General features: G+C 43.0%; 1 protein-coding gene across 2 annotated transcripts; it reads right to left on the minus strand.

Moving 5' to 3' along the window:
• Positions 1-3,198: 3,198 nt before the first annotated feature.
• LOC130291014 (diacylglycerol O-acyltransferase 2-like) lies at positions 3,199-52,867 on the minus strand. 2 transcript variants are annotated; one of them, XM_056539332.1, is made up of 8 exons: positions 52,756-52,867; positions 40,777-40,905; positions 39,749-39,856; positions 34,725-34,795; positions 34,285-34,489; positions 33,853-34,027; positions 17,624-17,826; positions 3,199-3,762 (listed from the first exon to the last, which is right to left on the minus strand). In XM_056539332.1, the coding sequence occupies exons 1-8, from the start codon at positions 52,793-52,795 to the stop codon at positions 3,608-3,610; spliced, it is 1,086 nt and encodes a 361-aa protein (XP_056395307.1). In that variant the 5' UTR covers positions 52,796-52,867; the 3' UTR covers positions 3,199-3,607. The 2 variants fall into 2 exon arrangements, with proteins under 2 accessions (XP_056395307.1, XP_056395308.1); XM_056539333.1 differs by lacking the exon at positions 39,749-39,856.
• Between the last annotated feature and the right edge of the window lie 2,849 nt (positions 52,868-55,716).

Raw genomic sequence — 55,716 nt, forward strand, 5'->3', positions numbered from 1 at the left:
CTGAAGTGGGAGGAATTTGGTTGCTATGGAGAATACTGACACATTTTGCATTTATGCTGGAGGTCCTGTACATAATATAAGTTAAGCGCTTGGAGTGGTTGTCCAATTGTGTGTTATACATGGGGTCCTGGAATTGGTCTCATAGACGAGTCTAATATTTGACACCCAAGGTAGACAATGGAATGGCACCCCTTCTTCGTGACAAAATATTACGGCGATAGCATGATTGAATAAACACCCATATTTAATTACTTACTTTTTTGGGATTTATTTGGTTGTGGTCAGTTGCTTTCCTTTACATCTTCACCTGGCCTAGTTATAAAAGCATATTATATGAGTTATTAAAGCCATAATTAGTTTAGAAGCATTAAAACATAACAAAAGCAGTATAAATCTGTTATCATTATAATTAACATGTCATTTTTACAGCATGGTGAAACAATCATGATTTTTTTTTCCTTCAATTTAGTGCTAAAATATTGTTTTTTGTTCTACAATTCATTATAATGGGGGGGAAAAAAAGGTACAATTAAAAAGTACAATTTGTCTCTAACGCGTCCCCTCCCCCACCTCACCTGGCCCAGTGTCCTTGCTAACCAATGTTAGCAAGGCTGGTAGCCTCAGCTTTAGAATGACACCGCCAGTGCCTCAAGAAGTAAGAGACCAGAATTGAAGCTGAAAAGTGGCCACATGGCCACAAGTATATTACACCCTTATTTAGCGTTGTTGATGCAAAACATTATAGCGATTAGAAGGTGAGGAGGAGAAAAAAGAAGCAAAACAGCTCTTCCTGGGTGGGCCATAGTGATGTTGTCGGCTATAAAACTGGTATCATGGCCTGCCAATGAATGCAACCACGGCTCTAATGTGCACAGATAGTGCAGGGTACACCATTCAAAATTCGGAATTACAAACATATAATATAATAATACTATTATTACTGACCTTAGAAGGGTATATAGAAAGTGACACTTACTGATATTGTAGAATAAAAGAGTTGAAGTGCTGTGATGAATAGAAGGCCTCAGGCTCTGTGCAGCTTTCAGTCTGTGCAGTTTTCAGTGAGGCTCTGTGTAGCTTTCAGTCTGTGCAGCTTCTCAGTGAGGCTATGTGCAGCTTTTAGTCTGTGCAGCTTTCAGTGAGGCTCTGTGCAGCTTTCAATGAGGCTCTGTGCAGCTTTCAGTCTGTGCAGCTTCTCAGTGAAGCTCAGTGAGGCTTTGTGCAGCTGTCAATCAAGCTCAGTGCAACAAGAAGCACAGTCCGGGAGGAGACCAAACTTACTGAGGGAGATTCTCCAAAACTACTGTAATTTCTGTTCCAGGAATATTATTCACATCTTTTTTTTTCTCCTCACATTTTCAAAGGTCTCTTGTGCTGCTTTGAAAATATGTGAAAATAAAATTTTGTGCCACTTTTGTGTTTTTTTGGCGCCCCCAATTTTTTTGTTGTTGTAGCCATATTGGATTTTTGTTAAATTTCAGATCACAGAAAATTCTAGCGGAAACATCTCACAAAATATTCCATGGTTACTAGTGCCCAGACAAGCGATAACTGTATAAATAAAACATTTCTGAGATTAAATGTGAGTGCAGGTGCAGTGACCAAGAAAAAAAAAAAAAATGTTAATAAAATTTTTCAATAATAATTATTTCTTTTTTTTAAATAATAACTTAAATAACATCTTTTCACACAATAAAACTACAACTATTTCTGTGATTTCTACACTATCAAAAAGCTGGTGTGAAATTTTTGATGTAAACTGGACTCTCACTCCTTTGAAAATATCATGTAAAGCAGACAATATACATGAGCATTCCCACTTTAACAAAACTAACGCGAACAGTGTAAACCGCGGCACAAATCGATTTGAAAATGTGGTCGATACTTTTTGTGCCACGTTAATAAACGTATGTTATTATGTATTGTTAACGGACGTTTTATAACGGGTGAAGTGACGGATGCCAATGGCTGAATAATGTCTGTCCAAATAACGGGCATATTCATCCGTTAAGGCCCGTTATAACATCTGTCATGTACGGACGTTTTAACACCTCTGCTTACAGACTCCCACAGCCAGGACTACTACTACTCCCATCATGGAACAGACTTGTGAAAATTAATTTTTGTGCCACTTTTGTGTTGGGGGGGGGGGGGCAGATAACGCTATTTGTCTGTCCCCCCCCCCAACACATCTATATACATATGCAGCCGCCGGCGTTATGAATGAATAGTATATCTATCAGGATCATCTGGCTGGCGACTGCTGGATGCGTTCTGATAGATATACCATTCACATATAGCGCTGCAAAGGAAAATTAAGACAAATGCGCCGGCGGGGTCACATTATGCGCTTACGGGCGTATAGATATATACATATAAATGCGCTGATGAGTGTCAAATTTTTATTAATGCGCTGGTGGGGGTCATATTTTTATTAATGTGCTGGTGGGGGTCATATTTTTATTAATGCGCTGGCGGGAGGCATATTATAAATGTGCTGGGGGGCTAGATATATAGCGCTCTATGCCCCCTCCACACTTTTAATATACATATGTCCCCTCACATTGTCCATTTTAAAAACCCCACTGGGATCCCTGATTGGCTCCTCAGTACCGGCCATTCAGGGCACCCAGCGGGGAATTTAAAAATGAAAGTAAAAAATACATCGTGATCGCAGGGTTGTGGACCATGCTGCCAGCTCCCCTGCTTAATAACTTCTGATCGCATCGGGTGTCAGAAGTGAGACCCGGTGCGATCAATCCCTCAGCCCCTGTACTACAAACCCCATAATGGAACAGAGTCTGTTCCATGATGGGAGTAGCAGTACAAACACTAATGTAACCGCTCCAGTCATCGGCAGACTCCCGCAGTGGGGAATTACTACTCCCATCATGGACACAAGTCTGTTCCATGATGGGAGTAGTAGTAGTCCCTCAGCACTGCAGGAGCCTGCTGATGTCACCTCTTCTGAGCATGCTCAGTAAAAATAACGTCAGTTATAATAACGGGCATTAACTAGTGATACAGAGGAACAATTAAATAGTATCAAGAGCTGCAAAATTTGTCACAGTACATTGTGCACCTCTTTTTTTCTGAAATATAATGTGTTGGTCGATGGTGTTTGTGTGCCAGGTCTGCTTTATGGTCTGGCCCTGGCTTACACATACAGTAAACATCTTTATATATCTAATCATTTATTAATTTATTAAGTATAAAAACACATATTTCAAGCAACATGGTTACATGGACATCTTCATATACAGATGCACTATCCAACATGTAGATGACTGCATGTTCAACTCCTTATCATTACATTCCATGTATACATTGTATATGTGTCTGTAATATACAGAATAGGCATATTCAGTATACATATACAGTAATGTCTTATATTTGAATATAGCACAGTATATCTCCAGATCTGGTACATAGTTATATCAATCATTTCCATTTTTTCTTTTAGCAATGTGTCCATGGTTATTCCTCTAGTAGCCTGTCACATTAACAACCAGGCAAAAAATGTTTACACATGTAAAGATGCAGCCATTGTACTTCCTATTGGGAAATGGTCACAACTAGTTCTCTAGCTCGGCCATTCTGACGATTGTCACAAGATGTGCAGCTCAGCATTCTCTCCCAGCCCATATTTGGTCTTGTGCTCATGGAAAAGTTTTAGCAAAGAATGTTTGTACATGTTGTGATATCTATCCACAATCTCTGGGCTTGGGTCCTTTATCTGAGGCACAGTGACTGGCTCTCCAACTATAGAAAATGGGAGAAGAGCAAAGGTTAATGAGGACATTTCTATAACATTAAACACACTAAACTATGTTACATAAGTCTGATCAAAGTAACTACATCATTTTTGTGGTTTATCAATCCACTCAGCAGGATGTCATGAGACTGACTGACTCAGAGGAAAGCGAGGAAAGCACATACTGTAGGGAAGTAAGTTATTCATATCCCCGGCCCAAAAAGCCAACATATACACACCATAATGATGGATTCAGGAATATGTGAGATGGGAATAAAACACCACATAACTCCGGAATGGACGGCAGATAGACAAAGTGTGAAAAGGTTTGTGATCAGCCCCCTCTAAGGAATCTATACAAACCAGTACATAGCAATTTTAGAATTGACCACAGGTCCTCTTGAACCTCACAATGAGGTGAACATCGTAATCATTATTGGTATTTACTTTAACTTAGAGCTTATGAGAATATTGCATCATCACAGCAATAAACCGATTCGTATATAACAGAAAAAAAGCGGAGGTCGCGCCGGGTGCGGTGTAGGTCTCTAGCTGGTGTAGGTAGGTACCCGGGTGGGGGGTAGCGTATCCCTTGCCGGTGATGGTAGCTTGGTATGCAGGCCTGCAGCGTGAGGACGGAGCCCAGGGGTGGGTCCGTATGTAGAATGCAGAAATGTAGAAAAAAGCTGCGGTGGCGCTCTCAAGGAAGTAACCCAAAGTCGTGGGTATTGGTATAAAGTAAATAATTTATTTTTTAAAGCATAAAGAAATTAAAGAAAATAAATAAATAAATAAAGCAAGACGCGTTTCAGGAGTCACAGCTCCCTTTATCAATTGCAGGTAGTTGCTGTATGGCAAGGTGACAGGTATGAGAGTTTAAATACAGGAAAAATGGCGCCAAAACCAGGTGAGCTGGTGACGTCATATGGGATGGATGTCGGGGCCAGGTGTGGACCGGGCAATGGAGACATTTTTAATAAAAGAGCATGAAAACCACGTAAAACATGAAAAAATGCACCGAACCTTCAGACTTCGAGAACCAAAGTAAAATCCTGGACCAGCGCTTCAAATCCAAAGGTTACCCCACCTCACCCATCAACCAAAGCAAGCTCAAGGCAAGCAAATTCTCACAAAAAGAGTGCCTGAAACCCAAGGTCACCAACAATGACCCACCTGAGCAAACTCACTCCTTCACTTTCATCACTACCTATAATGATGACCACAAACTCATCAAAAGGATCATCACTGACCACTGGAAGACTCTCCTGCTGGTCCCCTTCCTCAAAAGACATTCTGCCACCCAGACCTAACATCACTTTCAGAAAGAACAGGCCCCTAAAAAATATGCTGGCACCCAGCAAGCTCAAAGCACCGAAGAAGCAAACCACCCTGCTGGACACCCCACCTGTCACCAGCTCCTACAAGTGCAGCAAACCCCTTTGCAAATGCTGCAACAGCATTGCAAACAAATGCACCAAATTCACCTACAGGATCACCAACATCACCTACCCCATCAAGAGTTTCATTAACTGCAGCACCTCCTATGTGATCTACCTCCTCGAGTGCCCCTGTGGTCTTCAGTACGTCGGGCGTACCATCCAACCACTGAATCAGCGTATCAATAAGCACAGATCCAATGTCACCAAGGGGTATCAACTCCACAGTGTCTCCAGGCATGCAGCCGAAAAACACAGCAGCAACTTCAGGTGCCACACATCACACCTATTGAACACATCTTCGCTGACACTGCCCACCGCTTTGCAGTACTGAGAAAACGTAAACATTTCTGGATTTTCACCCTTAAAACTTTGACACTCTCGGGTTTGAATGAGTACATCGAAAACGTAACTTAATCCACACCCCCACCCACTGCTGTTCGAATGCAAGTCCACCTGCCTCACCAAGACCAGCTAAAGACAAGCCACAAGGTCCCGATGACATCGTGACAGCCGCACCAGACACCAGATGCCTCCTCACTGCGGGGCAAGATGACACCAAGCCGTCGCATAAGCCACCTGTCTCTCCCCTCCCCTCTATCTCTTTGTGGTGACCACGAGTGAAACCCGCGACCGCCACTACGCTGGGGTTAGCTACTTGGTTCTTGGGGGGGTTATGAACCCAGGGTCGGATGGTATTAACCCTTAATGTCACGTGATGCCACTGTAGTCTTGGTATCTCCCGGGGTACTACAGGTCCGGGGAACTCCGTCTCCCCTCAAGCTAGCAAGGAAAGAATTGACTCCACACTAGGTTGCAGTTTAATGGAGGCTTTACTAACTTTAAGATAGGTGATACAATCTCCACAGCGCTCAACCAAAGTCTCCCAAAGGTTAACAGACAGTCTTTAGAGGACCACACAGCTTGCAGTGCCTGGACTTGATATTGCATATATGCTTGGCTCTTACGGCCGGACTAGGAGTTTTAGGTCTGCGCTATATTAGGCTTGAGATTAAAGTCACTTACTGAAGTGTCGGTAGATTTGTGGCTTTTCGCCGGAAGATAATGAATTGTCCTTTAGGAATTCTCTGATCAAGGCTGAAGTAAAGGCTTGCTATTAGTTGGGGTTACTTCATGCTTTTCTTATCTCTCTCTCATCTTTGCTCTCACTCCTCTGCGGATTCTTCACTCTGTACTCTGAACTCAACTCCTTTACTCCTCTACTCTCCTACTCTCAGGAAATGCCACCCTTTATAAGGAAAGGCTAAACTAAAGCCCATTGGCCAGGCAGCTGTGGATCATAGAGTTGTCTGTATCCCCTTTAGGATTTACAAAAAAGTTACATACAAGTAATAACATAATATTACACCTTACACAAAAGTTTAGTCTAGCCCTCAGTCCTCCACTCTCACATACCCTGACTAAGCATGAGGTTGCTAGGTAACATACTTAAAGCTACAGACACCTAATAACGGATTGCTAAGTTATAACAGTGCAAATACACATCAGAAATGGTTGAGTCCCTGCAAGGGATCCCCCAGGACACTGGAGGTCTCAATCTGACAGGGCCTACAATAGCTTGACACAATGTAACTGTACTGGGAAACCACATCTTCATTCCCTTACAGGTCTCATAGCCCTTCCATGAAAAATTCTAAGTGCGATCCAGACCCCGATGACCACCAGATCGGGTGACAGCCCGACCGGACAAAGATAAAGTCTGATACCGGCATTCTAACAGCGCTAAAAGACCTCCTTCTTCGTCATTGGTCGACAAAATACCTCCCTCTTCGCGATTGGTTGCCGCCCGGACCTGCCCAGCAGTGATTGGTCGTATTCTTCAAAAAAGATTTGCCGCCGATGCCTCTAGGAATCACCCGGAGAGGATATACACGTCTCAATCCTGATTAGCCACCACCCGGACCAGCCCAGCAGCGATTGGCTGACATTTTTTAAAGACATTTTACCGCCACCAGCTACAGAGTCTTGATACCCGGACTGATAGGTCCCCCCTCTGATTGGCTCACTCGATATCACGGACAGCCAATCAGATTCTAGCCCACTATCCCCATGTTTGGATGACCTTCCCTATGACAGCGTAACTGTACACAGTCATGTACGGCCCGTTCCTGATTGATCACCTTTATACCATCTCACAGCGAGCGACCAATCAACTTCAAGAGGCTCGTCTCCATTCAGTACCTGCCACGGCAACCCAGCACAGCGATGACAGCCTCGGCCCACTGCCTCCTGATTGGTCCAACGGACACCGGCAGCTCTCTGATTGGTCGCCACTACGGACATTTCTCACGGTTCAGTTTTAACACCTAATTACTCCTGTAAAAGACTATACACCTATGCATTTTTTCATGTTTTACGTGGTTTTCATGCTCTTTTATTGAAAATGTTTTACTATGTAGGTCTCCATTGCCCGGTCCACACCTGGCCCCGACATCCATCCCATATGACGTCACCAGCTCACCTAGTTTTGGCGCCATTTTTCCTGTATTTAAACTCTCATACCTGTCACCTTGCCATACAGCAACTACCTGCAATTGATAAAGGGAGCTGTGACTCCTGAAACGCATCTTGCTTTATTTATTTATTTTCTTTAATTTCTTTATGCTGTAAAAAATAAATTATTTACTTTATACCAATACCCACGACTTTGGGTTACTTCCTTGAGACCGCCACCGCAACTTTTTTCTACATAAACCGATTTGTGACCTTCCACCTAGTTGGGGGCTTATCAGTTATCTGCAAAGTAAAGCCGCCTCTTACCACATCCACAAGCTGCCAGTTATTTGTACTGAATTTCCTGCAATTTTAGTTGTACATCTAGGAAAACACATGAGCCTTATGGTTGAGGATAAAAGGTGCTTACAGGGAAACTACATTCAAATGAATAAGAGCAGAACTGCAGTAACCAACACCGCCACTACACAATGCATGGAGTTGGGGCTTCTCCCTCTAAGAACAACGGGGAAGCTCTATCCCAACCTATGCAGAGGAAGAATGGAGCAATTATCCATAGCAACCAATCAAATTGATTCTTTAATTTTTCTGTGGCCTTTTCAAAAATGAACTGATTGGTTGCCATTGGCAACTGTACCACTGATTACAGGTTCTGATGAATCTCCCCAAATGTGCTTACTTTTAGCACTGTGGCTCTTCTGAACAATAGCCCCGAAACAGCTATCTACAAATGAGTAAACTCTCCGTCCGGAGAGTTCTCTGACTTGTCTTTAACCCCCTACAGAACCCATGATGTAACGGTACGTCCCGACACCCTGGGTCTTAAGGACCAAGGACGTACATTTACGTCATGGGCAGTTCTGGTCCCCACCGTGCGCCAGGCGGGGATCGGACCGGGATGCCTGCTGAAATCATTTAGCAGGCATCCCGTGCAAATGCCCAGGGGGTCATTAGACCCCCCCCCATGTTGGCGATCGCCGCAAATCGCATGTGAATTCACACATGTGATTTGCGGCTATTCCGGCGATGCGGGTCACGTGCGACCCGCTGACCCGGAGATACAAGGTGATCAGGGGTGTATGATACACCCCCTATCACCCACGGTATCTATGGAGAGGTGGCGATTTCGCCCCCCCCCAGGATCGCAATAGCAGCCGGCAGGGGAGGGGTTAACAGCATCTTCCCGCAGCTCCCGCCGCTGGCTGAGTTCAGTCAGCGGTCAGAGCGGCTGGAGGAAGACCGGGACCCTCCCTCTGCCGAGATCGGAGCCCCCAGAGAAGAAAAGAAGCCCCCCATAGATCAGGGAAAGCATACAGCCCAGAGAAAGGTAGGGTAAATAGTAAAAAATAAAGTTAAAAAAAAAATAAAAAATCCCCCCCCGACCCCCTAATAGGTCCCCAAGGGTCTTCTGCAGTTTTTCAGTGTGACCCGGGCCCTATTAGGGGTTCAGGGCGCTGCATTAGCCCCCCGATGGCTCGCCGGGCATTTTCGGTAGCGGAGGCATACGCTTTTCTTGCCTCCGACTCCGAATCTGTCAGTGAGGACGATGAAGATCCAACATTTCTGTGTTCTTCATCGTCCTCCTCATCATCTAGTACTGATGATGAGCCCCCTGCACGGCGGCGGAGACGCCGCCAGGCGAGGCCACGCACCCCCTATGATAGTGGCCCAGTGGCCGGCACTAGTGCGAGTGGTGATGCCGCTCGTACTAGGAGTCCGACCCCCCAGACAAGTGTACCGGAGCCCCCTTCCAGTGAACCTGTCTGGAGACCCCCAGAGGGTTATCAGCCACGGGTTCCGGAGTTTGTTGGCGACTCCAGAATCCGGATTGACAATTCTGGATTCACTGAAATTGACTATTTCAGTTATTTTTTCAGTGACAGTTTTGTCAATCACATGGTGGAGCAGACGATTCTGTACGCCAGGCAGTTCATCGCCCACCACCCTGATTCTTTTTTGGCCAGGTCCAATGAATGGTGCGCCATTGATGCAGCAGAAATGAGGACATTTTGTTGCCTCTTGCTGCATATGGGCCTGGTCAAAAAACCAAGTGTCAGACAGTACTGGAGCGGGGACATCCTCTACCAGACCCCGCTTTACAGTATGGTCATGACACGGAGGCGGTTCGAGGCCATTTGGAAATGCCTGCATTATGCAGATAATGCGGCATGTCCACCCCTAGGTGATCCCGCCTATGACCGGCTTTACAAAGTGAGGCCAGTCATCGATCACTTAGGGGCCTTATTTTTTCGAGGCCTATGTACCCCTCAGGGAGCTCTCGGTTGATGAGTCTCTAATCAGTTTTAAGGGGAGACTCATCTTCCGCCAGTATGTTCCCTCGAAGCGGGTGCGGTATGGCGTGAAGCTCTATAAACTTTGTGAGAGTACCTCCGGGTACACTCTCTAGTTTAGAGTGTATGAGGGACGAGATTCCCGTATTGAACCCCCAGATTGTTCCCTCACTCTGGGTGTTAGCGGAAAAATTGTATGGGAGCTTGTGCACCCACTGCTGGATAAGGGTTACCACGTGTACGTGGACAACTAAGGGTTACCACGTGTACGTGGACAACTTTTATACCAGCATCCCTCTCTTCACATCCCTTGCCGCCAGATCCACGTCCGCTTGTGGGACCGTGCGGAAAAACCAGAGAGGCCTCCATCTAAATTTTGTTAAGATACCTATTCCCAAGGGTGAGTCCCGTGCCCTTGCCCATGAAAACCTGTTGCTGGTCAAGTATAAGGATAAGAGGGATGTCCTTATGCTGACCACTATTCATGGCAACGGAAGCTCACCTGTTCCTGTGCGAGGTACCACAACACCGGTCCTCAAGCCCGATTGTATTCTGGACTACAATCGGTATATGGGGGGAGTTGATCTTTCTGATCAAGTCCTCAAGCCATATAACGCCATGTGGAAAACATGGGTATGGTACAAGAAAGTTGCGGTCTACATGGTACAGGTTACCATGTACAACTCTTTTGTACTGTCCCAGAACGCTGGCAACACAGGGACATTCCTCCAGTTCCAAGAAGAAGTCCTAAAGGTCCTGATCTTTGGCGACCGGGAAAGAGCAGGCCGGACTTCCCAAGGAACTGAAGTAATAGGTGCCAGGATCGTCCCAGGCCAACACTTTCCAGGTGAGGTCCCCCACACTGGAAAGAAGGAACGAGCCCAGAAAAGATGCAGAGTGTGTTACAAGAGGGGGATTCGGAAGGACACCACCACTCAATGTGACACTTGCCCAGATAATCCGGGCCTCTGCATTAAGGATTGCTTCAGGGAGTATCACACTTCCATGGAGTTCTAAATTTTCCCTCTTCATTTTAATTTTCCACAATTTGACCCAAATGTACCAAGTCCAGAGTACATTCCAAGTTTTAACCCCATAAAACCACTAAATTGCCCAAAAAAATATTTAATCCCAAAAAAAAAAAAAAAAAAAAAACTGATAAGACCTCTGGGGGTATTTCTTATAAAAAATGGGTCATGGGTCACTGAGTCACTATCATCGGGGACTTTTTATGTTGCCTCAAATGCGCAGCGCTCTCTCTCCACCTGAGCGGGGTGCGCATTTGAGGCAACAAGTTAGGGACGGCCACACATATCACATTCCAGAATGATGATTCAGAGCATAGGGTTTGGGGCGGGCATATTTTTTTGTTTTGGCTGTGCTCTGGGTCATCATTCTGGAAACATAATCTGTTTTATAATATTATGTCCCACTGTACCCCATTTTAGTTACTTAGTGTACCCCAGTTATTTACCCCATGTAATGCCCCTTTAGGGGGGGGGGTCCCACTGTTCTGGCTCCATAGGAGAAAGCCAAAGCTCAAGGACCCTGACTGATCTCCGGCACCTCTGAGACCGGTGTGCACGCTGTTTACGCCCAGACTTGAGGTATGTACTTACTCCAAAGAAATGTATTTACACATTTACAATGACATTTTCTCCTTTTACCACTTGTGAAAATGAAAAATTTGGGGTAACCCCAGCATTTTAGTGTAAAAAAAAATCTAATTTTTCATTTTCACATCCCACTTCATGAATATTTATCAAACACCTGTGGGGTGTTAAGGCTCTCTGTACCCCTTGTTATGTTCCTTGAGGGGTGCAGTTTCCAAAATAGTATGCCATGTGTTTTTTTTTTTTGCTGTCCTGGCACCATAGGGGCTTCCTAAATGCGACATGTCCCCCCCATTTCAGCAAAATTTGCAAATGTGACTCCTTCTCTTCTGAGCATTGTAGCGCTCCCGTGGTGCATTTGACGTCCACTTATGGGGTACTTCCATACTCAGAAGAGATGGGGTTACAAATTTTGGGGGGTATTTTTTGCTATTAACCCTTGCAAAAAATTTGAAATTTGGGGGGAAACACACATTTTAGTGGAAAAAAAATTTTTTTTTTTACATATGCAAAAGTCGTGAAACCCCTGTGGGGTATTAAGGCTCACTTTATTCCTTATTACATTCCTCAAGGGGTCTAGTTTCCAAAATAGTATGCCATGTTTTTTTTTTTTTTTTGCTGTTCTGGCACCATAGGGGCTTCCTAAATGCGACATGCCCCCGAGCAAAATTTGCTCTCAAAAAGCCAAATATGACTCCTTCTCTTCTGAGCATTGTAGTTCGCCGTAGTGCACTTCAGGTCAACTTATGGGGTACCTCCATACTCAGAAGAGATGGGGTTACAAATTGGGGGGTATTTTCTGCTATTAACCCTTGCAAAAATGTGAAATTTGGGGGGAAACACACATTTTAGTGAAAACATTTTTTTTTTTTTTACATATGCAAAAGTTGTGAAACCCCTATGGGGTATTAAGGCTCACTTTATTCCTTGTTACGTTCCTCAAGGGGTCTAGTTTCCAAAATGGTATTGGGGGGTATTTTCTGCTATTAACCCTTGCAAAAATGTGAAATTTGGGGGGAAACACACATTTTAGTGACATTTTTTTTTTTTTTTTTTTTTACATATGCAAAAGTCGTGAAACCCCTGTGGGGTATTAAGGCTCCCTTTATTCCTTGTTACGTTCCTCAAGGGGTCTAGTTTCCAAAATGGTATGCCATGTGGTGTTTTTTTTTTGCTGTTCTGGCACCATAGGGGCTCCCTAAATGCGACATGCCCCCCAAGCAAAATTTGCTCTCAAAAAGCCAAATATGACTCCTTCTCTTCTGAGCATTGTAGTTCGCCCATAGTGCACTTCAGGTCAACTTATGGAGTACCTCCATACTCAGAAGAGATGGGGTTACAAATTGGGGGGTATTTTCTGCTATTAACCCTTGCAAAAATGTGAAATTTGGGGGGAAACACACATTTTAGTGAAAACATTTTTTTTTTTTTTACATATGCAAAAGTTGTGAAACCCCTATGGGGTATTAAGGCTCACTTTATTCCTTGTTACGTTACTCAAGGGGTCTAGTTTCCAAAATGGTATGCCATGTGTTTTTTTTTTTGCTGTTCTGGCACCATAGGGGCTCCCTAAATGCGACATGCCCCCCGAGCAAAATTTGCTCTCAAAAAGCCAAATATGACTCCTTCTCTTCTGAGCATTGTAGTTCTCCCATAGTGCACTTCAGGTCAACTTATGGGGTACCTCCATACTCAGAAGAGATGGGGTTACAAATTTTGGGGGGTATTTTCTGCTATTAACCCTTGCAAAAATGTGAAATTTAGGGGGAAACACACATTTTAGTGAAAAATGTATTTTTTTTTTTTTACATATGCAAAAGTCGTGAAACCCCTGTGGGGTATTAAGGCTCACTTAATTCCTTGTTACGTTCCTCAAGGGGTCTAGTTTCCAAAATGGTATGCCATGTTTTTTTTTTTTTTCTGTTCTGGCCCCATAGGGGCTTCCTAAATGTGACATGCCCCCCAAAAACCATTTCAGAAAAACGTACTCTCCAAAATCCCCTTGTCGCTCCTTCCCTTCTGAGCCCTCTACTGCGCCCGCCGAACACTTTACATAGACATATGAGGTATGTGCTTACTCGAGAGAAATTGGGCTACAAATACAAGTATAAATTTTCTCCTTTTACCCCTTGTAAAAATTCAAAAATTGGGTGTACAAGAACATGTGAGTGTAAAAAATGAAGATTGTGAATTTTCTCCTTCACTTTGTTGCTATTCCTGTGAAACACCTAAAGGGTTAAAACGCTGACTGAATGTCATTTTCAATACTTTGGGGGGTGCAGTTTTTATATTAGGGTAATTTGTGGGGTAGTTCTAAGATGAAGACCCTTCAAATCCACTTCAAACCTGAACTGGTCCCTGAAAAATAGTGAGTTTGAAAATTTTGTGAAAAATTGGAAAATTGCTGCTGAACTTTGAAGCCCTCTGATGTCTTCCAAAAGTAAAAACACGTCAATTTTATGATGCAAACATAAAGTAGACATATTGGAAATGTGAATAAATTTTTTTTTTATTTGGAATATCCATTTCCCTTACAAGCAGAGAGCTTCAAAGTTAGAAAAATGCAAAAATTTTAATTTTTTCATCAAATTTTGGGATTTTTCACCAAGAAAGGATGCAAGTATCGACAAAAATTTACCACCATGTTAAAGTAGAATATGTCACGAAAAAACAATCTCGGAATCAGAATGATAACTAAAAGCATTCCAGAGTTATTAATGTTTAAAGTGACAGTGGTCAGATGTTCAAAAAACGCTCTGGTCCTAAGGTGTGAGATGGCCTGGTCCTTAAGGGGTTAATCCCCAGTAATGTTTAAGGCTTCTAACCAGAGTCTAACACTGACACGTGATGCATTATTAGACTGTGGATATAGTACATTAGTGTAATGTATAGTGTAGGATATGTGCCTTTGCACTATGTTGTACTTTTGTGCTATTTAGAACTTGTGAAATGTGTATTATACTGAGATCCAGTTAGTGCAGTGACTTTGTATCCAGTGCGTTTGTGATTTGATGAATGATTGTAAATAGTACCTGAAGCGGTTGTCTTAAGTGTGTATACTCTACTTCTACAAAGTTTTCTGGCTTGGTTTAAATCCACAGATTAATCTAAATCAAATACTTACATTAGGAGAAAGTTACTTTCAATAAGATGGCTTCTTCCCGGAATTCCTAGTGGAGCATGAATGATGTGTAAGTCTCCATACATCTTTTTGAGGCTCCCGTCAAGGAGAAACATTATCCCTTTGGTCTCACAATGATAGGCCTCTCTACAGCTAGCCAGTATACTGTTAACCGCATAACAGCTGTCTATAGATGGGTATACCCTCCTTCTGGTATGGTTGGTAACACATGAGGAGGTTCAGAAGAGTGACAGAGATTAGAGAGTTTATAAGATTGTAACAGGAGTGAATGGGCAATTCAAAAGGCAGAGGATATATAAAGAAGGAGGAGAATAGAGTTGTGGCATCAGGCTTTGGTGGTAAACAAATCATTGGTCTCTTTTGTTAGATTGATTCGAATGGTTCCGGCAGAAGCCAGATTGTATCTGAACAAAAAGTGTTGGATGAAAGGTAGAAGATAGTCCTCCATGCCATTTGCTGTTAAAGGGAATTTGAGATTGTAAGCAAGTACGTGCCTTACATTGTTCTTCCCGGGACAGTTTCTTCAGGGTGGAGGGTGAGGGTTCTCAATTAGTCTGGAAGAGGGATACCAATATAAGTTGAATAACTTACAGCCACAGTATTGAGTCCCTGGGACCACCAATTTACTGTTCGGGCAGTTTCTGGGACGTAACTTGTTAGGAGGAGATTTATCAAAACCTGTGCAAAGGAAAAAATTACCAGTTGCCCATAGCAACCAATCAGATTGCTTATTTAATTTTGCAGAGGCCTTGTTAAATATGAAAGTAGCAAGCTGATTGGCTGCTATGGGCAACTGGGCAACTTTTCCTCTGGACAGGTTTTGATGAATCTCCCCCCTTAGAAATTTTGCATTGGGGTCCAGCACTTTTACTTTATCCTTCTGCTCTTATATCTAGCTTAGATTGTGAGGTGATTGATAAGATGTAAGAGCTTTGGAAGAACTCTGTGCAGACTACTTTTGGAGGGCCTGGGTGCAGCTGGATGGAATGATCACTGTTCTGGAGCAGTAGTGTCTGTGAAGGATGCATGTAGTACCTAGAACAGCAGGGGGCACTTTGACTTTGTCATTTTCATACCTCCCTACTTTTGCTAAGGGCAAAGAGGGACAAGGTACACCCCCAACCACACCCCCAGCCACGCCCTAACCATGCCTGCAGCTGCAGAATGGGAATCCGTCTTTAGGGTCTATTCATACGTACAGTATTCTGCGCCGGAGTTGAAGCTGTATTTACTCATTTAATTTACATTGAAATCTGTAGCAGAAAATCCTGTGCATCAAATCAGAATACTGTATGTGTGAATACACCCTTAACAGCAATAAAGACCTCCTATACTGACAGACTGACAAAAACCCCCATCATTACCACTACAGACCATATAAGTGATTACATATAGTTATATCAGGTGACTGACAGCAACCCCCATCATTACCACTACAGACCATATAAGTGATTACATATAGTTATATCAGGTGACTGATAGCAACCCCCATCATTACCACTACAGACCATATAAGTGATTACATATAGTTATATCAGGTGACTGACAGCAACCCCCATCATTACCACTACAGACCATATTAGTGATTACATACAGTTACATCAGGTGACGTCTTCTCTGATCGGAGTCGGTCACTTTCCTTTTTCTTCTCCAGCTCAGATGCCATGATGATTTCATCCGGCTACCACTCACTTCTGGAGAACATGGCGGGGGAAAAAAACTTTAGGCTCTGCACTTTTCCAATAACTATAATGCCCCAAACTGTATACATACCTCCTGTGGCCATCTTCCTCCCTGAACATCCTCTTCTTTCCGGCGGCTCCCTCAGCATGGACTCTTTCATCTTCCTCTGTGCTCCGGCGTCTGATGACATCACCCATGCGCAGAGCGCAGAGGAAGAGCTCGTAATGTAGCCAGCGAGCACAAGAGTGATTGACAGGATGAGGAGCCAATGGCTCTTCATCCTGTCAAACTTTGCACCGAGCTCCACATTTTACGGTAGATGCCTCATAAGAGGCATTTACAATTAAAAGTGAGACATGTGGGGGCCGTTCCGGGACGGCAGGACATCCCCGCAAAAGCGGGAATATCCTGCCGGATCCGGGACAGTTGGGAGGTATGCATTATTGTTTGTTGAATTAAAAAACTTTGTTAAGTTTGCAATCACGTAGGATCTATAACCTCATTTTAATGCCCCATTGCGCCTCCCACACTTCTCCTGCCCTATGGGCACAATGTACTGTTCTTATAACATAATCTGTAGTAAGTAAGGTAAAACATATGTTCAAAATTTTTTACTTAAAAAATAACAGCGAGACATTTAGGTAACTGATTCATGTCAAATATAGTTATTTCAATAAGTCTTATTTTCCAGCAGCAGGGGAGAACATTTTATTAGGAGGTAGACAGAAAGTTCATCTCGTGACTACAACAATCAGTTTTAATAGCCCAGATGCCAAACTCTGGACAAGTATGCAGAAAATATGCTACTGGGAGAAATTACATATTTTATCAAAAGTGCATAACAACTAGGAACATAAGTGTTATACATAAAATCTGAGCATAATAATATGTAAATGGGAAGCTCCTTGGCAGTGTCTCTGTCACCTTTGTTGGGGTAGGATACTACACTATGGCCTTCCTTGTGTCCAGCAGCAAGTCTGGGCATTCTCCACTGCATGGCATGATCTGCTGCTTACAGATCTATTATCTGTGCCAAGTTCTAGGACCTTTGCTGTCCTGAAGCTGGTCTCTGTGCAACTCCATTCTCTTTACAAACTTTCTGTTCCACGTGCCCCACTACCTTATGCTTCTTTATATTCTATCTTATGCTTCTAATTTGCAATTAAAAAAATTAGGACAGTTCTGTAAAAAAAAAAAAAAAAAAAAGAAATAACAACTTCATGACTTACCCACAGTTGTTATTGGCTTGGAGTAAGGGATAAAACCCATAGATTCAGGCGATGTTAAGCCACGACCATAGAAAAAACATGGAGCAAACCCAAAAAGTTTCTGGAATTTGCGCTGAACTGCATGAAGAATACTCCCTTCTGAGAAATTGACTTGGTGGTACAAGTCATTCTCTCCAAAAGAAAAAGATGGAACCAGGTCTGCCCTATATTGAGATATCAAAACAAGGACAATCAACAGATCATAGAAAATCTACCAATGTAGCCATAGTAAACTAAACTCTTTAGTGTTACAGGATTAAAATTTTAAAGGCAGTGTCCACCTTTACATGATTTTTTTTTCAATTGTTCTGAATCACCCCAAAAAAAAAAAAAAAAAATTACATAACTTTGTAATGCATTAGGTTATTTGTAATTATGTTTTTTTTATTTCACTCCCTATTGCTTGCCCCCATCCTGAAAACCCCCTTCCTGCCTTGTTTTTTATTATTTCAGCTTTTTCTTTACTAAAGTAAATCAGACATCTTATCCCCTATCCTTTGGATAGAGGATAAGATGTCTAGGGGCGGAGTACCTCTTTATGCAGACAACAAAATGATCCCCACAAATATATAGGTATTTGTTTTTCTCTACAGGAGGTTTTTAATTAAAAGGGTATTCCAGGATGGTCTTGCAATTCTTATGTGATTTTTGCCCCCAATGTTTATTTTTAACAGAATACAAAATGAGTGTCGTCTCAGATTGCAGTGCGGCCCAAGACATTACATCACTAGTCAGGTGTTCAGAGGGAGCCTGTCTTTACTTCAATGGGTGGAGCGACCGCTGGGTGGGAGGAAGATCATTCTGCAAAGAATTTTAGTTTTGCATAAGCTGGAGGCACCCTGATTAGAAAACACTGGTCTATTGCATGGAAGGGATCCCATGTGTGCTTCAGTGGGTGGGGTGGCTGATTTGTGTGAGGGAGAAAAATTACCTCACACTTACAAACAAGGAATAATGGGACTTGTAGTTGGAGGGAGGGAACTCCAACAGGAAGTAGCCATTTCACAAAAAGATAGCCACAGGGTTATGGTTGACTCAGAACATAACTGTTTAGCTCCAAGACATACACAGATCATTCCTAAGTATGTCCATTACTGTCTGACAAGTTAAGTACTAAAATCACCTTATGGTGGATAATCCCTTTAATCCCTTAACGACACAGGACATAAATGTACGTCCTGCGGTGCGGTGGTACTTAACGCACCAGAACGTACATTAACGTCCAGTACATGACCGCGAGTGTCGGAGTGATGCTCGGGTTATGCACGGCAGTTCCCGGCTGCTGATAGCGGACGGGCGGATGTCTGCCATTAACCCCTCAGATGCCGTGATCAGAACAGATCACAGCATCTGCGCGAGTGCGGTCAGAAAAATGCATTATCTGATCGCCCAAAGCGCTGCCGCGGCGATCCCATCATCTGTAATGGTGGATGGAGATCCCTTCACCTGCCTCTGTCCATCTTCTGGCATCTTCTGCTCTGGTCTGAGATTGAGCAGACCAGAGCAGAAGATAGCCGGAACACTAATCTGCATAACACTTTACAGTATTAGCAATCGCTGCTTTTCTTGGATTCAACTGTAAGTGTTTATAAATACATTTGCATATTAATACAAAGGAGTCAGGGTTGGGTAGTCGGAGTCGAAAGTACAAAAAACTGTGAAGTCTACCGACATTTATCTACCGACTCCACAGACCTGGAACTTAACATTAGTGTGAATGGGTCTCCGCGAGACCCATTCACACTGCGGAATTTCAGTGGCAGACAATTCTTCCACTGAAACTGTTCCGCAAGCACTGCATAGCCCTCAATGATGACGGCTCAGCCATCAATGGTGACGGCTCAGTGCCCCGCTCCCCAAGCGCCGAAGTATTTTCGGCGGCCGCCAGACGGAATCTCCCCTCGCATAATTCAGCAAGTGAGATTCCGCAGTGTGAACGCACCCTTAGTCTTGTACTTGCAAAGAAAGTAGAGATTTTAGCAATTTTATTGACGAGAAATCATCTTTCTTTTTTTTAGCACATTAAAAGAGGTACACCACAGAAATGCATGGATGGATGCGTTTTTAGGCCCACATGGCCTTTAGATTTTTATTACCACTTTCAATGTGCTGAAATTAAAGAAGTATTTTACTTTTAAAGAAGTGCTGACACCCCCCCCCCCCCCACCCCTACCCAGTCACTGCAAATTGGTTAGGAGTCCCTTCAAATTGATCTGGCTCAGAGACTGGCGGATGACCAACTGTCAGGGGGTGCTGGCCGGCGGACCCCAGGTTAGTGCGCTCCTTTTTTCTCTTCTTTTTTCCCCTCTTTTCACCTTTTCTCTTCCTACCCTGCCTCTTGTCCCTCTTGGTCCCCCTCCCCCTCCTTTTTAGTTGGCTCTGTTGACTGATTACTACTTGTGTCACATGGTTTTACCCACCAGTCTACAAGTGTTTGCAGCACCCTCCATGCAAGCTGCTCGACGTAGCTCCCACTGGCCCTGATTTAATAAGTGCTGCTAGGTAGTATTCTCAGGATGTTTCCTTATGCATTTCTGGTTTACCTATGTTGACTTTATACTGGTGGTGCTGATTATTGTTCTTATGACGTATGTCTGTATGTAAACATATTTTTGAATGCTAAATAAATATAAAAAAAAAAAAAAAGAAGTGCTGAAATCTCTAGGGGGAGATTTATGAAAAACCTGCGTAAAGGAAGTGCAAAAGTGCAGTTGCCCATAGTAATCAAACTGATTGCTTCTTTTATTTTTTACAGTATGGAAATAGACATGGAAAGTGCGAAATAAGAGAGAAATACGTGCATGTTTGATTCTTGTATACAGTGATCTGAAGAAGGGTATGGCTTCCCAAAACGCGAATCCTTTGCTTTATATGCTTTATGGTTTCTATTTTTATTAAATAAACCCACCTGGTTTACCATATCCATCATCTTTGTATTGGATTTTATTCACATTGGAACCAGAAGTGCCTCTCTATCGGGGACATTTATCATCGTTGCTTAGATAAGCGAGTTCTGTAGGCATTTTTTTCTTTCTTTGGTTTTTGCTTGTGTGTGACATATTTATCATACTATCACAGGGGGTTGATAAATTTGGCTTACATAAGCAAAAAACAATAAATCACTTTTGAATACCATTTTCCTTTTAGCACACATAAGCAAAAACCAATAAATGATTCCAGAACACCACTTTGTAACAAAATGTGATATATATATATATATATATATATATATATATATACACACTTTTCTTTTTTTTTTTTTACCCCTTTAGGACACAGTGTTTTTAATTTTGAAATTTCTTTTTTTTCTCCTCACCTTCTTAACCCCTTAAGGACTAGGCCAATTTTCACTGTAGGACCAGAGCGTTTTTTGCACATCTGACCACTTTCACTTTAAGCATTAATAACTCTGGGATGCTTTTACCTATCATTCTGATTCCGAGATTGTTTTTTCGTGACATATTCTACTTTATGTTATTGGTAAAATTTTGTCGATACTTGCATCGTTTCTTAGTGAAAAATTAAAAAATTTGATGAAAAAATTGAAAATTTTGCATTTTTCTAACTTTGAAGCTCTCTGCTTGTAAGGAAAATAGACATTCTAAATAAATTATATTTTGATTCACAAATACAATATGTCTACTTTATGTTTGCATCATAAAGTTGACCTGTTTTTACTTTTGGAAGACATCAGAGGGCTTCAAAGTTCAGCAGCAATTTTCCAATTTTTCACAAAATTTTCAAAATCTGAATTTTTCATGGACAGTTCAGGTTTGAAGTGGATTTGAAGGGCCTTCATATTAGAAATACCCCACAAATGACCCCATTATAAAAACTGCACCCCTCAAAGTATTCAAAATGACAGTCAGTAAGTGTGTTAACCCTTTAGGTGTTTCACAGGAATAGCAGCAAAGTGAAGGAGAATATTCAAAATCTTCATTTTTTACACTCGCATGTTCTTATAGACCCAGTTTTTTAATTTTTACAAGGGGTAAAAGGAGAAACCCAATTTCTCTCGAGTAAGGAAATACCTCATATGTGTATGTCAAGTGTTCGGCGGGCGCTGTAGAGGGCTCAGAAGGGAAGGAGCAATAGTGGGATTTTGGAGAGTAAGTTTTTCTGAAATGGTTTTTGGGGAGCATGTCACATTTAGGAAGTCCCTATGGTGCCAGAACAGCAGAAAACCCCCCACATGGCATACCATTTTGGAAACTACACCCCTCAAGGCACGTAACAAGGGGTTCAGTGAGCCTTTAAACCCCACAGGTGTTTGACGACTTTTCGTTAAAGTCGGATGTGTAAATGAAAAAAAAAATTTTTTCACTAAAGTGCAGTTTTTTCACCAAATTTACCATTTTTATAAAGGGTAATGGGAGAAAATGCACCCCAAAATTTGTAACCCCATCTCTTTATGAGTATGGAAATACCCCATGTTAGGACGTAAAATGCTCTGCGGGCGAACTACAATGCTCAGAAGAGAAGGAATCACATTTGGCTTTTGGAAAGCAAATTTTGCTGAAATGGTTTTGGGGGGGCATGTCGCATTTAGGAAGCCCCTATGGTGCCAGAACAGCAAAAATACCCACATGACATACTATTTTGGAAACCACACCCCTCAAGGAACGTAACAAGGGGTACAGTGAGCCTTAACACCTCACAGGTATTTCACGACTTTTTGTTAAAGTTGGATGTGTAAATGAAAAAAAAATATTTTTCACTAGAATGCTGGTTTCCCCCCAAATTTTACATTTTTACAAGGGTAATAGGAGAAAATGACCCCCAAAAATTGTAACCCCATTTCTTCTGAGTATGGACATACCCCATGTGTGGACGTCAAGTGCTCTGCGGTCGAACTACAATGCTCAGAAGAGGAGGCGCGCCATTGAGCTTTTGAAGAGTGAATTTGTTTGGAATGGAAGTCAGGGGCCATGTGCGTTTACAAAGTCCCCCGTGGTGCCAGAACTGTGGACCTCCCCACATGTGACCCCATTTTGGAAACTACACCCTCACAGAATTTAATAAGGGGCGTAAATGCTCACTGTAACCCTTATTACATTACATGAGGGGTGTAGTTTCTAAAATAGAGTCACATGTTGGGGGGGTCCACTCTTCTGGTACCATGGGGGCTTTGTAAACACATGTGGCCTTCAATTCCGGACAAATTTTCTCTTCAAAATCCCAATGGTGCTCCTTCTCTTCTGAGCATTGTAGTTCGCCCGCAGAGGACTTTACATCCACATATGGGGTGTGTTCTTACTCAGAAAAGGAAAAATTTAGGGTAACACCAGCATTTTAGTGAAAAAATTTTTTTTTTCATTTTCCCATCCAACTTTAATGAAAATTCGTCAAACACCTGTGGGGTGTTAAGGCGCACTATACCCCTTGTTACGTTCCATGAGGGGTGTAGTTTCCAAAATGGGGTCACATGTCGGTATTTATTTGTTTGCGTTTATGTCAGAACCGCTGTAAAATCAGCCACCCCTGTGCAAATCACCAATTTAGGCCTCAAATGCATATGGTGCACTCTCACTCCTGAGCCTTGTTGTGTGCCCGCCGAGCATTTTACGGCCACATATGGGGTATTTCCGTACTCAGGAGAAATTGCGTTACAAATTTGGGGGGTCTTTTTTTCCTTTTACCTCTTGTGAAATTAAAAAGTAAAGGACAACACCAGCATGTTAGTGTAAATTTTTTTATTTTTTTTTACACTAAAAGACTGGTGTAGACCCCAACTTTTCTTTTTCATAAGGGGTAAAAGGAGAAAAAGCCCCCAAAATTTGTAGTGCAATTTCTCTCGAGTACGGGAATACCCCATATGTGGCACTAAACTGTTGCCTTGAAATACGACAGGGCTCCAAAGTGAGAGAGCGCCATGCGCATTTGAGGACTGAATTAGGGATTGCATGGGGGTGGACTTAGGGGTATTCTACGCCAGTGATTCCCAAACAGGGTGCCTCCAGCTGTTGCTAAACTCCCAGCATGCCTGGACAGTCAGTGGCTGTCCGGAAATGCTGGGAGTTGTTGTTTTGCAACAGCTGGAGGCTCCATTTTGGAAACACTGCCGTACAATAAATTTTTCATTTTTATTGGGGGGACAATGTAAGGTAGTGTAGATGTAGTGTTTTACCCTTTATTATGTGTTAGTGTAGTGTAGTGTAGTGTTTTTAGGGTACATTCACACTGGCGGCGGTTTACAGTAAGCTTACCGCTAGGAGTATGCGCTGCGGCGAAAAATTTGCCGCAGCTCATACTTGAAGCAGGAAACTTACTGTAAACCTGTCCGTGTGAATGTACACGTGGGGGGGGGTGGGGGGGGAACCACCAGCTGTTTGAAAACTACAACTCCCAGCATGCACTGACAGACCGTGCATGCTGGGAGTTGTACTTTTGTACTTTTGGTTGGAAAACCTTCAGTTAGGTTCTGTTACCTAATTCAGTATTTTCCAACCAGTGTGCCTCCTGCTGTTGCAAAACTACAACTGTAGTTATGTAGTTATGCAACACCTGGAGGTACGCAACAACAACTCCCAGCATGCAGATACAGCTGTTTGCTGTTTGGGCATGCTGGGATTTGCAGTTTTGCAACATCTGTAGGGCTACAATTTAAAAAAAAGGGGAAAAAAACGGGGGGAGAGAAAAAGGAACGAAAAAAAAGAGAAAAGACAAAAAAGGGGGGGGGGGAAAGGGTGAGGGGGGGGAAAGGGGGGGGGAAAGGGAAGAAGGAGGGAGGGGAGAGGAAATTTAGAGTTTGGAAAATTAAAACTAAACTCAAGAAACAAAATAAAAAAGCATTAAAAAAAAGGAAGACAATAAAGAAAAAAATATATGATGATGGATACAGTAAAATCCATGAAAAAAAAGGGATAAGCAGTCCAAAATATATAATTACATGCACGGTTTCAGATTAAAATCTACATTCAATCCTCTTGGATACAATGTCCCCAACCTGTGAATCCATCTGAGTTCTTTTTGTCTTAATGCTTTTTCTCTATCACCTCCCAACCTCATCGGGGGCACATGATCTATTACCCTGAATCTAAGTTGGCTTATATTGTGCCCGGCTTCAAGAAAGTGTTTGGGTAATGGTAAATCAGTTTTATGGGTCCTAATGGATGATTTATGTCCATTCAGCCTAATTCTTATTTCATTAGTAGTCTCACCTTCATAATACAGGCCGCAAGGGCACTGTATCATGTAGATGACAAAACTGGAACGGCAAGTATATCTTCCGTTAATCCTAATTGGCTGACCTGTATGTGGGTGGCTAAAGGTATCGCCCTTTAAAAGGCTGTTGCAATGACTACACCCCAAACATGGGAAATTACCTGGTCTAAGGGGTGCCAATACTGTTTGACCCTGTTTGCTTTTCATCCTCCCCACATCTGACCTAGTAAGTCTATCCTTGAAGCTCCTTCCCTTTCTGTAGGCCATAACTGGAAAATCTTGTACATCAGTGGTCTTGCTTATTAAATCCCTGTTTTTTCGTATAATTTTCGCAATCCCTTGACTATTGGTGCTATATGTACTCACAAAAGGTATCCTATTAGAGGATCTCTTAAGTTTAGTGGTGAGTAGGGAGGCCCTATCCACAGTATCCAATCTCGCTCTATGATGTTTAAGTAGAGACTGTGGATATCCCCTTCTTTTAAATTTCTCATCCATCTCTCCAAGACGTTTGTCCAACTGTTCTGGACTCGAGACTATCCGTTTCACTCTTAGCATCTGACTCCATGGTAAGGATTTTAACATTGGTTTGGGATGGAAGCTATCGTATGTCAATATGCTATTCCGATCCGTCTGTTTGGAATATAAATCCACGGATAGTCTCGAGTCCGTCAGCTGTACCTGTGTGTCAAGAAATTGTATACACCTATCCGAGTATACCATGGTGAACTTTTCTCCTTTTTCATTTTGTTTTTTGAGTTTAGTTTTAATTTTCCACACTCTAAATTTCCTCTCCCCTCCCTCCTTCTTCCCCTTCCCCCCTTTTTTCCCCCTTTACCCCCCTCCCCCCCCCCCTTTTATTGTCTTTTCTCTCTTTTTTTCGTTCCTTTTTCTCTCCCCCCGTTTTCCCCCCCCTTTTTTTCCTTTTTCCTCCCTCCTTTCCCTCCCCTTCCCCCCCCCCTTTTTTCTTTCCTTTTTGTCCCTTTTTTCCTTTGTCCCCTGTTTTTGCTTCCCCTTTTTTTCCGCCTTTTCTTTCCCCTCTTTACCCTCCTTTTCTTTTTCTTCTGTTCTTTAGTCTTCTGCTTCTTTCTTTTCTATTCTATACCTGCTCAGTGGGATTATTACAATTTTATAATGGTACTCTGTTTTTCTATTCGTTTTTAGATACTCGTCACTATTTCACTTTATGGCTCAGATGATGGATTCCTGGATGCATTGACCTAACCCCTATGTTAAATTACTGCTTTGTATGTGGATTAATATTAATAAACTCCTATGTAAATAAAATTTACTTGTAGTAAGTATTGATATACAAACAGCGCCTTGTTGGTCCACCAGCCTCATGTAAGCACAGTTATGACATTAAATTATATTTTATGCACATGCAACTTCCCCCATTTATTATTAGCATTCATATCTCAGATTTATCGTTTGTCGGCTCCCCCGCCTGCGCACAACTTTTCCGTTGTCTGTAGCGGAGGTCTATGATTGACACGCATGGACGGAGAACCAGATAGCAATGCGCTTGAGCGGCGATCCGGCGCATGCGCAACAGTGAAAACTAGATCGATAAGGGTAAGGGCAGCATGTAGCCAATTAAACAAAGGAGGAGTGGTGCACAGGGATACACGCAGGCGCAATAGGTCTGTGTACAAACGGAGTTTACATGCTCAAGAGGCTGGTACACAATAAGACGCTGTTTGGCAGGATCGGGGATATAGGTCAGGTTAGTTTCATCTGAGCCCAACACTTTTAAGGGAATATGAGAATATGCACTTTATATATGCCTATAACACTTTTCACATTTGTTTACTTGTTGATTACCATGACAACATGGTCACATGTTTTTATTAACCAATGAAAAACTCTATGGGTGGTAACTATGTTTAATTGTGAACATTTGCACCTGATGTTGTACCAATCAGATTGTTTTTGAGATCTATATATATGCACTTTATTCACTTTGTATTCATGCTTGACAAAGGCTACACTATAGCCGAAACGTTGCACTGCTGATGACCTAAATAAAGACCACAGCCTTTTTGAAATTGGGAGTCTGCACACTTTTTGCTGCGACCTATACCACTTGGATATATATATATATATATATATATATATATATATATAGAGAGAGAGAGAGAGAGAGAGAGAGAGAGAGAGAGAGAGAGAGAGAGAGAGAGAGAGAGCATATATAGAGGAAAGATGCTGGTGGTACCACTGGACGCTAACTGAGCAAACTGAAATTAATCATATAGATACTGGGGAGTCATGGCAATATGAGGCGTGCAAGGAGCTGAGAAAAAAAAGCATGAGAAAAATTATAAAACTGAGAAAAATAAGCTGCCGAGCACTCACCTCTAAAAATCTTCAATCTTTATTAGGTAATTAAAATGGAGACAGGTTCCTGGCAGTTGGAAAATGAAAAAAGGGGCCCCGGCATGGCCGGGCATTCACGAGGCGACGGAGCCGTTTTGCGGTATTCTCCGATTCCTCTGGCCTCATCCACGTCATCTAAGGGAGACACTATATAAGAAACTCCCGATGACGTCAGTACTTTGGAGAGTGTAAGAAAAAAACGCTATATAGAAATGTAAAAAAGTTACAAAATGTAGCATACAAAAAATGCAATAGGTAAAAAACGAATTATTATAAAAAGACATTCAGTTCGTTACGGTCATTTAGACCTAGAATTCCTAGGGCTTCTGTCCGCAAAATCCAAAGCGCCTCCTTCTGTTTTAGCTCTTTCTCTTTATTCCTGCAATTGATATTAACGCTTTCCAAGCCGAATATGGTAAGTGAACCACTATCATTATTGTGCTCGAGTCTCATGTGTTCAATTAATCTTGCTGCTCCCAAGTTTGTGGATAAGGATCTTTTGTGCTCTCTGAATCGATGAAATAGGGGCTTTTTGTAGAACCGATGTAGTAAAGATTGCAGGGGCATAAAACCGCATAATGACCCAGTCTGAACGACAACTAATAAAGTCCTTAATAAAAATGTCCAAGCCTCCTAATTTTATATATGCACCTTTTTTCATTTGTGGGCAGTGAGGGCAGTTTCCACATCTGTAATTTCCACTTAGTTCTTTTTTTTGTAACCAATTTTTTCCTTTTATTTCCGATTTAAAGGTGAAGGAAACTAATTTATTTTTTAAAGTCTCACTTCTTCTAAACATTATGAGAGGCTTGCTCTCTGCTCTTTTTTTGGAAAAATAGGATCCCGTTGGATAATGTGCCAATTTTGATGTATTGCTTTTTTTTATAACTTCTGAAAGGGGATTGTATTGGAAGGAAAATATAAATCTGTTATTATTTTGTTTTTGTTTAGATGGATTTTGTTTTTTATATTGTTTGTTAATAAAGTCTTTATGTGGAATATCAGTGACTCTTTTTCATGCATCACTCAGTAAGTTATCTGGGTATCCTCTTAATCGGAAACGCTCCAATAGTTCGGATGCCTGTTTTTCAAAGTTTTTTTCACAGCTGTTTATTTTTTTTAATCTTAGTAGTTGACTAAATGGTAATGATTTTTTTGTATGATGGGGATGATAACTATCAAGATGTAAGTAAGAATTTGTAGCTGTAGGTTTGCGAAATCCAGAGGTGATAATTTTGTTATCTTCTATTTTAATATGTACATCCAGGAACTCGATCTCAATATCACTTTGCTTGTGAAGAACATATTCATATTATTTTGGCAGTTTAAGTAGGATATAACATTTTTTAAATCATTATCTGTACCATCCCACACTATGAATACGTCGTCGACAAAACGAGTGTACAGTTTTAAGTTTTTTATGAATGGATTTCGATTTGTGTAGATCATCTGTTGTTCTAGGGACGGCAGAAACAGATTCCCAAATGTACATGCAACTGGCATCCCCATCGCCGTCCCTGACAGCTGGGAAAACCATATCTCATCAAAAACGAAGCAATTATTGCTCAAAATGAGGTCCAGACCTTCTGAAACAAAGCCTCTCATAACTTTTAGAAGAAGTGAGACCTTAAAAAATAAATTAGTTTCCTCCACCTTTAAATCGGAAATAAAAGGAAAAAATTGGTTACAAAAAAATGAACTAAGTGGAAATTACAAATGTGAAAACTGCCCTCACTGCCCACAAATGAAAAAAGGTGCATATATAAAATTAGGAGGCTTGGACATTTTTGTTAAGGACTTTATTAGTTGTCGTTCAGACTGGGTCATCTATGTGGTTTTATGCCAGTGCAATCGTTACTACATCGGTTCTACAAAAAGTCCCCTATTCCAACGATTCAGAGAGCACAAAAGATCCTTATCCACAAACTTGGGAGCAGCAAGATTAATTGAACACATGAGACTCGAGCACAATAATGATAGTGGTTCACTTACCATATTCGGCTTGGAAAGAGTTAACATCAATTGCAGGAATAAAGAAAAAGAGCTAAGACAGAAGGAGGCGCTTTGAATTTTGCAGACAGAAGCCCTAGGAATTCTAGGTCTAAATGATCGTAACGAACTGAATGTCTTTTTATAATAATTAGTTTTTTACCTATTGCATTTTTTGTATGCTACATTTTGTAACTTTTTTACATTTCTATATAGCGTTTTTTCCTTTACACTCTCCAAAGTACTGACGTCATCGGGAGTTTCTTATATAGTGTCTCCCTTAGATGACGTGGATGAGGCCAGAGGAAGCGGGGAATACCGCAAAACGGCTGTCACGATGCCGGCTGGCAGGTAGTGGATCCTCTGTGCCAGAGAGGGATGGCGAGGACCGCGCTAGTGGACCGGTTCTAAGCCACTACAGGTTTTCACCAGAGCCCGCCGCAAAGCGGGATGGTCTTGCTGCGGCGGTAGTGACCAGGTCGTATCCACTAGCAACGGCTCACCTCTCTGACTGCTGAAGATAGGCGAGGTACAAGGGAGTAGGCAGAAGCAAGGTCGGACGTAGCAGAAGGTCGGGGGCAGGCGGCAAGGATCGTAGTCAGGGGCAACGGCAGGAGGTCAGGAACACGGGCTAGGAACAAACAAGGGAACGCTTTCACTAGGCACAAGTGCAACAAGATCCGGCAAGGGAGTGCAGGGGAAGTGAGGTGATATAGGGAAGTGCACAGGTGGAAACTAATTAAGCTAATTGGAAGATTGGGCCAGGCACCATCATAGGTGCACTGGCCCTTTAAATCGCAGAGACCCGGCGCGCGCGCGCCCTAGGGAGCGGGGCCGCGCGCGCCGGGACAGGACCGATGGAGAGCGAGTCAGGTACGGGGACCGGGGTGCGCATCGCGAGCGGGCGCCACCCGCATCGCGAATCGCATCCCGGCTGGAGGCGGGACCGCAGCGCACCCGGTCAGTGGATCTGACCGGGGCGCTGCAGCAACGAGGATGAGGCGAGCGCTCCGGGGAGGAACGGGGACCCGGAGCGCTCGGCGTAACAGTACCCCCCCCCTTGGGTCTCCCCCTCTTCTTGGGGCCAAAGAACCTGAGGAAAAAAAAGTCAATTTTTCCGTGATGAGGTCCGATGCACATTAGGAGGGGTTCTGTGCGGAAACGCATGAGACAGTCCAATCTTTCATTGTTAATACAATAGATGTAGAGGGGTCTGGCGAGACTGGTCACAGGGACGTAGAACCTGTTGATAAGAGAGGCCAAAAAAATTTTTCCTGCAGATCCGGAATCCAAGAAGACCCTAGTAGAGAAGGAGAAGGTAGAGGCAGATATCCGCACAGGCACAGTAAGGCGTGGAGAAGCAGAGTTGACATCAAGAACTGTGTCACCTTTGTGCGGAGTCAGCGTACGTCTTTCCAGGCGGGGAGGACGGATAGGACAATCCTTCAGGAAGTGTTCGGTACCGGCATAGTACAGGCAAAGATTCTCCATGCGGCGTCGTGTCCTCTCTTGAGGTGTCAAGCGAGACCGGTCAACTTGCATAGCCTCCGCGGCGGGAAGCACAGGAACGGATTGCAGAGGACCAGAGGAGAGAGGAGCCGGGGAGAAAAAACGCCTCGTGCGAACAAAGTCCATATCCAGGCGGAGCTCCAGACACCATCCGGAAGAACGCATGTCAATGCGAGTGGCAAGATGAATGAGTTCATGCAGGTTAGCAGGAGTTTCTCGTGCGGCCAGAACATCTTTAATGTTGCTGGATAGGCCTTTTTTAAAGGTCGCGCAGAGAATCTCACTATTCCAGGACAACTCGGAAGCAAGAGCACGGAACTGAATGGCGTACTCGCCAACGGAAGAAACACCCTGGACCAGGTTCAGCAGGGCAGTCTTGGCAGAAGAGGCTCGGGCAGGCTCCTCGAAGACACCACGGACCTCAGCGAAGTAGGACTGGACTGTGGCTGTGGCAGGATCATTGCGGACCCCATCAAATTTGTCCGGCAGGGACAAGCAGGGGTTAGGAGCGGCCGGTTGCTGCGGAGGAGTTGCAGGAGCCGGCGGAGGAGATGGTTGTTGCAGCTGTAGCTGTGACTGAATTTGCTGTATCTGTGACTGAAGATGCAGTGTCACGGAGGTCAAGTATGCCAGCTGTTGATTTCGTTGGGCGATCTTTAGGGCTTGCTGGGCGACCAGTGTAGGGAGGTCGGTGACAACTGGCAGAGGAACTTCAGCGGGATCCATGGCCGGATCTACTGTCACGATGCCGGCTGGCAGGTAGTGGATCCTCTGTGCCAGAGAGGGATGGCGAGGACCGCGCTAGTGGACCGGTTCTAAGCCACTACAGGTTTTCACCAGAGCCCGCCGCAAAGCGGGATGGTCTTGCTGCGGCGGTAGTGACCAGGTCGTATCCACTAGCAACGGCTCACCTCTCTGACTGCTGAAGATAGGCGAGGTACAAGGGAGTAGGCAGAAGCAAGGTCGGACGTAGCAGAAGGTCGGGGGCAGGCGGCAAGGATCGTAGTCAGGGGCAACGGCAGGAGGTCAGGAACACGGGCTAGGAACAAACAAGGGAACGCTTTCACTAGGCACAAGTGCAACAAGATCCGGCAAGGGAGTGCAGGGGAAGTGAGGTGATATAGGGAAGTGCACAGGTGGAAACTAATTAAGCTAATTGGAAGATTGGGCCAGGCACCATCATAGGTGCACTGGCCCTTTAAATCGCAGAGACCCGGCGCGCGCGCGCCCTAGGGAGCGGGGCCGCGCGCGCCGGGACAGGACCGATGGAGAGCGAGTCAGGTACGGGGACCGGGGTGCGCATCGCGAGCGGGCGCCACCCGCATCGCGAATCGCATCCCGGCTGGAGGCGGGACCGCAGCGCACCCGGTCAGTGGATCTGACCGGGGCGCTGCAGCAACGAGGATGAGGCGAGCGCTCCGGGGAGGAACGGGGACCCGGAGCGCTCGGCGTAACAACGGCTCTGTCGCCTCGTGAACGCCCGGCCATGCCGGGGCCCCTTTTTTCATTTTTCAACTGCCAGGAACCTGTCTCCATTTTAATGACTTAATAAAGATTGAAGATTTTTAGAGGTGAGTGCTCGGCAGCTTATTTTTCTCAGTATATATATATATATATATATATATATATATATTTATCTCCATTCTATTACTATAGATATATATATATATATATATATATATATATATATATATATATATATATGTATATATATATCTTGAGGACTGTATTGTATTTTCTCTATTTATTTCTATTTTGGCACATGGATTACGTGCAACACAGTAACCTCGATATATATATTCACATATATAGTGTGAGCCCCCCGATCCATATTATTTCTCTGTGACTTTTTAAATTTGCTCACATACAGGAGTTTTGTACTCCAGGTCAGACCTGGAGCAGACTTGCAACTCTTTGAAGGGGGTTTGTGACTTTTTTTTGCCTACGTGTGACTTTTGCACATCATAAATACCTGACCATTGCAAAGTGAAAACTGAAATTTGCTTAGGTAAGGCTGTTTGTAACTTTTTGCTTAGCCACAAAAGTGGCACAAAAAAGTGCTTAGGTGAATGTGGGACTTTTTGTGGGACTTTTGTAAGCCAAAAAAAAAAAGAAAGGCTCTAACCCCTAAAGGACTCAGCCCATTTTTCCTCCTCACCTTCAAAAAATCATAACTCTTTTATATTTTCATCCACAGACTAGTATGAGGGCTTGTTTTTTGCGCGACCAGTTGTCCGTTGTAATGCCATCACTCACTTTACCATGAAATGTACTATTTAAATACTATTTTTGTGGGGAAATTAAAAAGAAAACCGAAATTTTGCTAATTTTGGAAGATTTTGTTTTCACGCCGTATAATTTACGGTAAAAATTACATGTGTTCTTTATTCTTTGGGTCAATACGATTAAAATGACACCCATGATTGTCCAGAGCAGCATATGTTTTCTATGGGGATTTTTTCCTACTCTGGACAGTTCCTAAAATGGACAGAGATGTCAGCAGAGAGCTCTGTGTTCAAAAATGAAAAGAATTTCCTGTGTAGTATTCAGCAGCTAATAAGTACTGGAAGGATTAAGATTTTTTTTTTAATAGAAGTAATTTGCAAATCTGTTTTAACTTTCTGGCACCAGTTGATTATAAAAAAAAAATGTTTTCCACCAGAGTACCCCTTTATTTTTATATCAATTGGCCCCAGAAAGTTAAACAGATTTGTAAATTACTTCTATTAAAAAATCTAAATACTTCCAATAATTATCAGTTGCTGAAGTTGAGTTGTTCTGTTCTCTGCTGACATTTCTGTCTGTCTCGGGAACTGCACAGAGCAGAAAATGTTTGCTATGGGGATTTGCTTCTACTCTGGACAGTTCCCGAGACAGGTGTCATCAGAGAGCACTTAGACAGAAAAGAACAAACTCAACTTCAGCAGCTCATAAGTACTGAAAGGATTAAGATTTTTTAATAGAAGTCATTTACAAATCTGTTTAACTTTCTGGAGCCAGTTGATATATAAAAAAAAGTTTTTTCCTGGAATACCCCTTTAACCAGTTTGGTCTTATAACTGGACGTCTCTCTCTCAGGGTCTTATTTCTAAGTTTACAAAAAAATAAAAAATAATAATAATAATAATAATGTAGTACGGTTCAATACTAACCCATGCTCAAGTGCCAATCGCACAAAGCCTTGTCGTCTACTTAGGATCAGCGTTGTGACTCCAGGTTGACAGGACAATGACTCAGCAGCTCCCCCTACTACAATAACAACTGCATTGCCACGACCTTTCTGTGATAGAGCATATCCTATTGCATTTCTATTCACTGGGCATAGTCCTAAAAAGAGAAAGTGGAGTCAGGTAGTCTGTCAATTGAGTCCATATTTTTAAAGATGATTTAATAATATTTACATGAACGTACATATCAAAATCTTAATTTATAGATCGTCTCTAGAAATGTTTTTGTATTATACATACCATGAAGGTTACTTATTATCACTATTCTTTGTCTCTAAAGAATCATCATGCCATGTATAATATATAACGTAATTCCAATAGTATAAAAGTAGTGGGGAACAATAAGAGTCAACTTACCTCCACTCATCAAGTATTCCCGGAGAATGGGCAACCGGAAGTTTCCTGTTAGTGTAGTCAAATGAGGCCGAATTCCAGGGAATTTCTTAGAGAATCCAGTAGATTCTGTGACAAAATTACAAAATGCTCCAATGCACAGAATCCCATGAGGATGTGATCCAATTATATAATTACGCCCTGCAGGGAGGTTGTGTGTCTTCACAAGCTGAACAGGATGAAGAAGTTATACATAGGACCCATTAGTCTGAGTGCCTTCAGGGTTAAAACATTTTCTCAGTACATATTCAGTAGTTTACATCATGATGTTTTGTCTGTTTTCATATGAATAACATGGATTGCATGACAATTATATCTTGTCTGAGAAATGAATACTATAAAAAAAAAGTTGTGAAGTTTCTAGTTATTCAATTGTCAAGTTTCATTTATAATGAATGTTTTACCTGTACAGGAAAGTAGTCCCGAAAATAGTTCCACACAGACCAATTCCGCACCCATTCACTACGTCGACCCCCTATAAATTAGCAAAGAATATCCTGTGTCACTAAGGCATCATTGAATGAAAGATGTTCTACTCTCTCTCTTTCTCTTCTCTCTCTCTCTCATATATATATATATATATATATATATATATATATATATATATACATATATACACATATACACAACATGCAGTTGTGTCCAGTAAAAATTTTAAAAATATATATATATCTTTTTAAATAAAACAGGATAATATGGAACAGAAAAATGATAGACTCCCTTTTTATTTTGTTGAAGAAGAGTATCCAGATGAACCCAGTTTTTATACAAAAAAAGTTAACCACAACAGATTGTGCAACACAGTGTGATAAGGGCCTAAAATTCAAGTATATTAAGGTTTATGTCAGATTTTTTTTTAAATATTTTTTATTTGTGGTAATGCTCTTTTGTTTTCAAAGCTAATTTTTGAACATTTTGCTTTCTCTGGAGTAAACGGGAATATGCTGGCCATTTCAATTCATCTGTTCAACATGATTTTGTTGTTCTGAAGGTATTTTTAATCCAAACAAAACAGAGATTTCCTTTAACCCCTTAAGGACTCAGCCCATTTTGGCCTTAAGGACTCAGACAATTTAATTTTTACGTTTTCATTTTTTCCTCCTCGCCTTCTAAAAATCATAACTCTTTTATATTTTCATCCACAGACTAGTATGAGGGCTTGTTTTTTGCGCGACCAGTTGTCCTTTGTAATGACATCACTCATTATATCATAAAATGTATGGCGCAACCAAAAAACACTATTTTTGTGGGGAAATTAAAACGAAAAACGCAATTTTGCTAATTTTGGAAGGTTTTGTTTTCACGCCGTACAATTTATGGTAAAAATGACGTGTTCTTTATTCTGAGGGTCAATACGATTAAAATGATACCCATTATTATATACTTTTATATTATTGTTGCGCTTAAAAAAAATCACAAACTTTTTAACCAAATTAGTACGTTTATAATCCCTTTATTTTGATGACCTCTAACTTTTTTATTTTTCCATATAAGTGGCGGTATGGGGGCTCATTTTTTGCGCCATGATCTGTACTTTTTTTTGATACCACATTTGCATATAAAAAACTTTTAATACATTTTTTATAATTTTTTTTTAAATAAAATGTATTAAAAAAGTAGGAATTTTTGACTTTTTTATTTTTTTTCGTTCACGCCGTTCACCGTACGGGATCATTAACATTTTATTTTAATAGTTCGGACATTTACGCACGCGGCGATACCAAATATGTCTATAAAAAATGTTTTTTACGCTTTTTGGGGGTAAAATAGGAAAAAACGGACGTTTTACTTTTTTATTGGGGGAGGGGATTTTTCACTTTTTTTTTACTTTTACATTTTGTTTACATTTTTTTTTACACTTGAATAGTCCCCATAGGGGACTATTCATAGCAATACCATGATTGCTAATACTGATCTGTTCTATGTATAGGACATAGAACAGATCAGTGTTATCGGCTATCTTCTGCTCTGGTCTGCTCGATCACAGACCAGAGCAGGAGACGCCGGGAGCCGCACGGAGGAAGGAGAGGGGACCTCCGTGCGGCGTTCTGAATGATCGGATCCCCGCAGCAGCGCTGCGGGCGATCCGATCGTTCATTTAAATCGCGAACCGCGATCTGTATTGATCCCGGCACCTGAGGGGTTAATGGCGGACGCCCGCGAGATCGCGGGCGTCGACCATTGCCGGCGGGTCCCTGGCTGCGATCAGCAGCCGGGATCAGCCGCGCATGACACTGGCATCGCTCCGATGCCCGCGGTTATGCTTAGGACGTAAATGTACGTCCTGGTGCGTTAAGTACCACCTCACCAGGACGTACATTTACGTCCTGCGTCCTTAAGGGGTTAAGAGGACAGGCAGAACAGTGTAGTCCAATTAGTTGTCAGCACTGTGAGAGTAGTAGACTGGTTTTTTAGAGTTATAGTCACATTAGATGAAGTACTCACTGAACTTTAGCAACCATAGAATAAAAGTAACGATGCACTCACACTTCGACTTCTATACGGAGGCTGAAGGCTGTGGCTCAGTCCCGGTATTCCATGGCGGGGAGGCGAAGGCGTAACGAGGGAAGCCTCAGACGCCGGCCACAGACCGTATCACGCTCACTGGCGCTTCGTCACTGAACTGTCTTCTTTTGTGTAAGTGTTCTTTCCCAGGAGCACTTGCTTAAATTAAGTGCCCTGGTATTAAAGTTGTGGAGGTCATATTCCTTTTCTGCTCACTCTGTTGTGGACAGTGATGGCAGTAGGCCAGCACCAGGCTTCTGTCTCCGGTACTGCTCTGTGAGGTTGTCTGCTTTAAAGGGTACCTCTCATCAAATAAACTTTTGATATATTTTAGATTAATGAATGTTGAATAACCAATAGCATGTTAATGAAAAATATTCTTCTTTCTATTGTATTTTTCCCGATCAGTCCTGTCAGCAAGCATTTCTGACTCCTACTGGAGTCCTAAACATTCAGAGCTGCCAGCCTGCTTTGTTCACAGCCAAACAGGCTGTGAACAAAGCAGGCTGGCAGCTCTGAGTGTTCTCCTTTGTGAACAAAGCAGACTGGCAGCTCGTAGTGTTTAGGACTCCAGCATAAGTCTGAAATGCTTGCTGCCAGGACTGGTAGGGAGACCCCTAGTGGTCATTTCTTCAAAGTGGAAAATTAAATAGAAAGAAGCATATTTTTTAATAACATGCAATTGTAAAGTTATTCTGCATACATTAATCTATAATATATCAAAAGTTTTTTTGAGGAGAGGTACCCTTTAACAGAGAAAGCACAGAACCTGTGGGCATCACACCAATGCCAGTTGTCTCTACCAGGCTCAGCAATCTCTACTTCCATTTATACCTGGTTACATGCACATGTAGCTTCCTCGGCTAAGCCATTTAGAAAACCCTGGGGTCACCATGTTTATGGCAGTTTGGCCTCTGGAGCAGTTGTGGGACAGTAGGTCCAAATTAGATAAAAGTGGTAGGAAATACAGAGAAGTACAGAAAGGACACTTCTACAGGGATTGGTTAGCAGACTATTAGAAAAAGGAGAATGGACAGTCCTTAGAAGCAGGAGCTCATGGACTGTGCGTCCTCTTTGCTCAGCTGCAAACCACCCCAATGATTCATAGGTTTGAGATCTGGGGAAGTTGGAGGCCATGTCAACTCCTTGCCATGCTCCACAATCCAATCCAATTTTTGCAGTTTGGCAGGGAGCATTGTTTTGCTGAAAGAGGCCATTGCCATTTGAGAATACTGTTGCTATCAAAGAGTTGACTTGGTCTGCAACAATGTTTATGTTTGTGGTAATTGTCAAAGTAACATCCACATGAGTACCAGGACCCAAGGTTTCCAAGCAGAATATTGCTTAGATTCCTCCTTGGCATCCTGGTGACATCTTTTACACAGCTAACCAATTTTGTTAGATCAATACAGTATAAGGTAAAAAATTAAGATTCATCAGACCACTTTCTTTCATTACTTCATGGTAAAATTCTGATGCTCATGTGCCCATTGTAGGCACCTATAGTAGACAGGAATCAGAATGTAAACTCTGTCTGCAGTTACACAGCCCTATCTATATACAGAAAGCCATGATGTGCTCTATCATAGCCAACATTTATTTTTGGTAATTTGTGCTGCAGTAGCACACTCTTCGCTCTACTCTTCTTGAACTTTGGGCACCCATGACCCAGTTGCCAGTTCATTGGTTGTCCTTTCTTTATCTTGTTTTCATAGATACCAACAATTGCATACCAGTTCACTAGCCACCACAATTTGGCCTTTGTAAAGTCATTCTGTGCGCTCGCCTGTATTTCCTGCTTCCAACAGCATCAACTTCAAAGACTGTTTTGCAATTGGCAATAGGCATGACAAAAGTTTGGATGATTTTTTTATTTTTTTTTGAAAGAGCAATAAATATTTATGTCCATTCTGATAATGAATGGAAAAATATCAAGTCACTATTCCTAGTTTCTAGTGTTATGCTGTTATCCTGGTGTAATATCAATTGTTTTCCAATAGGAAGTGATGACATATAGCTAGACCGGGGACTTGACTGTGTAGAAGGACTGCCAAATGGACCACTGTCCCTTTCATTAGTATTGGTTAGTGTTCAGGGATCAGATTCCCACTGATCATAATGCTATAGCATGTTCTAGCAATAAGCAATGACATTCTAGGATTAAAATACCCATGTAAATGCTGTATAAAGGTGGGTTGACTTTTGTGACATGTGACCCAGATATGTAAAAAGTTTTGATCAGACGTGGTCTGGGTGTTCAGACCCTCCACTGATTGCTAGATAGAGCTGCTTTACTCCTTAGTTTGCTGCTCTGTCTTACATAAAACAGACTCTTTAGACTTTCACACGGCAGAATTTCCGCTTGCGGAATTCTGCCTCAAATTAAAGCTTATAGACTTCTATTGGACTCTGCACTCCCATTCACACTTCAGAATTTTTGTGGAAATTCAGAAGTTTGAATGGGCCATGTTAAAAGACCCTTACAAAGGAGCCAAGTTAGGGAAACAGCGAGCTGCAGAGTGAAGTGCTTGACCGAGGGCTTCTTTGGGCTTTATCTTGCAATGGGTAGGTGTCTCCAGGGCCGGCTCTGCCTATAGGCAATATAGGAAGCCGCCTAGGGCACCCTCTTGATGGGGGGGGGGGGGGGGGGGGTTGCCACTCTGCCTGCTGCAAGAAAGATAGACAACTAGCATCCGAACCACTCACTCAGCCAGCATGCGGCATGTCAAGAGAGAAGCAAAATTAGCTTTTGCCTAGGGTGGCAAAAATCCTTGCACCAGCCCTGGGTGTCCCAACACTCTAACCCACCCCATAAAAACATCTGACATGTCTATGTGACATGTCAACATTATTTTTAAAGTGACAGTAACACTCTTACCTTTTAACAAAATGTCATATTTGTCATATTTATTGTTTTTTTTACCTGTTTCTGGTGTTTTCCAGTCTAATAAGACCCAGCTGAAGTACATAGCAGATATTGGCCAGAGATGTGTGAAGAATAGAAAAATAAATACCACAAGAGCCAATAATCCTGGTGGAAGATAACATAGAACATGGTTTAAAAAAAACAACCCTATACATATTTGCCACAGCAGCGTGCACTCGTGTATTAGGTAGTTGTGCTGTTTCTCTTTATATATATATCTCAAAGTTTCTCAGCTCCAGTCCTAAAGTATCTCAATAGGTATTCAGGATTTTTACATGTGCAGCGCTTTAAATTAATAGGGCTTTAAAAAAAATAAAAATACTGTACTGTAATGACTGTACACATTAGTAGCTGTCAATCATTTGTAAGGGGATGAAATTAATATCTAGTATACAAACGGCACAATATGCTAGTCCCACTTCTGGCCTCCCCCTGACCCATCCATTTTGGTTGCAGTAGCCACTGATGGCTGGCATGTAGAAATTGGGTGTTCTAAAAGTTACTCCTGTAAAAGTAAATGGGAGTATACAGAACAATGTAGCACCGTGAGCTACAGTGTTTCTATAACTCAGGAAAACATGTATTGCACATGTTGTTATTGGAATTATTGGTATTATTGGCCTATATTTTGGCGTAATTTGCCTAATTTTCCTCATGGTAAACTTCATCTCGGCATATTCATTATATATTTGCACCATTTATGGGAGCAATTGAGCTTTGTTTGCTAGTTTCTCGTTTTGACAGATATCAGGGGTGTAAGGCTGGAGTGGGGTGTAAGGTTTTCAATTATAGATAAAGCTATTTTTTGCAATTTACTAAAAATTATTAGTACAATCTCACTCCACAAGACAAAAGAGATGTTCCAAACTCATCATACATCACATTACAGTATGAAAAATGTGGTGCAGATCTTTGGGATAAGGAAAACAGTGCAAGCCAAAAAAAAGTGGAGTAAAAACATTGCCAATGATTAATTTATCCCATAATGTGCGCTTTTGTGTTCTACTACAAATTACACAACTTACCCATGAGTAAAAAAGAAAATATCCATTGAATGATACTGAACAGCCGCATACATGATCGGAGCTGCTCTTGGGGGGGTGTAGTGGCAGCAGATAGAGATTGTAGTGCAGAGCGCAGTGTCAGTCTGCTCCCTAAAATGCATAAAGGTTTCAAGATCTCATTTAATATATTATATAGATTATTATGAACAGCTAATACATCATACATATGTAAGCAGCACATTTGTACTTCATATAGACAGGATGATTCAAAAAAAGATGGTGCAAAATTATAGTCTTGGTATTCATAACTGAGAAAATATAATAAAAGGTTATTAACCAGAAAAGAAACATGATCTATTTAAGTTTCATCTATACACTACAAGTTTTCAAAGTTTCCATTGGTGACATGTCATAAGTCTAGGCGGTAGTCCAATTCTGTCCAGACACATGTCAGCATATCCTCAGATATAGGGGGGAGATTCATCAAGACCTGTGCTGGGGAAAACTTGACCAGTTGCTCATAACAACCAATCAGATTGCTTCTTTTATTTTTCAGAGGCCTCTTCAAAAATGAAAGAATTGATCTGATTGGTTGCTATGGGCAACTGGTTGACTTTTCCTCTACAAAAGTTTGGATGAATTTCCTCCATAGACTCCACTGTTTCAGTGATGCGTTGTCTCAGGTTCATTCAGACTGTAGCCCCACAGAAAGAAATCGCAACGTTCCAACATGCCAATGATCCAGTAGATTTTCATTCAGGTGTCAGCGAACATCAAAATGGCTTTTTGGTTTGTTATATGGTTTTAGCTCCTGAAACAGATGTAATCAGTATGGTTTACAGCACAATATTGTGTTTGTGGCACCTAAAGTTCTATACTGGTCCGCCAAGTGGACTTTATTGCACTACACTCGTACAAGGTTTAAATCCTGTTAACTTTCTCTTTGGAAGTCCCTGGGCGGCCTGGACTTTTCCCATAAAGTAAAAACCCAGTAGTTTCGAACTGTGTCACCCAAAGCTAAGGCTAGGTTTATGATAGGGCTGGGCGGTATGCCCAAATATGTGTATCACAGTATTTTTGTACCTTGTGGCAGTTCCACGGTATATAACGGTATTTCCCCCCCCTCCCCCCCCCCCCCCCCCAAAAAAAATGTATTATCAGCCCAACGCTGTGCTGTCCCCTTCGGGGTAAATACTCACATATCACCCGCAAGCGCTGCCCTCCTCGTCCTCCAGTTTGTTGCGGGCCGCCAGCCCTGACACTCTAAACTGTACGCTGTATCCCTATGCCAAGGCTGCAAAAGGTAAACAAAATCAACTTTAACGCACGTTCCAAATCTGCCTTTACGTTCTTTCTTGGGACGGGAACATCGGACAGCAGTTAGCCTATCACCGGCCGCAGCAATGTTCCGCCTCGGCTGGTGATAGGCTGAGCCCACTGTCATATAAGAAGCCAGCCGGCTTCTTACATGACAGTGGGCTCAACCTATCACCGGCCGAGGCGGAACATCACTGCGGCCGGTGATAGGCTGACAGCTGTCCGACGTTCCCGTCCCAAGGAAGCAGGTGAGGCCGGTACCGGACCAACGGGAGGTGAGTTAAAGTTTATTTTGTTTATTTTTTGCAGCCCGGGCATAGGGATACAGTACAGCATACAGTATAGAGTGTCAGCACCGGCCGCCAGCAACAAACAGGAGGACGAGGAGGGCAGCGCAGTGCTGGGCTGATAATTCATTTATTCCTGAGGGGGAGGGGCCAAACCGGTATTGCGGTATGGGTTAAAATTCATATTGGGCAGGACAAAGATTTCGGTATTCGGTATGAACTGGTATACCGCCCAGCCCTAGTTCATGATTTGAGCTACTGACTACGATCGGATCATTTTCTGAGCGCATACGTTTTTTGACAAGGGCTGGAAATCGAGGCAGTTTCAGTATATGTTCCCGGACAGTCCGTACCTGTCCACTGCCTGTCCGGGAACAGTTGCGATTTCCACCTATTTGAGTTTCAGAAATCGTATCTGTGCATCAGAGGCAGTAAACGTGATGTAAACCCAGCCTGAATCAGTTTCTATGTGTAGCACATTTACTAAATTTTATTCTGAAAGTTTTTCTTTACTGTCACAACAGACCCTGTTCTTGTAAATTCCAAGAATATCTTATGTCAAACTATGGAAGCTCTTGAAAATGAAATATGTGCTGTCATTTATTGCTATGGGCAGCTAAGCATAGGCGTGTGCAGCCTATTGCATTAGGGTGTGCACCCTAAAGCACAAACTCACGTATGTAGCCATTTGCCCCTTTAATATGTGGTACAGATGGGTCTGACTGAGGCTGAACGAATGAGTAAATGAGATAAAAATGCAGCATGAAGGAGGAAGAAGAAATAAACTCTTAGTTTACATGGCTGAGGAAAAAAAAATCTGAAAAATATATATAAAATAAACAATAGCTGTTATCTTTAAAGCTGTTAAACTAAAACATTAAAGGAGACTTCAATGTGGTTCCTGACCCCCGGCTCGATCGCACCAGTGCTGTGGACCCCGGATCCTCTTCTTGGTGTCTGGGGTTGGGCCTTATCGACCTTTGGCGATGAAAATACCCGGACGACTCCGTCTTCTCTTACTACTCCTCGGTGCATAGAACCTTCTCCCGAATCGATCTTGCCTTTGCTGCGGCTGACCTACTGCAGGCGGTGAGTGAGGTGTGCTATACTAGTAGAGGGATCTCAGATCATTCTGCCTTGATTGTTACCTTGTCCCTAGGCTCTAGGCCCTCCCTCTTGTGGAGAATGCATCCTGGGTGGCTTCAGGCGGAGGAGGAGGGAGTGGGCTAGGGCTCAGAGGTCTCTGTTGATTGTCCAGAAAGGTTGGGTTCACATACAATTGTCAGCAAGGGAGGTCGCTATATTTGAATTGGGGGATAAGAATGGGAAACTTCTGGCTTACTTGTCTAGGGAGAGCCGTCCTGTGGCTTCCATACCCTGTGTGCGCACTCGGGATGGGTCCCTTAGCTCTGCCCCGTCAGTCATTAATGAGGTATTCCACTCCTTCTATAGCTCCCTATATTCCTCCCCCTCTGGGGTGGCCTCTGAGAATATACTATCCTTCCTGAGAGCACTTCCCCTTGTCCCGTTGACCTCGCTCCAGTCCTCGGGTCTGGAGGCCCCACTGACAGCTGATGAGGTGTCCAGGGTTATTAAAGACTTGCCCTCTGGGAAGACTCTGGGACTTGATGGATTGGTGGGGACTGGTACAGGCTGGATGAGGAGAAATTGATCCCCATCCTACTTAATCTGTATACGGTGGCATTGGAGTCTGGTACCCTGCCGGACTCTATGAGCGAGGCTTTGATTGTGGTACTACCTAGGCCTGGTAAAGATCCGCCCTTGCTAGACTCTTATCATCCCATTTTCCTCCTCAATGTAGATATCAAAATTCTAGCGTAGATCCTGGCGAACAGGCTCAGGGGGGTCATTTCCTCTGTAGTTCATCCTGTCCAGACTGGGTTCATACCTGGGCGGGCGACGGATGTTAATGTTATAAGGCTCCAGCTTAACATTTCCTCAGAGGAGGGGTGCAGATCCCCTGGTTATGTGGTCAGCCTAGATGTCTATAAGGCTTTTGATTCTGTTGAGTGGCCCTATATTTTGTGCCTGATGCGAATCCTCCGCTTCGGACCTGTTTTTCAGAAATGGGTTCAGTTGCTGTATGACTCCCCTAGGGCCCGAGTATGCACTAATTTAGAGATCTCCGGATCCTTCCAGTTGGGCAGGGGCACTAGGCAAGGGAGCCCCCTATCTCCCTTTCTCTCTGCTTTAGCGTTAGATCCCCTGGCAGCGGCAGTTCGCTCCTCTACCTAAATTAAGGGGATCTCTGGGGGTTCCATGACCGAGAAGATATCTCTCTATGCAGATGATACCTTAGTGTACTTTACTGATGTGGGTGACTCCCTAGATGCTTTATTCTGTTTGTTGGAGATGTATGGGGAGGTCTCAGGTCTGCGGGTTAACTGGGCTAAATCATCCATAATGTCCTTGTCCTGTGCGGGGGGTTTGCCCTCTGTACTCCCTAATGGGTTGCAGGCAGTGTCCCACTTTAAATATTTGGGGGTGGAAGTGTCCCCTAACAACTCTGTTTATGGCCCTTAATTTGGACCCCTGCTCACCACTATGCTTACTCGATTGCAAGCGTGGGACACCTTACCCTTGTCCTTGGCTGGTAGAGTTAACATTTTTAAAATTATCTTTCTTCCCAAGTTCCTCTACCTCTTTCACCTGTCCCCCATCATTCCTCCCAAGGGTTTTTTTTGTTAAACTTAACCGGGCTCTGAGATCCTTCTACTGGCAGAATAAACCTCCGAGGCTGGGACAGGCTCTGCTCCAGGCGCCTAAGCAGCGGGGGGAACTAGCCGCCCCCAATATGCATAATTATTTTTTAGCCTCATAGCTGGTGTACGTGGCCTGGTGGATCGACCTGGACCTTTCAAATGTCTTCACGGCTCTGGCGTTCTCCTGGGTTCTTATGAGACGCTGACTAATATACAGATATGTTCCCTCTCTGTCCTTACCGTCCCCTATTAAGACGGTGGCTGCGGTCTGGTCGGTGGTTAGTGGGCGCTTCCCCCAGCGAGTTTTCTCTCCAAGAGCACCCCTGTGGGGTAATCCACATTTGGAACACCTACGGGGGTTGGAGGCAGATGGTTTTTGGAGCTCCCTAGGAATCAAGTTTGCCATGCACTTGTTTGCGGATGACTGTGTCTTTCCTTCATTTGCTGAGGTTAGGGATCGTTTTAATGTCCCTCGGGATGCCCACTTCCGGTATTTTCAGTTGCGACATGCGGTCTCTGCACAATTTAGTTCCCTGCCTTTAATGAATTGGAGCTGCTCCTGAGGACCACCGACCTGGCTAAGCCTCTCACCCAGAGTTATGCTTTGTTGCAATCAGTGGGTCCGAACCCTTTGTGGTGGCGCAGTTGAAGTGGGTTGAGGATATTCCCAGTCTTTCGGAGGATATGTGGAAGGAGGTGGTTAAGACGTACTACCCTACAGTAGTTAATGCTCTGGATATGCTTATTCAATCTAGGTTCATCCTTCGTTTGCATTATACTCCAGTTAGATTACATAGGATGGGGTTATCGAGGTTGAATATATGTTTTAGGTGTGGGAGAGAGAGGGGCACCTTCCTACATGCGGTTTGGACTTGCTCCTGCGTTGTGCCCTTTTGGAGGGAGATAATGACTTTCTTGTCAGATCACTTGGAATTCCCTTTTGTTTTAACGCCAGAGGTGTGTTTTCTGGGGGTTATTAATGGGTTGGAGACCGGCTCTTATAAACATGTTTTGGTTCGCTTCCTCTTGTTTTGTGCGTGTAAAGTTATAGTGATGGCCTTGAAGGATGTGTCCTCACCCCCTCTGACCCGGTGGATAGCCATAGTTAATAAATATGTCCCATTATACCATGCCCTTTATGTAAGTAGGAAATGTCCAAAAAAATTTGATAAGGTCTGGGTTCCGTGGTTCTTGTTGGATGTCTCTACTGATCCTCCAGTTCGGGGAGCCTCTCAGACATATAATGGCTACCTTGGACTCGAGGAGCTTTTAGGGTATGTTTGGATGTGTGTGTGTGCATGGAATTGTCAGTAATGTGGTCTCCATGTGTTGTTGTTCTGTGTGGCCTCCCTTCCCTCAATGATGGATATTTGTCTCAGTTCTTGTGTTGCTGTTCCATTGGCATGACTTTGTCGGAAGTGGAGGGGGAGGGTCTATCGGAACTGTTTATATGTCTGTTGTTCAGTTGATTGAAAACCACAAAAAATATGTTTAAAATAAAAAACTAAAACATTAAGGTGACTAACTAACTAGAGAATCCATAGAAAGATGGTAGTGCTAGCGTACCCTATCATAATAATAATAATAATAATTAGATGATTTAAAAATGAAAAAAATCACCTCTAGCAGATATTGGCTGCCGTAAGCAATTCTGGGAGAGCGGGATACCGAGAGTACTGCCGCTGGTATTGCGCAGTAACCACCTGGCCGTGCCGCCCTCACCCTTGCGTTGCCGTGACTCTGCCTCCGCGTGATGTCACAGTACGTGCCGCGCATGCTACAGGGGAGGTCTGGAGGAGGAGCATGTCCGACCTACCAGGGCCGGTTTTAGGCTTAGCATGGCCCTTGGCAAAATAAAAATGGGGCCCCAAAAGTCGTAATAGTTCACTGACAAGATTTGCACATTTTTGGTCACTTCAAATACCGTAAAAAAAAAATCTAAAAAGCTATTGAAAAGTCCCATCAAAAAAAAAATAGTACCGATAAAAAACTACAAATCACTGCAAAAAAATGACCCTCATACATCCCCAAATACAGAAAAATAAAAGAGTTATAGGGATCAGAATAGTACAATTTTATATTTTTGTATAGTTCCCCCACATTAGGGTGGCAGCATAGTTCCCCCACATTAGATTGGCAGTATAGTTCCCCCACATTAGGTTGTCAGTATAGTTCCCCCACATTAGGTTGTAATTCCCCCACATTAGGTTGTCAGTATAGTTCCCCCACATTAGGCTGTAGTTTCCCCACATTAGGTTGTAGTTCCCTCACATTAGGCTGGCAGTATAGTTCCCCCACATTAGGTTGTAGTTCCCCCTCATTAGGTTGGCAGTATAGTTCCCCCACATTAGGTTGTAGTTCCCCCACATTAGGTTGTAGTTCCCCCACATTAGGTTGTAGTTCCCCCACATTAGATTGGCAGCACAGTTCCCCCACATTAGGCTGGCAGTATAGTCCCCCACATTAGGTTGTAGTTCCCCCACATTAGATTGGCAGCACAGTTCCCCCACATTAGGCTGGCAGTATAAGTCTCCCCACATTAGGTTGTAGTTCCTCCACATTAGGTTGTAGTTCCCCCACATTAGGTTGGCAGCATAGTTCCCCCACATTAGGTTATAACTATAGTTCCCCCACATTAGGCTGGCAGTATAGTTCCCCGACATTAGGCTGGCAGTATAAGTTCCCCCACATTAGGTTGGCAGTATAGTTTTCCCACATTAGGTTGGCAGTATAGTTCCCCCACATTAGGTGCAGTATAGTTCCCCACATAAGGGGCAGAATAGTTCCCCCACATAAGGTGCAGAATAGTTCCCCCATATGCCATAGCATAGCATTGATCAGTGTTATCAGTACTCCTTTGCTCCAGCCTGCCTTTGCGCCTTGAGCTTTGGAGAACCGATCTGATGGTGAGGAGGTAGGTAAGGGCCCTCCTACCGTCCTCTTAGCTGATTGGAACATCCCAATTTCCCTGCGATGATCCTGATCAACTCACTGAGCTACCTGCAGTGTATTTTCGGCATTTTAGATGTCGCATCTACTTTGATCGTGGCGTGTAAAATAGTTCAGTTACTGCCAGGCATCGGCTTGATCGTCGATGTATGACATTAGCCATGGGTCCTGGCTGAACCAAACGGATATTAAGTGAGCTCAGCCCCCCTCCCTCTCAGCACTCCAGACTGCACTTGCTGATTTTAGACTTCTGCCAGGCCAGCAGGAGTCCAGTCTGTGCAAGAGATGGGGGAATATATATGCTCTGTATAATTAGGGAGACACCTAGTGGCAACTTCTTTAAACACAAATGAAACATAGAAAACTAATTTTTTTTTTTTTTAACTAAGTACATTAGAAAGATTTTTTTATTTACCATAAGGAGTACAACAGCAAAAATGTGTTTTAATGACCATGCCCATTAAACGCTCTGCAGCCTATCAGCTCTCATCCACATGAGTGGAGCACCATTCTGCAGCATAGCAGGCTCAGCACATTGGGAAAAGCTAGAAGCTAGTGTGCACAGATCTTCAAAACACCGGAAGTCACCGTTGCTGGGTGGTTTGAAAAAAATGGCCTGGTTCCTAAGACATTAAGTAAATACTTGTATTTCCTATTAAATAGCAATTTTGGTATATTCTTTTCTTACAACTTTGCACTCATTTTTTTGCTTTCTTACCAGATTTGAATGTATTGACAACTAGGTCTTACCTCTCCCCTTGTCAAAGGGGTGTGTCTCTACAACCTGACAGCATTGATTGAATAGTGCCAGACTGACTGTGTAGGGTGCACACCCCCAACTGGTAACACCCAGGTGTCAATGTATTCATAATATGCTGAGGTAGATAACAGCAATGGCCCAATGCAGATCTATAAAACAAGCTAGAAAGTTATTAGGAATACAGTCATTTAATAAAGTAGACATGTCAGGAGAGGTGACAGGTAATGTTTAACCACTTAACCCATTATGTCAAACATATACAGCAGAGATGTGCTTGGGGATTATAGAGCAGACTGACTGACACATCCTTGCAACAGCTGATAACTCTAATCTCGGCATCCGGATGGTTAAGACAGAGAAGGAGGCCCTTCATCACCCTGTCCTGGGTGCTGTTAGGTTGCATTGGTTGAACTCCCATTGCACCCTGACAAAGACAGGGTGTAATAGGAGACTGGTAAAATGACAATACACTGCAATTATTGTAAAAAGTTACTGAGCAATCACATGCTAAAATTGGAAGTAAAAAAAATATTTTAGAAATTCTCACACCTTCTTATTTATGATTCAATATAGAAAAAAAAATTTTTTTTATGATTTAATATAGAAAAAACAAACAAAAAATAAACATAATTTGTATAACCACATCTTGAAATATCCAAATTATTGACATATAATTGTATTTATTACAGACTGCCAATGTTGCAAAGGAATAAAACAGCAAAGATTGCTATATTCTGCTGTTTGTCACTTCTATTAACCCCTTAAGGACCTAGGGGGTATGGATACGCCCTGGCTTTCTGGTACTTAAGGACCCAGGACGTATCCATACGCCAGTGGAAATTTCGGTCCCTGCCGCACGCCGGGCGGGGACCGGACCGGGATGCCTGCTGATATCGTTCAGCAGGCATCCCGTGCAAATGCCGAGGGGGGGTCATCAGACCCCCCCGTGTCGGTGATCGCGGCAGATCGTTAGTGAATTCACACTAATGATCTGCCGGGATTCGGGTCATACGGGTCACGTGTGACCCAATGACCCGGAGATACAAGGTGATCGGTGGTGTACAATACACCCCCTATCACCCACTGCATCTATGGGGAGGTGGCGATTTCGTCACCCCCCCCCCCAGGAGCTTCTATTGGCTGGACGATAAATGACTAATGTCACTGCAAAGTAGAATTGGTGGCGCAAAAAATAAGCCATATGGAATTTTATGTGCAAAATTGAAAGCGTTATGATCGTCCAGCCAATAGCAGCCGGCAGGGGAGGGGTTAACTGCATCTTCTTGCAGCTCTGCCCGTTAACTGAGTTCAGAGCCCCCTCAGGGAAGAAGATCTGCAGGGACAGAGCAGGGAAAGAATACACTCCAGGGCAAGGTAGGAGTGAGTGTAAAAAAGTTTTTAAAAAAATCCCCCCCCTGACCCACTAATAGGTCCCCAAGGGTCCACCACAAATTTTTCAGTGTGACCCGGGCCCTATTAGGGGTTCAGGGCGCTGCATTTGCCCCCCCATTTTTTTTTGTCTGCAATTTTTTTCCCTCCCTTATACAACGGTGTGTCATTTCTAATCACATACCGTTATATCTAATAGTTACACCAAGCACTCACACCCCCCCCACACACACACTGTCCCCCACTCTGAGTGTTAGCGGGAAAAATGTTTGGGACCTTATGTATCCATTGCTGGATAAGGGTTTCCATGTGTACGTGGATAACTTTTATACCAGCATCCCTCTCTTCACATCCCTTGCCGCCAGATCCACGTCCGCTTGTGGGACCGTGCGGAAGAATCAGAGAGGCCTCCCTCTAAATTTTCTGCAGACACCTATGCCCAAGGGGGAGTCCCGTGCCCATGAAAACCTGTTGCTGGTCAGGTTTAAGGATAAGAGGGATGTCCTTATGCTGACCACTATTCATGGCAACGGCAGCTCACCTGTCCCTGTGCGAGGTACCACAACAACGGTCCTCAAGACCGATTGTATTCTGGACTACAATCGGTATATGGGGGGAGTTGATCTTTCTGATCAAGTCCTCAAGCCATATAACGCCATGCGGAAAACACGGGTATGGTACAAGAAAGTTGCGGTCTACTTGGTACAGGTTGCCATGTACAACTCTTTTGTACTGTACCAGAACGCTGGCAGCACAGGGACATTCCTCCAGTTCCAAGAAGAAGTCCTAAAGGCCCTGATCTTACTGATCAGCTAATGTATGCTCCACAGGAAGTTCTTTTCTTTTTAAATGTCCTTTCTGTCTGATCACAGTGCCCTCTGCTGACACCTCTGTCTGTCTCAGGAACTGTCAAGAGCAGGAGCAAATCCCCATAGCAAACATCTCCTGCTCTTGAAAGTTCCCTAGACAGACAGAGGTATCAGCAGAGAGCACTGTGGTCAGACAGAAAAGAAATGTAAAAAGAAAAGAACTTCCTGTGGAGCATACAGCAGCTGATAAGTCTTGGAAGGGTTAAGATTTTTTAATTGAAGTAATTTAAAAAAAAATTGTTTTTCACTGGAGTACCCCTTTAATAGAAGTGACAGGAGTCTGACGAAGCGGGCTGAGTTCCCGTGAAACAGCTGTAACTACACCTCGTGTTTCCTTGGCGTTCCTGCCGACTGCCTGTTCCCTGTGTTCTTTGTTACATGTTCCACGGAATAAAGATATCGATGCACGATGTACGGGTGAGTGCGTTTTTTTCTGCATTATTCTAATTTACAAATCTGTTTAACTTTCTGGCACCAGTTGATTTTAAAAAAAAGTCAATGCTTTAAAGGGTTACTCCCGTGGAAAACTTTTTTTTTTATAAATCAACTGGTGCCAGAAAGTTAAACAGATTTGTAAATCACTTCTATTAAAAAAAAATCTTAATCCTTTCAGTACTTTTTAGGGGCTGTATACTAAAGAGAAATAAAAAAAAAAAAGAAATACATTTCCTGTGATGGAGAAAATCCCTATAGCAAACATATGCTGCTCTGGACAGTTCCTAAAATGGACAGCAGAGGTCAGCAGAGAGCACTGTGGTCATGACATCAGAGGAAATGCATTTCTTTTTTGGATTTCTCTTTAGTATAAAGACCCTAAAAAGTACTGGAAGGATTAAGATTTTTTAATAGAAGTGATTTAGAAATCTGTTTAGCTTTCTGGCACCAGTTTATTTAAAAAAAAAAAAAAAAAGTTTTCCACGGGAGTACCCCTTTAAGTCGATGTTTAAAGTCAATGCTAGTTACGCAAACTGGCCGCTCAGCTGTATTTGGCTTGCCGACCACATCCAGTACCCTGAAGGGTCCCAGGGGCTCACGATTTTAAGATATGTGCCAGTCCTGAAGGTGAGTTTTGCATCTATCAGACATTTATGTTATATCCTGTGGATCTGCTATAAATGTCACATATATAATGGGAATACCTCTTTAAGGATAAAAGTCAAGTATCTTAAAACATCGACAAAAGCTTTGAAACTAAAATTCAAGCATCTTCCCATGAATGGGCACCTTAACACAATCTTAATTTATTCCTTATCTCATATGAAGAAATAAAATACACAGCTGCGTCTTTGTATAATATAATATTTCAGCACTCATAGGTCAGGAAGTTTATAATCTGGTATTTGTGTAAATGTGTTTTAAAAATGTGAAATAGAAGCAAATATTGTCCTATGTGTGCCGTAATCTTCCAGTATTTATCTGGATGGAGCAGCTTGTTTCTTGCCCATTGTTCTCTATTTATTCTTCTGCCTCTATGGTCCCTGTTCACATGGTCATTCCTACAGGTAGATATATTATTATCGGCATTGGGGGGATCCAACCAGAAATGATTGCCCATAAAAGAAGTCCCAAAACCGAGCTCAGAGAATGACATTACAACCTGAAATAAACTTAATTTACTTGGATATCCCTCCATGACAATTGTCAATATGGCAAGCATTATATGGAGCAGTGTGATGGGGAGATGGTCCCTGTCGAGTAGGACTTACCTTGCAGATCTCTGGAATATGCAGCTATGATTGTTTTCATGGCTCTGAATGTTAAGGTTTCCTATTGCTGTTGTTACTCATGCGCCTGAAGGGAGATAAAGCTGCACTTGGCTAGTGCATCCCAGTAAGAAAGATTCCAAACTTTGCTGAGGGGGGTTCATCGCTGATGTGATTTAAAGCTACATCACATCAGAAAGAAATGTAGGGGCTGGAAACTAGTAGAAGCACCTGTAATATGTCACCTTTTACACTGTACAGTGGAACATTCCACAATGTGATGAAACTTCACTGTCCTTGGTCCAGGGTTAATGGGACACAGTCCAAAACAAATTGAAGCCCTTATCAGTGTATGTCCCAGTGGATGCTCAATGGGGGGGGGGGGGGGGGGGCACTGACCTTCTCTTACTCTGCTAAATCCTGGAATACATAAAAATGTAGATGGCAATAGACAGCAGATCATACTGCAATGGAGCTATATAGCTTTTAATCAGATAAATACAATCTAATCTGTACTGGAAAGTAGTGATAGCTGAAAAACTGTATGTTTGAATGTTTTCTCCTTGCTGTTTGGCCTCTTAAAGGGCCCATGAGATTTGTGAAAAGTTTTGATCGGTCATCGCCTGCGTGTTCTGACACTCACCACTTGTTGGAATGAGCTGGTATAACTGGTATAATGACGCAGCTGTGCGCTTCACTACCTGGTTCATAGTGATCTCCATCTAGTCACAGGAGATTGACTTATAATGGAGCCTGTCTCCTTGTAACCTACCCATCAGTGTCTATAGCCAGAAGCGTAGCTTGTAGCTTCTGGGCCGCCAAAGCAAAGTCTGCAACAGGGCCCCATATGCCAATTGTAATACTGGTCTCTTATGGGGAATATGTGCTTTGGGGCCTCCTTAGGCACCATGGCCCCGGTGGGACTGCTACCTCTGTGCCCCTGTCTGCAGGCCTGTACCTGGTACAAAGCTGACAGATTTCCTTTAAATAGTTGTTACATCTGCTCTTCATGATTAAAATAACAAGTCAAATAAGACAACTCATTCACAGTGGCATGTCCTGTAGTCAAATATGTCTACAGAAGATGAGTGCCACATAGCAGCATATTAAAGGAAACCTGTCACCTGTTTTACATTGCAGCATGAAACAAGTACAAGCAGCGGGGTCTTGGGACACAATGATTTACTATAATATGTTTTAAATAAATCATAGTAAAATCATAAAATTAAAAGGCCCTGGGACTCGGGTAACTAGTCATTGGGGCGGTGTCCCGCGGTTGCTCTCTGCTCTGCCGGCACTGAGTGACACGTCTCTCCCTATCTGTGTATAAAGAGAGACGAGAGCCGCCGCCGGAAACTGTCCCAATGACTAATTGCCTGAACCCAAGGGCGTAACTTGTAGCCTCTGGGCCCCAATGAAATTATAATACTGGGGCAGATGTGCTTTGCACCCCCTATAGCTATGCCCCTGCCTGAGCCTTTCAGAGTAAATCAAAGTATATTGGGGCCCCCATCCCTACACCTGTTTCATGTTGCCTGTAGTTTGGGAAGCATAAAACAGGTGACAGATTCCCTTTAAGGTGCAAAAAAGTGTCTGTTTCTCTCACTTTCATAGAGTTTGAATAGTGTGACAGTGCACATGCTTGAACACAGCTACATTCAGATTTACCCTTTCAAGATGTGAAGTAAAGTGGTGGCCGATATAATATTTCTCATCAATCTAAGGGATAGGGCATAAATCGCTTTTAGCCATATGAAACTAATATGAAATGTACACTGCACTTACACAAGGACCATCAGTGGCTAAGGCAAGCCATTCACGTGACATCATTTGGTGATAGTGTTACAGTTTGCATATGGCGAAAAGTAATCCTGTTGTACCAGAGTATACAGGGTTAACCAAGGTTCCATTTGTTAATTGATTCTGTAAAAGCTTAAGTAAAGGTGTTTTAAGAAAATTAAATAAAATAAATCAACCATATCCATAACATGACCATAATGTGCGAATAATCCTTAGGACCAGTTCACACTGAGGAATTCACAAGGAATTTACTGGAGTAATTCCTCGTTAATTCTCAGCTTGAAAAAATAAATTTCTTCTTCCAATAGACCTTAAAGGGTAGCTCCCACCATCACTTTTTTTTCTGTCCCTACCTATTACCCATCTATCCCTAACCCCCTCCCTGCCTTTAATTTTTTTTTTTACATATTAAAAATGCTTTTTTGTCTGCCTGGTAGTGTGCTCACTACCAGGCAGACTTCCCCAGCAGGCACCAAGTCACTGATGCCTGCTGGGGCCGGCACTTCCGCCCGTAGTTCACCTATACAGGGTGCCTCCAGCTGTTTCCCCACTGCAACTCCCAGCTTGCCCAGACATCTATTGGCTGTCAGGGAATGCTGGGAGTTGTAGTGGGGAAACAACTGGAGGCACCCTGTATAGGTGAACACCGGAGCACATACCGCTCCCCGCCGTGCAGCACGCCGCGCAGCACGCAACCCCCGCCCCCGTCGCACCGCTCAACTCACTCCCCTCCCCCTTAGTTCACCCAGAGTACCCCCTCCCCGCCGCGCAGCTCGCAACCCCCCCCCCCCCCCTGCCCCGCAGCTCAACCCACTCCCCCTCAGTTTACCTATTCAGTGTCCCTCCAGGCTTCCCCACTACAACTCCCAGGGCATGCTGGGAGTTGTAGTGGGGAAACTGGAGGCATACTGTATAGGTGAACAGTATATATAATACAGTGAACATAATACTTTACCTTGTCCCCGAGCCTGCGCGCGTCCTCTTCCTTCAAAGCGCTCGCTCCCGCCTGTCTGATTGACAGGCGGGAGCAAGCACAGCAGTGATTGAATTTCGACTCGTTGCCAGGCTTCAACGAGTCAAAATTCAGTGGTGACGTCACTGCTGAATGCATTCGGCCACTAGGAGGGCGACCCCTAGTGGCCGAATTTAAAAGTGATTTTAAAC

This window comes from Hyla sarda, chromosome 9, assembly GCF_029499605.1.
Source record: "Hyla sarda isolate aHylSar1 chromosome 9, aHylSar1.hap1, whole genome shotgun sequence".
NCBI lineage: Eukaryota > Metazoa > Chordata > Amphibia > Anura > Hylidae > Hyla > Hyla sarda.

Coding starts and splice junctions, on each gene's coding strand:
- LOC130291014 (XM_056539332.1), bottom strand. CDS start 52,795: ATGAAAACAATCATAGCTGCATATTCCAGAGATCTGCAAG. Junction 34,490..34,724: donor GGGACTACTTTCCTGTACAG/GTAAAACATTCA, acceptor CATCCTGTTCAG/CTTGTGAAGACACACAACCT. Junction 3,763..17,623: donor CAAGCCAATAACAACTGTGG/GTAAGTCATGAA, acceptor CATTTTCTATAG/TTGGAGAGCCAGTCACTGTG.